General features: G+C 45.6%; 1 long non-coding RNA gene across 2 annotated transcripts; it reads right to left on the bottom strand.

Annotated features, from left to right (window-relative positions):
• Nucleotides 1-29177: 29177 nt before the first annotated feature.
• LOC141095135 (uncharacterized) lies at nt 29178-38413 on the bottom strand. Of its 2 annotated transcripts, none has more exons than XR_012233313.1 (5): nt 38373-38401; nt 37690-37832; nt 37502-37593; nt 32691-32776; nt 29178-29590 (listed from the first exon to the last, which is right to left on the bottom strand). It is a non-coding gene; the product is annotated as an uncharacterized lncRNA (long non-coding RNA). The 2 variants fall into 2 exon arrangements; XR_012233312.1 differs by having other exon boundaries at nt 29179-29590; nt 38306-38413.
• Nucleotides 38414-72089: the final 33676 nt, after the last annotated feature.

The following is a 72089-nucleotide window of genomic DNA, read 5'->3' on the forward strand; positions in this document are numbered from 1 at the left end:
TCCTATCTTCTTGTAGCTTTCTACTGCTTTGTGGGCCTCTACCATTTTCATTTTCAGAGTGCTAGGTAGATTAGAAAAACCTATGGCTGCTGTTTTTTGGCACAAGGTTATAGGAGACTGGGGTTTTTATAAAGCTGGGAAATTTGCATTACCTGGCCTTTCCTAATGTTGATAGTGAACAAGCCATAACCCTAACAGGCCAATTAAGGTCGAAAACCTTGGTCAAATTATTTGAGTTCACAAATCTTTAAGGTTGCCCAAACTGTCTTCAATGACAGTAATTTTGACCAGGGGTGCCCAAACTTTTACATGCCACTGTATGTAGGTCATAAATGAAAATAAATATTTCCCAGTAAGTAATAAAATATGTATAAGTATATGAAAATACAAATCAGAGGTTAAATACCCATGTACAAAAAGTTAATAACTTATAAGCTCACCCACCAAAGACCCGAACCGTGTTTCACCACTGCTTCGTCACTGTGATGGAATCATTGAATTGTTCTACCTTATCCATCTGGTCCAGACTGTTATGCCAAATTATTCCTGTCTCTTCCCATATACAGCAAAGATACATTTGCCGTCCTCATATATTTCCAAACAGCAAAAACTTCCCATGTTGCTGATACCCCAATGCTGAGCCTACCACTACTGTATTTGACCTTATTATTGTCCCTGCTATATAGCATGGTAACAGTACTCCTCTTAGTGCCCCACATAGTAAAAATACCTACCACTATGCTTCTTACATTGCAGAGTTCCCACTTAGTGACAATTACATAGTAAAATTGTTCCCAAGAAAAGTTTAATGCCCTCTTTGAGTGCTGTAGAAGATAGTAGTGCCCACATATTAAGCCACAGAACTTAGAATGTCTCCTCTCCTTCGTGCCCTTTTAATGGTTATAATATCCTGAGTGCCGCTATAATAAAATAATGCCTTATAAGAAGCCACTTAACAGTTAATATTTCCCCCTGAGTGCCACCAAAAATTAATAATTCCCAATGTGTCCCATTAGCAATTAATAATGACAGTAGTGCTTCAAAAAAGGTAGTAATACAGTAATGCCTCCTAGGTTTCTCACATATTGCATTAATGCTCTGAGTACTCCCATTTATAGTAATAATGCCCCATTTACCCCATGTATAGAAATAATGCTTCCAAGCACCTATGTGAATTGTAATAATCCCCCTTTGAGTTCCTGCACTTATATGAGTCCCCAAAAAAGAATAATAATCACACCCTCCTAAGTTCCCTCACAAAAATATAAAATTGGGGCAGAAAATGAAAAAATATATATGAATATTCACCTTACCTCAAATCCTAGCAAGTCCATCTACACCTCCAGCATCCCTACATGGGCGCAGCAAAGTCTCGATGTTACCTCTACACCTGTGCAGGGACTCTGGCATCCTGTGAGTGCACCTGCTGTTCTATAGGTTGCAGGACTAGCAGAGAGCGATGGGGCAGGGAGACTGTGGCCATAAAGTATAACTGCATCAACATGCCGCATACCTTATGTAGCCATATTATACAAATAATGCTCCATCTTTTTAACTTTCTGAGACAAGTTATCTCCCTTAAGTGGATTAAGCTACGATAACATTGCAAAAGGTATTGACTAATTTCATGTTAGGGGTTAGATTACACTTTTCTGATCCCAGTGCTGTGTTATTTGTGTTGTTTCAACCATGGCAATATCTATATTCATGCCGACACACTTAAGAAGGAAATCTCTCTCTGTATGGTTCCCCCGTCCTTTGTGGGTGGACTATCTCTCCATTTGGCCCCCTCATACCAAGCAGTTACACTAATGCTGTTACCAACCCCTTCCAAAAAGTAGGTAGGAGAGGCATTCATTAAAGATTTCCCCTGACCCACTTCTATTTATCACAGGATGATCAAACTACATGGGTAATGATATAAGTCTCTTTAGGTTACGTGCCAATTTGCAACTCAGAACTAATAATGGTCTTGATTTTACAGGTGCTGAAGTGGTGTGACGTTTGATAATGGACCAAGTGGAATACAGAGCAGTCAAAGTTCCTTTACTTGAAAGGACGCACCCCAAAGGAGACGCTCGATGAGATGAAATAGGTTTATGGTGAGGATTCCCCATCATATTATGTAGTCAAGACCTGGCAATGTCAATTCAAATGCGGTCGGACTTTGGTGTAAGCTTACCCCAATTTCAAGGTGACTCCACTCTGCTATTGATGAAAACACCATCCAGCAAGTAGAGGTCACCATTTTGGAAAATCGTTGCTTATCCATTTGCCACCTAGCTCAAAATGTCAGGATTAGTGTGGGGTTTCTGGAAAAAAATCATCCAAGACCATCTTCAAATGCATTAGGTATCTGCTCACTGGGTACTCCGACTGCTCCCACCTTTCCAGAAGCAGTAACTAGTTGAATACTCTCTGATTCCATTGACAATGTGAGTGATCACACAGGATGAAAGCTAGGTCTATCACTATGACCTTGAGACTAAAGTCCAGTCAATACAATGGAAGCATCATGACTCACTGCCTCCAAAGAAGGCCCGTGCCCAACAATCGGCAGATAAGGTCATGCTCATAGTATTTTTGGACCAGCACAGAGTAGTATTGATGGATTTCCTAGCAATGGGTACCATGATCACTGGGACATACTATGCTTCACTGCTGCAGAAATTGCAGGAGGCCATCAAAACCATGAGACGTGGCATGCTCACCAAAAGGTGTCTGCCTTCTGCAAGGCAATGCACCAGTTCACAACTCACATTTTGCCCAAACAGAAGCATGCTCCTGTGGCTTTGAAAATCTACTGCATCCCCTTTATTCACTATACCTTGCGCCATCGGACTTCCACCTGTTTCCAGCAATGAAGTTATTTTTGAAGGGCAAGCATTTTCCAGATGATGAGACTCTGATTTCCGAAGTCACAACGTGACTTATGGAACAACCTGTCGACTTCTACAAGTGAGGTTTTTACAGTTGCTTAAAGAGATGGGAGAAGTGTGTGTCCTGAGGTGGCACCTATGTAGAGAAGGACTAATAACTGTGCCAAGTTTCATTGCTCTCAGTCCACAGGAAGTTGGTCATGGGAAATCTTTAATGAATGCCCCTCGTATGTGAGTACTTGCTTAAAATATTTTGCACAATAAATATTCCGTACTTGTGCTGTCTCCCATGTATTTGTCATGGTATCTGGAATTTTGGTCTGACAAGCAAAGGGTTAATGTCATGGTATCTGGAATTTTGGTCTGACAAGCGAAGGGTTAATGCTTGGAGCCTCTCTTCGGTCTCAGGGAGGGTATTTATGGCCACAGGCGAGCAACCTTCCCTGTCGTTTATACTTCATACCTGAGTGTGTCCGACCCTGCCTTTGCTAAGTGCCTCTCGCCTGTTTTCCGTATTTGTTGTGTGTATGACCTGGTCTGGATTTTGGTTTCTGTCTCTCTGAATTTCTGATTTTGTACTGTGCAGCCTGACCCGTGCCTGACCTCCTGCTTCCCTGACCATTCTTGTTCTTCCTGACTCTGTACCGCATTGATTCTCCTGTGTATGACTTCTGGCTTGCCCGACCATCGCTACTGTGTAAACTCCTGGCTTTCTGAGCCCTCTGCCTGTCACTTCAGCGTCCCTGCGATAAGCTCCGCCCCCTCTGACGTCACAGGTCACGTGGTGCTAGGCCCTACAGCTTCTGAGTGCTTCTACAAGCGCTCCGCCCCCTCCACAGGTCCTGCGATATTCCAGTCTGTGTTGCTGACAGCCCCGTGGTCCGAGTTCCTACGCCGGGACTGCTGACCGGTCACGCTACCCTCCTGCAGATAAGGGTAAGCGTGATAATATTATATTGTGTTTTTACTCCGGGATACTTTTTAATTATGGTAATTGATATTTTTAATATGCCCCTAAATCAGTTGTTGCCTGTTTCATTACATTATAAGAAGTGATTTGACTCCACTTTCTTTGACTTTTTCAAATGCATCAGATAATACTGGACTACAACTATACGTGTACGTTGGGCTAATCAGCATCTTTGAGACACCATGTAAGCAACAATGGATGCCATATATTCATCCATCTGCCAATAAACATGCAAGTATTCTAAAAATACCAAGCACTGCAAGATTACATAAATTAGTTACAGAATTTTTGATTAATAGAGAACCACATTATCTGTGTATTTCCAAATTTGTACATGAACATACTCAGAATACGCATGTTCTAGTAAACTCAGGAATCCATATACCTAATTTGGATGTATCCGTGTGTCTGTCCATAATGAGTCATCCACAGCCCAACCGTCTGTCTGTGCGCAATGAGTCAACCACAGCTCAACAGTAACTTAGGTATTCATAGTTACCACTAGCAGCTAACTGACTATATGCGTGGGCGTAACCATGGATACCTAAGTACTGTAAGGCCCTGTATAGGAGTTAAGTGACATATCTAATAAGGACAGGAGCTCTCCCTGGTGACGAGTTAAGGCATAAGCCATTTTTGAACATTAGCCTGTGAGGCAACACTGTGAAGCAACACTCAGGCAACAATATGAGACAACATTGCAAAGATGGATCAAATTGATCGCGCTGCTGCATGAAGAGAAACGAATCGCATCCGGATGTGTAACCTGCATCGTAATGAAACAGAAGACGAATGAAATTGTTGAAGAACTGCTGATGCAGCCCGACAGATGGCGGCCAGAGCAAGAGAAATGAATGAAGTGACTGCATCATGTAGAACATCTAATGCTGCATGACGCCAAGCAACACGCAATGCACAAAGTGATACACAAATTTCAAAAAGACGAGAACAAGATAAAAGACGTGTCCAAAATGCAAGAGCCACTCGACAACGGCAACTTACATTTGCCGCTAGAGGGCTTCTTACTCAAATTGATGAGACTCATATTGAAGAGCACTATGCTGGCGAACTGACATATTGATGTCAGCTCTGCCAATCTAAAAATGTCAAAGACGAAACGGCCAGGACAAAACATTCCCTTCCTGCTGCAAGAGAGGGTGCATCCAATTACGTTCCATTCGTATGCATGATCAATTAGTCAAGTTGACGAAAGGAGAACATCAGCACTCCAATAACTTTATGGCTAATATAAGGCACTACAATAGCTCTCTTGCTTTGGCAAGTAGCGCTACTTCCTGGGCATGGTCTATACTGTTTTCGAATTCATGGAAATATTTACCACAGAACTGCCCCATTGCATCCCGCTGTGGGTAGTACTCCCAAATATGCCCAGATTTATATCTTGGACAGTGAAGAAGCATTAAGTACAAGAAGTCAAGCAAATAAAAAGTGCCTCCCAGGACTGGCAATTGTACAAAATTTCAGAAAACCAGATCTTTTTGTTACGATGACCTGTAACCCAAAGTTGAAAGAAATTACTGAAACCTTAGAACCATGGCAAAGGCCAGAGTTCAGACCAGATTTGGTTGCACGATTATTTAAAATTAAACTCCAAGCAATGCTTAACGACATGTTGAAAAAGCACAATTTTGGAAGTGTAGTTGCCTATGTGCATGTAATAGAATTTCACAAGCCTGGACTACCACACGCTCACATGCTCTTAATCCTCGGTGAGGAAGATAAACCGAGGGACAAAGAAAGAATTGACGAATTGGTCTCTGCTGAAATCCCAAATGAGACAGGAAATCAAAAATTGCATGAGGCAGTGATGAAGCACATGATTCATGGCCCATGTGGCGAGGATCAACCTGGTGCTATATGCATGACAGATGGTCAATGCGCAAAAAAAGCCTCGGGGCAGATCCCAAGTGCGCTCAACCATGTGATATAGCTTACGCTCAGGAACATTGAGGGATAGCACTATCGGATAGCTCTACACATTCATTTCCTTTAGGAATTGAGCTATGGGGTAGCTCTACCCGTGCACTTTCTTCATGGATAGCGCTATCGAATAGCTCTACCCGAACAGTATTAAATACAGAGCTTTTTCATACACAAGGTAGTAGTGGCAGGAGAGGTACACCAGGTATTTCTGTTTGCTGTTAGTCTGCACATACGCCAGTCTGCTGCATGGTTACACCACATTGCGAGGTCAGTCTGATGCATTATGTGGTTCGTAATCCCAGCGCGCACCCGAAGGGCGCGCAATCACTCGTTAGGAGTTAACCGGAAGGGATATGGCCAACAACAGATTGACTGATTAGATTATCAATTAAAGAGAAAATCATGTAAATTTAAGCAAAAATTTATGTTTGCTTATAGTCAAGGTAGCTTTTATTTTCTTTCTTTAAAAACAATCAAGAAAATTGTCTTACATTTTAAACATTTCACTCCAATGCATTTTATTTGAGATTGACATATGAATGATTAGTCTTAATAAATCTTCCCCAATATCTTCAAATGGAATTTTAAATCACTGTATGTGATTTTATATATTGCTGCTTTTTTTCATGGAACGTTCACATTCGTGTGAAATATATATTTTTTATAAAAGCTTTTTTCTTTATTTTTAAATGCCCTTTAGAATAGTTTTTAATCTAGAACATAATTCCCTCGTGATATGAAATGATTTGTGCAGTTATGTTCCTGGCACATTTCTTTCAATTTACGTTCAATATAGTTATAGAGGAGGTTGCATTACATTATGACCAAAATGAATTTTTAAAGAAAAACATGTCTTCATTTTGCTAAATTACAACAGTCTATTAGGAAAAAGTGAAACTTCTTATTTTTCCAATGAGGATGCTGACTGGTGGCTAAAATACCAAAATCATTCTGTGCACGCAAGTTGACTTTACAGTTTCAAGAGGCTTTATTTTGATACATTGCGCAACCACAGGATCTCCTGAGGCTCCGCAAGTGTCTTCGACCTCCTCATCGATTTTCTTCAGTAATATAAAGTCATTCCCAAAACTGATGGAGGAGGATGGAGAAATAATAATACAATGAGTTCAATACCTGGAGTCATGGCAAGTAAAAAAGCTCATAGTGAACAGGACAATATGAAAAATTGAGAATTCTCAGAGGTTGATACCTTTTAATGGCTAACTGAAAAGATGGTAGTGTACAGAGACCACCATAGCTATTGGCATTGAGAAGTGACCGCTCTCAGGTGGCTAAATCGATGGACCTATGTCTTTTTTTAACCTATGTAACTATGTAGGTACTACAGATCAGATCACATGCACTTCAAGCCCAGACCCTGCACAGTGAATGAAGATGTGGTCTTTCAACCCATATTCTGTGAACGCTTGTCAGTTGCAGATATCAGCGAGCAGTCGGGATGTTGGTTGTTAGACCCCATGCAATGTGATTTTTAAGCATAGGTAATCAATATTCTAGTCCTGCAAATGCAATAGGTCCTGTAACAGTTCATCCTGTTCTGTGCTCATAATGGGTATAATGTTTATATACTGCAGGATAGAACCTGCAGTATATAATGTATGTACAGCAGTTAATAATGTATGTACAGGAAAGTAAGAGTGATACTTTTTTCACAGAATAATGGAGAGTAATATTGCATCACCTAATTTTGGTTGTTAAATATCCAAACACTAGCGACACCATGTTATCCGTTTAATTGGCCTGTGACAAATTCTGAAAAAAAATAATCAGTTTCCAAATGTGATGGATGTGTCAGATGTTAGTTGACATTTAGATAATTGTGCAAAAATGCTGCCAATAAATATGGTTATATACTGTATTAATTAAGTTAATTTATTTGTGAAAGTAAATGTTAAGGGCAAGTCATTTATCTTGAAAAAGTAATCATTTCAAACATGTGCCCTTCTTTTAGGCTTTACTACTTAATTCCAAGACGGACTGAGTGAATATATTCATATATTTGTCCAAATATACATATATCGTTATGAAAAAAATAATAAATATATATACCTCGTACACTGAAAAGTAAAAAGAAAACCAAACGTTTGAACTGTGGACTTTCAGGCTCCATATCTCACTATCTACTACAGCTTTGAACACGAGACTACCATAATTTTATTGGCAATCATCTCATACATACATTTGATTTGCGACTATTTAGCATATGATTAGTTATGCAGATTCTTGTCATGTCACTGCATTGTTACTGATTTTCTCCTGGTAGTGGAAAAATCTTTTTTTTCTGTATACTACAAAATACAATCTGATCTCACATTGCCTGATGGATCAGTGGGTTATGAGGTTGATTACCAAGTGAAAGCTCAATGGTTCAAATCGAGGAGCAGCCATGAAGAAGATTTCACAAGAAAAGAGGCAAAATATTTGAGTCAACAAGTCGGCTCATCACAAGGTCTATCTGTTATGGACTGACCTGGATTTGGGTAGTGGTATTGCAACCAATAATGGCAGCACCAGCAGGTAGTGTAGTCAGGAATAGCCAGGGGCTTGTTACACAGAGCAGCAATATAGTTAGAGGGTCAGCAGGTTGTGTAGTCAGGAATAGCCCTGGGCCGGTACACGGTAGCAGCAGTATAGTTAAAGGATAAGCAGGTTGTGTAATCAGGAATAGCCAGGGGCCAGTACACAGGAGCAGAAATGTATTTAAAGGATCAGCAGGTGGCATAGTCAGGAATAGCCAGGGGTAGGTACATGGTAGCAGCAATATGATCTTGGAATGAAGCAGCAGGTGAAAGAAAAGCTTGACTAATGGCTGGGAGATCAATAATCTTGCAAGGAATTACAATGCCAGGTTTAAGTAGGGTGTTCAATCAGGGTGGATACAATCAGGAACTCAGGGTGGAGACAATCAGGAACTCAGGGATGAGACAATCAAAAGCAACACAGGTATTAGTATTTGGGCTAGAAAGAAACTGGCCAGTGAGCACAATAGCTTAGATTGAAGAGCTGCCACCTGGTGCAGAAGCGCTGCCAGGTTCGAGTCCTGACACTATCAGTTCTGGTGCAACAAACACGGCAGTGAAGATGGCTAGTATGCTTCGAAATAGTGAGATCACCTATGTCTATTCAAGTACCATGCGATGCACATTACACAATGTGTAATGGTGGCCCAAAAAAAGGGAAGAAGCCTCAACTTAAATATTGCCATAAGAAGCGTTGGCTCGAGTGTGCAGAAAAGTCCAAAAAGTGGACAGTAGAAGATTGGAAACAGGTGATTTGGAGTGATGAGACGAAAGTCAATAGACTAGGCTCTGATGGGTACAAATCGGTCTGAAAGAAACAAGGGACAAAGGGGCTAATGAATCAAGAAATTGAAGGACATGTCAAGTTTGTTGGAGGAAGACTGATGACATGGGGTTGTTTCATAGCCAAAGGCGTTTTACAGTATACTTTACCAGGATCGATGGCTGAGCTATATGTGAGTATCCTACAAGACAAGTGCTATGGGTATGAAAAGGACAACATAGTGTTCCAGCAGGACAGCAACCTCAAGCATTCATCAAGATTGGCAAAGAATTGGTTCAATGATAAAGAAGTAGAGGTTGGATTGGCCCCTACAGTCCCCAAACCTCAAACCCAATCGAACACTTGTGGATAGAGTTGAAGAAAAAACTGTATACAAACCCAAGTGAGTTAACCAGCATTCTCCAACTTTGGGAACCTGTAGAAGAGACCTGTGATCAGATTTCAGTTGAGACATGCCTGAATCTGATGTAGAGCATGCCCAGAAGGATTCAGGCAGTGTTGAAAGCCAAAGGTAGATTTACAAAATAATAAAAATGTAAATTTAGATTTTGAGGAGTAAAAGAGTAACAATGCAGTCACATGACAAGTTTCTGCATAACTACTCATATGCTAAATAGATGCAAGTGAAATTTATGCATGAGATAGGCAAGATGATGTCTATAAAATGATGATTCATCCCATCAAGAAGCTGGAGAACTCTACTTAAAATGATAATAAGCAAATTTTTATTGCATACAATGACAATTCTTTTTCATAAAAACACAAGGGTTGTAAGGTAGTACATGATTAGACAACACATGGTACACTTTGGTAAAGAAGTGGTGTCAATTAATTTATAGTAAATTTTATTATTGTTATGTATGATTATGTTATATATACACAGAAAATACTCTTCATAAAAAAACTATGTCTTTAAATCACACATACGGAACTTAATTTTTTTTATTTTATCCCCCATCAAGAATTCTAGCAAAGCTCCACAATAGAAAGCATTTCATGTAAAATTGTAAACCTGCTTGTGCAGAAAGAGAATATTTATTTTATTTTTTTAATAATAATATTAATAATTATTTATATAGTGCCAACATATTCCGCAGCGCTTTACAATTCAACAGTTCATATATAAGTCAAAAGTAACAACATTCAAAGTAATACAATAATTAGAGCAAAATTATGGCGACCCTGCCTATAAGAGCTTTCAATCTACAATGAGGTGGGGGAGAAACAAAGTACAGGGGCTTATTTACAATGATGGTCCAGCCATCTTGAAGGAATGGGGATGGATAAAGGCTGCATGAGGTAGTCACCAGCCAGTTTTTGTGGTGCTGTTTAGTGCGGTGGAGTTTGATGGAGGGTTATTCTCAAATAGATAATGAATGGGCTACACACACAGATAAAAAGGAAAAAGGACTTTAATTAGGGAACATGATAGGCTGCTCTGAACAGATGTGTTTTGAGGGAGCGCCTAAAGCTGTGTAAGTTATGGATAGTCCTAATTTCTTGGGGGAGCTGTTACGAGTTCATTTTCCCCTTCACCATTGAGGTCTGATGAACTCCCTCTTCTGGTGAAGGAAGGTAGTGAGGCTGATTACCAAGCACCTGAGCTGGGAGAGGATGACTGGTCGACGGGGATCTCTGACTGGATATAAGGCAGCCGACGCACTTCTGACTCGCTCGTGATTTCTCTGTGGAATTCTAGGAGACCAGTCTGATTCCTGTTCCTCAAAAGCTAAGTTTTCTGCTTTTCCTTTTTGCATTTGTGTCTTGGTTTTAGTTTGCCTTGCTTTTCTGGATTCTGCCATTCCCTGCTGGGGTGAGCTGAATTCCTTTTTGTCGCTTTGCTCTGGCTTCAGAAAATACCTGAGTACTGACATAGTCTTTTTGAAGCCTAGCGTCTTCAGGGCCTTTTTCCCTGTCAGTCTGTTGGCTCTTATTTTGATAGTGTTTTTCGCGGATTGCAGACAGCAGCTTTCCTATCCTGTCCTATCTAGTTAGCTTGGGCCCCATCTTTTGCTCAGTCTATCTTTCTATCTGTGTTAGTGTTTTTTCTTCTTGCTTCACCGTCATTATATGTTGGGGGCTGCCCATTGCTTTGGGGTCTGCTCTGGGGCAGTTTAGATTTCCCTTTCTGTCTTTAGGCTAGGCAGTTCTCCGGCTGTGATCGAAGGGTCTAGGGTATCGTAGGAACCCCCCACGGCTACTGCTAGTTGTTGTTGATAGGTTCTGGGGTCTGCAATCCAATAGCTGCCAACTTCTCTGGTTTTCTGGACTTAGCTAGCATTTCTGTTTTTGCCTCCTACGGTGACTCATTCATAACAGGGAGCACATTCCAGAGGATTGGCGCAACGTGGGAGAAGTCTTGGAGTCGGGAGTGGGAGGTATGGATTAGTGCAGAGGTTAGTCAAAAGTCACTTGAAGAGTGTAACAAGCGAGTAGGCCGATAAATAAAAATGAGGGAGGAGGTGAAGGGGGGGTGCCGCACTATGGAGAGCTTTGTGGGTGTTGACAAGCAGTTTCAATTGGATTCCCTAATGAATGGGCAGCTAGTGCAATGACTCGCACAGAGCGGAGACGCCCGAGTACCGATTAGCCAGATAGACAACCCTTGCAACTGCATTAAGGATGGATTGGAGAGGGGAGAGTCGAGCAAGGGGGAGGCGAATTAATAGAGTGTTACAGTAGTCCAGGTGACAGTGGATCAGTGCAACAGTGAGGGTTTTTACTGTTTCCATGGTGTGAAAGGGGCAGATTCTAGAGATGTCCTTTAGGTGTAAGTGGCAAGAGCGGGCAAGAGATTGTATATGGGAGGTGAGGGAAAGATTGGTGTCAAACATAGCACCCAAACAGTGCGCCTGCTGCTTAGGTGTTATTATGGCACCACCCATGGAGAGGGAGATGTCAGATTTAGGGAGGTCAGTAGATGCGGGAGCAGTTCAGTTTAGAATAGGTTGAGTTTCAGATAGAGAGCGAAGATGATGTTGGATAATGAGGACAGACAGTCAGTTTAGTTCTGTAATATAGTGGGGTAAGGTCAGGTGTTGATGTGTATAGTTGTATCTCATCAGCATAAAGATGGTACTAAAAGCCAAATCTGCTGATGTTCTGTCCAATTGGGGCCGTGTAGAGAGAAAAAAGAAGGGGGCCAAGGACTGAGTCCTGAGGTACCCCAAAAGTGAGAGGAAGAGAGGATGAAGTGGAGCAGTGGAGCAGTCAGAAAGATAGGAAGAGAACCAGGAGAGAACAGTGTCCTTAATGCCTAGTGACTGGAGCCTAGAGAGTAGGAGATGGTGGTCAACAGTGTCAAAAGCTGCAGAAAGGTCAAGAAGAATGAGCAGAGAGTGGTCACTTATGTTTTGTTGTCAGAAGGTCATTGGTCACTTTGATGAGTGCAGTTTCTGTCGAATGTAGGGTGCGGAAGCCAGACTGTGAAGAATCAAGGAGGGAGTGAGTGGAGAGGTAACGGGTAAAGCAGGAGTAGACCAGGAGCTCCCAGAGCTTAGAGATGAAGAGGAGATTGGAGACTGGTCTGCAGTTATTTCTGCAGGATTTGTGCAGGATGAATCTAGAGAGGGTTTTTTTAATAATGGAGTAATGAGGGAGGAGGGGAAAATGCCAGATGAGAGGTAGAGATTAAAGATTGTAGTTAAGATTGTACTTATCAACTTTGTGAACATACAACTGACACCCGCACGAGATCGCCACAGTGCTCAGCATGAGGCTCCACGATCATGCCACCATACTAGTACTGCTCTGGGGACAAACGCACCTCTTGCAGAGCAGTACTAGTATGACGCAGGTCACAAAGGGGTTAAAAAGACTGACACCACTAATTCATAGGCCAGACAAAATCCTTTGGGAGCCAGAACGAACAAACGAACGAACAAATAAACAGCAAGTAAAGTATTGGCTTTATTTATTTTTATGTCATTCCTTGTGTGGTTTAAGTAATTAGATAACTTTACGAGATCTGAATCTGAGCATGCGCCACCCCCAGCGGCCATTTTCCCGGAGGCCACCGCATCGCAGCAATGGAGCTGCGGGGGCCTCCAGGTTTTGACGAAATGCGAGCGGAGCCCCCACGCTGCACAAAGAGCTACCGCCACAGCCGCCGGCCCCCTCTAGCACAGAGAGCCACACAGAGCACCTCTGCCGCAATGAGGTAATAGGGACACTTCACTTACACCTTCCTGGTGAGGCTCCCCCTCACCTCGTCATCGGGACCACTCTCCCTACCATATGCAGTGACCGCAGATTGCTCCGCACCCGCCCTATAAGACGACACCCTGAGTATAAGGCAACTCCCGACTTTTAAGATTTTCAGGGGTTATAAAGTAGTCTTATACACCTGAACATACGGTATTTAAAATTCCTTCCTAATATAAATGGTTTAGGCAGAAAGAAAATTTGATTTTTTTTAAAATGTTATTGTCTTTATATGTAGAGAGTGATGTCTAAGAGGACCGTAAAAGTTGCCCTTACTCCATAATCAGGCCTCAGCCTTAGTATTTCATGTTTGTATAGCATTCATTAAGAAGCCACCAATCAATTTACGCAGTCATATGTTTCTCTGAAAACATAATTCAAGGGCAAAGAAAATGCTTTCAGGTTTCTGTTTATCTGAATAATATATTGAAAAATGAATTGGGTGGTGAACAAGGAGCACTTAGCAATACAATGATTGTGGTTTTGCTGCAAGCACAAATCTTGCTATGATAAATCTTGCACATGAAGAAAAGGACATCTGGAATTACATCTAATGGCAGGTGAAGGTGGCTACACCAGCATAAATTGGAAGGCTTCACCTTTAATATAGCATTACTCACTTTGACCCATACCTAATTCGACTTTTTCTTCTTTTCAATTTATCTGCAGGTTTTTAAATGAATTTGAGCTTTTGCAAGAATATTAAGGAATCTAAATGGAATTGCTAGATGCAATTGCTGACTTTTCTTTAATGTCAATTATTATTTCCTTTACCTTATACGTCAAATGTTCATCTAAAATCCATGCACATGATAACCAAAGCCTATGCCTGGTAGACAAATGTATTTTAGATGATATTATTGTACTTTATCATATACTTATGCTGATTTATATTCGTTATAGTAATGGTATACTAGTATATAGTAATTAATACAATATTTTTTTTCCTTTGCTGCAGCTCTTAGAAGCAGATGTCTGCTGTATAACACAACTTGCATCAGCCATGTGTGGAGCAGACTCAACTTTTGAGCCTGCTCCATACTCTCACACCTGCAAAATGACATATACAGTAGTAAGCATATGTAATGTATCTGTGGTGCCCCCAGGAGTACAGTCGCCACAGTGGCAGTACCTCCCTCCTAGGGAGTGTGATGTCATGCTTGGAAGCAATGAAGGATCTCTCTATCAGGTAAATCCAGCACACAGCACAGTTCCTACTCCAGGACAGCAGAAGGAGCTGCTCTCTGTGGTCAGGAAAATGAAGTTAAGGAGTTTGTGCAGAGAGAGGGAAGAGTGTGGACGTGAGGAGACGAGCTGGGAAGGACTGAGCTGGAGTTAAGCTCACCCCTAGCGGAAGCGCATTGACCAGACCCCGGCGTCCGAGGCTGGGTGGATACTAAAGGTCCTGCAGCAGAAACCGAAGGAACAAGAGGCTGTAAATGCTCTGTTCCCTCCTAAGACTCGAAGACACAGCAGCAATGTGTGAGCCAGAGAGAAGGCTACAGCTGCCTGCCATGAGAGTGGAGTTCTAAGAGAGCAAGAAAGAGGAACTTGAGTGTAATTCATAACTACAAGTACTTCAGATTAGTGCTAGAAAGGAGACTACACAACCCATCTGCATAGAGAGATTCCCAAGTTGCTTCCAGGCTGACCAACTCCTGTACCATCTGTGATCTGAATCCTGGACTGTACCTTCAGTAAAAGGTAAAAGAAACTGTACTCTGTCGTGTTCTTTGAATCCTTCCTGCAACCCCTTCATTCAGCACTGCTACATCTGTGTCTAAACACTACATCTTCTACCTTAACATCTACTACTGCCCTGGGACTACAGCTCTGCCTGTGGAGAGCTTTACTAACTCAGCTGCATCATACCATCTGTCCCAGAGGACCTGCACTGCAGCGCTGGTCACCTCCCTTTTGACAGGAAACCACAGGTGGCGTCACAAATTATCTACCTATAAACTTTATTCAGCTTCATTCCACCTATTTTACATGGACACTCAGGGCCACGGACTTGGTCACTGCCACCATGACACATCCTTTTAAGACACTGGCCCGGTACCGAGTAATCCCACAGCCCTGGGGGTGATCCATTTTGGCATCATGAACAGGATTCTAAAGCCTGGTGCCACCGGGTCCTGTGTGCCAGAGATTGTGTTGTGTACCATAGACTCTGCAATTGCCACATTACCCCACCACTCGGTGCGCACAGGAAGCTGAAGGGGTGTGCAGTCGTGGACAGAGACTGTGAGAGAGCGCGAAGAGTGAAGTGCTGCGTGCGAAAATATCAGCGGGCGGGAAGTGAGGAGCTGAGGCCTGCAGTCCCGGCATTCCCGGATCATCCAGCCTGCAGAGCTGCAACCTGGTAAGCCAGTGGAACACGGAGCCTGGCCAATGTTAACTAGGGGGGAAGAGAATGTTGGAGGCAGGAGAAGATGCAGCAGTGGATGCCACCGTATCCCCCACAGCGCCGCAAGATTCAAGGGCAAGTGCAGCTGAGGCTCCAATGGAGCTGCAGAATCCAGCGGCCAGTGCCGCCTCAAGAGCGCAACAAGATCAAGCGATCACTGCAGCAGTCCCCATAATGCCGCTATCCATGCCATATATACCAGGAGCAGCCTGGCTACCGCAATACTCAGGAGAGTCACATAACCTGAGAAATTATAAAGAGAGACTGTGCAGTTTATTTGATGTATATCCTCTGTCTGAAAGCCAAAAGGTAAACATCCTTATTGGACAGCTAACTGGTGCAGCGCAAAGAGAAGTAAAGTTCTGGCAGGACACTGATAAAGAGACTGTTAAGCAAGTTCTGGCTAAGCTAAGGAGCACTTTTGACATCTGCACTGCAGCAAAAATAAAGATGAGATTCTTTGGGTGCAAACAAAGGGTGCAGGACAGTATACGGGACTATGCTCTTAACCTGCAGGAGGCGCTGCGGGCCATCAAGCAGATTGACCCAGACAGTGTGAAAGATGGAGACAGACTGTTAAAGGAACAATTTATTGAGGGACTTCTATCTAGCACCCACAGGACACAGCTGCGTATCATAGCCCTACAAAACCCTGATCTGGGCTTTGCAGATTTTAAAGACAGGGCTATTCGGGTGCTGCATGAACCAAATGTCAGCCGCCCGGTGTCCCCTAGGCGCCCAGCAATTACATACTACCAAGAGGCAGCATCTTTCCCTCAGAGCCCTGTGGAGGCTGAAGCACAGACTCTAGATAGTGATCCATCTACAGAACTGCGCCTTCAGGTCGAAGAGCTGACCAAAAATATGGCTGCACTTGCCAAAACTGTGCAGTCCATGCAAGTGTCCTCAAAGGAAAAGATCCAGCTGGCCTCCAGTCCAGAGGACGTCCCATGGCTACAGAAGAAGAGTATCCCGCCACTCCAAGGGAGAGACAACGATCGCTATGACCAGAAAGGACGTCTCATCTGTCGCCGCTGCAGCAAGGCAGGCCACCTCACAAGATTCTGTTATTTAAACGAGCAACCCCTGGGGCAGAGGGCCAATCCCCAGGAGTAGGACAATGAGCAGGCCCAAAGAATTGGCAAGCCAAGTATGTTGGAAGGCGACCGGTCCTCCCAGTGGTGATTGACGGCATTCCCATGAACGTTTTGCTGGACACTGGCTCTCAGGTGAAAACTATGCCATATATTCTTTGCAAAAGGTATTGGGCTGACTCTGAACTTTCTCGCGGCCCAAGTGATGAGCTGACACTAGTTGCCAGCAATGGTCAGTCTTTGCCACAAGTGGGATGTAAAGAGATCACCATTAAGGTGGGGTGAGTAGAGTTAAAATCTCAAGGTTTGATAGTTGTAGACATTGATCGATGAGAATGTAACCCAATAATGACCTTAGGTACTAATGTGATTGAAAATTATCTTGCCAAGGTTATTGTTTTGTTGCAACAGGTAGCCGAGACTGCTGGTTCCAGTGAGCAATAGGTCCTGCAGAAGGAGATCAAGGCCCTGATGCAAAGACAGCAAGTAGAACTATCTGGCAGATAAATTTGCAGCGTCAGAGTGATTCCTTCCCCATAACAATACCCCCCAGGGGTGAAATGTTAATATTGTGTCGGGCAGTCATAGGCCTCAGAGGGAAGGATTACCAAGCTCTGGTGGAGCCAGTGTTCTCTGATCCAGAGGGGTAGTTGATGTCCGCAAAGGGAGAGTACCTGTACGCCTCCTGAATTGTGAGGAGGAGGAAGCCACAATACCTCGGTATGCCACAGTTTCTAAGCTGTTTACTGTTAGCAACAATGCAATACAGGCAGCAGAGCTGTTACGGTTGCTGTTACAGGGGCGAGGAGGAACAACCCGGAAGTGGACCCTCTGGGTCACGGCTCCAGAGCCCCCGAGGGCGAGCGGCCCAGGTGATGACCACCCCCTATACAGGGAGTGTTAGGGGCTGGTCCACGGAGGGTAGAACCGTGACGGCCGGAACCAAAGGGGCGACTGGGGTAAGCCTGGAGAGGATACACAGATAATCCGAGAAAATGCAGAGATGGACCAGGAACAGTGGAGGGGGGCCTCTGAGGCAGACTCAGAGGATGGCACAGACGGGAGGCTGCAATAGAAAGGGGCAATAGATAAGGCAAAGACAGGGAGACATGGCAGGAGGCAAGCGGACAGAGGGAGACACAGGAGAACAACAACAGCAAGGGAAGGCAGAAGCGATAGCGGCAGACATGGGAGACAATAGAGACTAAGCAGACAGGCGAGACAGCGGCAGACACAGAAAGAGCGCTGGAGGCGCAGAAGAAGTACGGCCTGGGACGCAGTGAACGCTGCAGGAGACAGCGTCACCGAAGTCGATAGTCAGGCATCTTATCTGACTACACATCAATCCTAAATAACCGGTGGACGCCGCCATGTTGGGGGCGGCGCCACCACGTCATAACTTCCAGGAGGCAGAGCTCTGGGGTCTCCACAGTGCACTGGTGCCCGACGCCGAGGAACCCGGAAGCCGGGTGCAGGGACGCGCTGGGGCCCAGGGACGCACCGGGGCCCAGGGACGCACCGAGAGGAGCATGCAGCAGCATCTGGGACCATAACAAGAGCCCTTATAATAATAAATAATAATAAATTTTATTTTTATAGCGCCGACATATTCCGCAGCACTTTACATTTCAGAGGGGATTTGACCAGACAATAGACATTACAGCATAACAATAATCACATACAGTAGAATATAACAAATACCAAGAGGAAAGAGGGCCCTGCTCGCAAGCTTACAGTCTATGAGGAAAGAGGGAGACACGAAAGGTGGGTGGTAACAGTTACCCTGATTGTATGGACCAGTCATAATGTTAAGTGTGTAACAGTACAGACACAGAGGGCTAATGGAGGCATAAAGCATGTGGGAACATGATGCGGGGAACCTGGTTATGGTAAAACTTTTGGCTCTGCCACACAGGGATAGATTAGGTTAGTGTGTTGGGGTGGTAGGCCAGTCTAAATAAATGCGTTTTCAGGACACGCTTAAAATTGTGGGGATTGGGGACTAATCGTATTGACCTGGGAAGTGCATTCCAAATAATTGGCGCGGCACGTGTAAAGTCTTGGAGACGGGAGTGGGAGGTTCTGACTATTGAGGATGCTAATCTCAGGTCATCAGCAGAACGGAGGGCGCGGGTAGGGTGGTATACTGAAACAAGGGAGGAGATGTAGGGTGGTGCTGAGCCATGGAGGGCTTTGTGGGTGAGGGTAATAAGTTTATACTGAATTCTGGAGTGGATGGGTAGCCAGTGTAATGACTGGCACAAGGTAGAGCCCTTGTTCTCATCCGACCAGGTGGAGGACAATGGCCCTGCAAAGCAGTGGAGGAGTGGTGTTAGCAGCTGCATGTGGGAACTGGCTCCACCCCTTCACACCAACGGAATGTGGTTTACCGAGTGGCTCAGGAGTATGAACGGGTATTCAGCAAACACCCTCTTGACTTTGGGAAGGCAAAAGGGGTTCAACATCACATCCCCACTGGAGATCATCCACCTATTAAAGAGAGGTACTGGCCTATGCCCCAACACAATATCAATGTGCCAAAGGTATGTTGTGGGAAATGAAAGAAGCTGGGGTGATCAGAGATAGTTGTAGCCCATGGGCAGCTCCAATAGTCTTTGTGAAAAAGAAAGATGGTACCATAGGTGGCGTCACAAATTATCTACCTATAAACTTTATTCAGCTTCATTCCACGTATTTTACATGGACACTCAGGGTCACAGACTGGGTCACTGCCACCGTGACACATCCCTTTAAGACACCGGCCCGGTACCGAGTAATCCCACAGCCCTTGGGGTGACCCATATCGGTAAGGGGTAAAGGGCTTGTAGCCAGTATTGTGTGTAGAGGGGACTGGCTGTCTGCTAACTTCAAGAGTTAAAGAAGCACTCCCATCTATAATTTGTTTTAATTAAATGATGAATTGAGGGTGGGAAAGGGGACATCAAATGATGTATTGAAGCGGGGGAGATGATAAAATGAAGGTGGGTTGGGTAACAGCAAATGATAATGACTTGAGCGTGGGCGGGTGGGGGAGAGCAAATAATGATGAATTGATGGTGTTGGGAGTAAATTATGATGTATTGAGACTAGATGGAGATGGGGACAGTAAATAATGATGAACTCAGGGTGGGGGAGAGTAAAGGATTATGTATTGAAGGTGGGGGAGAGCAAATGATTATGGCTTGAGGGTGGCGGGTGGGGGACAGCAAATGATAAATTGTGGATGGGGGCACAAACTAATGGTAAATTGAGGGTGGAGGAGAGTAAATGATGTATTGAGGGTGGGGGTAGCAAATTATGTTGTATTGAGGGTGGGGGAGACTAAATGATGATGAATTGAAGGTGGGGAAGCACAGTTGATAATGAATAGATGATGAGGGTAGGAGAGAGGAAGAACATGACACAAATAATTAGGGTGAAGGGGGGCATGTAAATATAATGAATAAGGGGAGCGGAAGGTACAGAATGGGGATGCAGGAGTTTAACTGGTATTGAATTGGGAGAAAGTACAGGTGCTAATTAATTTATATATTTATTGGGTGAGGAAAGTTGCTATTTATAGTTCGTGGGGGCACAGTGGTGGATTACAATTTATATTTAGAATATGGGATTGGATAATTGCAAATTATATATTCATGGTGGTGAGTGCATGTCTGTATTCAGCTGCGTCATGTAAAAGTTAGGTGAGTATAATAAAAGATCCTTTTCTTCTCTTTCAGGTTGTATTGGGGGCAGATATACAGCATTATAGAATGCTGCATATTAGCCCTGAAAGGTGACGGCCGTATCGACAAAACCTGGTAACAGGTTCGCTTTTAGGACTTAAATTGAGACGTCACTGGTGAGTCAGTGTGTTAGCCTGGAGTCACACCAGCGTATGGCATCCGATGCGATAGCATCGGATGCAATATGCTAATGACCCTCGGCTCCTGCTCTGCTGCGACCCAGAGCTAAGTGCCATGCTTCTGTGCCCTTATCCTCTCGCACAGAGGAGGCATCTCCATCTTCTCTGCTGTCGGCATCAGCATATATCCGATACTTACCTGTACGCTTACACTATATACTGAGTTCCTATGTATAATGTCATTGGTCATCCCTGCATTACCTGTTGACCGACACTGTATACAGAGCTCCTGTGTATAATGTCACTGATGATCCATATATTACCTGTACATTATACACTATAAACTCTGCTCCTGTGTATAATATCACTGATGATAACTATATTACCAATACACAACACCATATACTGAGCTCCTGTGTATGAGGTCTGGTGATCCCTGTATTACCTGTACCCTATACCCTATGTACAGAGCTCCTGTGTATAATGTCATTGGTGATCACTGCTTTACCTGAAAAATGATAAAGGTAGCACCATGATTTACCAAGAATGATTACTCTAGAACACCAAAACTGAATTACTGCCATAGAAAATGGAAAAAAAGGAAAAAAGTGCTATATAATGTATATATGAAATATTCATGTGCAAAATTGCTATGAAAAATACAGTAAAAAAGAAGGTACCTAGCACATAGATTGGCTAATATGTGTAGGCCCAACTGCTATGTCAAGGGGTCCTTCAAACGTTAGGTCCCTCTCCTGATATATCACCTCTCCTGGGAAAAAAAAGCAACTGTTTTACTGTACACTGACGCTATACTGTATACTTTGCTCTTGGGTATAATGTCTCTGATTATCCCTGCATAACCTGTACACTGACACTATATACAGAGAGCACCTGTGTAATATCACTGGTGATCACTGTATTACCTGTACACTGACACTGTTTACTGAGCTCCTGTGTATAATGTCTCTGGTGATCCCTTTATTACTTGTACACTATACCCTATGTACAGAGCTTCTTTGTATAATGTCACTGGTGAACACTGTATTATCTGTACACTGACACTATATACACTGCTCCAGTGTATAATGTCACTAGTGTGTCACAGTATTACCTGAATACTTACACTGTATATTAGTACAGAGCTCCTGTTTGTAATGGCACTAATGGCAATATTAGTGTTGTGTTTTTTTAATCAGTTTTCAGTACTGTAGTATTCGGTCACTAAGTGTTAAGGACGGCGGAACGCACCAAATATAAATAATAGGAGGTGCGTTCGCCGCCCGGGGTCCACCGTGCGGTAGGTGACTAGACCGCTGCTAGACAATGGCAGATGCACCAGAAGGTGCCGTAGTGCGCACGGGTTAACGTCACCCGAACGCTAGGAGCGGCTCTGTTCAGACACAGAGTCGCTTGGCAAAATTATATGCAAAGACGCTGGCCCTGTTAACGTCACAGGAGCCGACGTGTGGCGTCGCAGCCGCGAACACCAATAGCTGCTGGTATTGCAGCGCAGCGGCAGCTAAGGCCGCAAGCGTCGGCGCCGAGAACCGAGCGCCGAGGGACGCTAGTGTAGGCATGGAGCAAGTGGCGTGTAGCTTGCCACAACCCTGGAGCTGACTAAGCACATTGTCACCACTCGTAATATCAGAGGGTAGGGGTTTCATAATGAGTCAGACACCAGTCCATGCATCCATCACCATACACACACAGAATAATATGCTACACTAGCGCATGGCCGAGCCGCCATGCGGGGCTTTTATAGCCTTGCGCCTCCAGGACCTTCCAATACTTTAGGAAGGACCAATCAGATCCGACACAGGACCTGCACATGTGACCCCTGCTCTCCACTGAGAGGGCACGTTGCGGGCATGCCCAGTAGCACAGCACGAGGACTTAGCCTCTGGAGCGGTTCCCTGCAAAGCAGGTTGCACTACCATTGCTGCACCGGAGGTGGCAGCAACATCCAAGCTCACAGAACGAGTCTGAGGAGAATGCCTGGCTCGCCGTGATTGCTGAGCAGGAGTCCGAGCGGCTGGAGGAAAATGGGAGACCGCAGGATGTCTGGCTCTGGATTCCCGCTGTGCGGTGCCAGGAATCAGATGCCTAACACTAAGTAGTGGTAATAAGTGGTCTGGTCAAGGTATGGCAGTATTTGCATCTTGTATGTGGTATTATTTGGTCACTTTGTGGTAGTAATATGTGGTCTGATCATGGTGTGGTGTAATTTGTTTATTGTATGTAGTATAATTAGGTCACTGTGTGGGGGTAATATGTGGTCTGGTCATAGCGTGATGGTATTTGTTTGTTGTATGTGGTATTATTCGGTCACCATATGGTGGCAATATGCGGTTTGGGCATGGTGTGATGGTATTTGTATGTTGTATTATTGGTCATTTTAAAAAATGTATGTAACACATTCCCTTAACCCCTTAATGACCAGGGGAATTTCAGTTTTTGAATTTCTGTTTTTTGCTCCCCTTGCTGCAGACATCTGCTTGTCATGCCGACCAATCGGTGACCCACGATCATGTGTTGGAGCCACCGAAGGTCAGGATTAGCGACACGCTTTGGGTAAGCGCACATTACATTCTGTCAATCTCTGACAGCGGCATTTAACTAGTTAACAGCTGTGGATGGATCACAATTTCACCGGCAGCTGTTGTGGGTACATGTCAGCTGTACAGATCATCTGTCATGTGCTCGAAAAGGTGCGGGCTCACCAATATAAGAACCGGTGACTGTAAATTCTGCTGTAGAATAAGAGTATTAAAATATGTAAGGTAAGAGTATTTAAAGGTAATCTGCCACGTTCAGAAATGCTATTTAAATACCATTATCATCATGTCTGATTACCTTACTGGAGCAACACCAACAGGACGAAAATAGCCTTATATCCTCCTTGCAGCCACTCTCTTCTAGCCATTGGGTGGTGCATGGGGTTGTTACAGTCACCACTAGAGTTGAGCGATACCGTCCGATACTTCAAAGTATCGGATCGAAATGGATCGGCCGATCTTTAAAAAAAGTATCGGTATCGCCGATTCCGATACCGGAAGTCCCATTCAAGTCTATGGGACTTCCGGTATCGGAATAAGAAAAACCCTGTTTTTGCCTTGTACAGCCTCTCTGGGGTCTGTACGGGCCTTTCGGGGGGCTGTGCCGGCCTGCCAGGGGGTCTGTGCAGGCTCCGGTGGTCTGTGCCGGCCTGCCGGGGGGCTGTGCCGGCCTGCCGGGGGGCTGTGCAGGCATCGTCCGATGGGACTACAAGTCCCATCGGGCGATGCCTGCTACCATGACAGTGATTGACACATTAGCCAATGATGGGACAGTAGTAGTCCCATCATCCGGCTAATGTGTTGAATGTAAAAAAAAAAAAAAAAAATTACATGCTACATACATGCTACATACATACAACATGCATACTACATACATGCTACATTCATACTACATACTACATACATGCTACATTCATACTACATGCAACATACATACTACATATATACTACATGCATGCTACATACATACTACATGCTACATACATACCACATATATACTACATACATACCACATACATACTACATGCATGCTACATGCTACATACATAACACATATATACTACATGCATGCTACATACATACTACATGCTACATACATACCACATACATACTACATGCATGCTACATGCTACATACATACTGCATGCTACATACATACTACATGCTACATACATACTACATGCTACATACATACCACATATATACTACATGCTACATACATAACACATATATACTACATGCATGCTACATACATACTACATGCTACATGCATGCTACATACATACTACATGCTACATGCATGCTACATACATACTACATATATACTACATGCATGCTACATACATACTACATATATACTACATGCATGCTACATACATACTACATATATACTACATACATACTACATGCATGCTACATACTACATGCATGCTACATACTACATGCATGCTACATACTACATGCATGCTACATACTACATGCTACATACATCATGCTACATACATACTACATATATACTACATGCATGCTACATGCTACATACATACTACATGCATGCTACATACATACTACATGCTACATACATACTACATGCTACATACATACTACATGCTACATACATACCACATGCTACATACATACCACATACATACTACATATATACTACATGCATGCTACATACATACTGCATGCTACATGCATGCTACATACATACTACATACATACTACATGCTACATACATACCACATATATACTACATACATACAATACATTCATACAATACATACATAGACATACAGTACATATAACATAGAGTAACATACTTACCAATACTTGTCACATTGTTCCCCGAAGCCATTGTCTTTTCCGGAATAAATATTAACATAACAAACCACAAAAATACTCACCCACGATCCGAAGCAGTCCACGAGTGTGTCCCACGACGATCTTGGGTAGAGAACTGCAGCATCAGCTGATGCTGCCGTTCTCTACGGGCTGCAGGAATCCAATGACGGAAGGTAGGTATCCTTCCGCACTGTATTCCTCCGCCACTTAAAAAAAAAAAAAGTCCCTAGTCTCACTTTATGCCATTGCTGTGTGGGAATTTCCCACGCAGCAATGGCATAAAGTGAGACTAGGGACTTTTTTTTTTTTTTAAGTGGCGGAGGAATACAGTGCGGAAGGATACCTACCTTCCGTCATTGGATTCCTGCAGCCCGTAGAGAACGGCAGCATCAGCTGATGCTGCAGTTCTCTACCCAAGATCGTCGTGGGACACACTCGTGGACTGCTTCGGATCGTGGGTGAGTATTTTTGTGGTTTGTTATGTTAATATTTATTCCGGAAAAGACAATGGCTTCGGGGAACAATGTGACAAGTATTGGTAAGTATGTTACTCTATGTTATATGTACTGTATGTCTATGTATGTATTGTATGAATGTAGTATATATGTGGTATGTATGTAGCATGTATGTAGCATGCATGTAGCATGCAGTATGTATGTAGCATGCATGTAGTATATATGTAGTATATATGTAGCATGCATGTAGTATATATGTAGTATGTATGTAGCATGTAGCATGTATGTAGTATGTATGTGGTATGTATGTAGCATGTAGTATGTATGTAGCATGCATATAGTATGTATGTAGTATTTTTTTTTTTTTTAACATTTAACACATTAGCCGGATGATGGGACTACTACTGTCCCATCATTGGCTAATGTGTCAATCACTGTCATGGTAGCAGGCATCGCCAGATGGGACTTGTAGTCCCATCGGACGATGCTTGCACAGACCCCCGGACATCAGCACAGCCCCCCGGCAGGCCGGCACAGCCCCCTGGCAGGCCGGTACAGACCCCCACAGGGTGCACAGACCACCGGCAGGCCGGCACAGCCCCCCGGCAGGCCGGTACAGACCCCCACAGGGTGCACAGACCACCGGCAGGCCGGCACAGCCCCCCGGCAGGCCGGTACAGACCCCGGGCAGTCCACACAGCCCCCCGGCAGGCCGGCAGAGACCCCCGGAAGGCCCGAAATGACGGCGCATCATGATGCGCACATACCGCGCATCATGATGACGTCAGGCTGTCAATCAACTTTGAACTTCCGATTCCGATGCCGACTTCCGATATTGAAAAAGATATCGGAAGTCGGTATCGGAATTCCGATACAGCAAGTATCGGCCGATACCCGATACTTGCGGTATCGGAATGCTCAACACTAGTCACCACTCATTACACAGTGAACATGGCTGTAATTGCTCCCTGTCACATCAACAGCCTGCTCTACAGCGTTTTTCTATGGTGTGTGTGGAGCAGGTTGTTAATCAAAGGGTTGGAGAGTGATTACGCTATCAATGTATAGTGAGCAGTGACTGTAACTACAGTGGGTATGGAAAGTATTCAGACCCCTTTAAATTTTTCACTTTGTTTCATTCATTTTTTTCTCATTAATGTACACTCTGCACTCCATCTTGACTGAAAAAAATGAAATGTAGAAATTTTTGCAAATCTATTAAAAATGAAAAACTGAAATATCACATTGTCATAAGTATTCAGACCCATGGTCAGTATTAAGTAGAAGCACCTTTTGAGCTAGTACAGCCATAAGTCTTCTCGGGAATGATGCAACAAGTTTTTCACACCTGTATTTGGGGATCCTTTGACATTCTTCCTTGCAGATCCTCTCTAGTTCCATCAGGTTGGATGGTGAACGTTGGTGGACAGCCATTTTCAGGTCTCTCCAGAGATGCTAAATTGAGTTTAGGTCATGGCTGTGGCAGGGCCATTCAAGAATAGTCACAGAGTTGTTCTGAAGCCACTCTTTTGTTATTTTATCAGTGTGTTGATGCGGCTTGGTGAGGCAAGCCTCCTGGAGTGGACCCTCTGGGTCATGGTACCGAGAGGCCCCCGGGTGAGCGAACCAGAAGGTGCCAACCTCTATACAGCAATCGTTAGGAGCAGGCCCAGGGGTTCAAATACCACGACAGCTAGTACCAAGAGGGGCAGCTGTTCGGGAAGCAGGACACAGGAGACAGGACTGGAGTAGGACTACAGGACCAGGAGAGGACCACGGGATAGCTGGATGGAGCAGAACACAGGAGACAGGACTTGAGTAGGACTTAAGGACCAGGAGAGGACCACGGGACTGCTGGACAGAGCGGAACACAGGAGACAGGACTGGAGTAGGACTGCAGGACCAGGAGAGGACCACGGGACTGCTGGACAGAGCAGAGAACAGGAGACAGGACTGGAGGAAGACAAACAGGGAGAGAGGGTAACTTAGGCAGAGTGGGAACACAGGCCTAATGCTGAGTGGAAACACAAAGATCAGGCACCTCCGCTCAAGTAGGGTGGCCTGATATAGTAGGCAATAAGCTCCCATTGGCCCTGACCCAGAAGCACCACCGTAGCTCAAGGAGGAGAGGAGGTGCATGGCTGTGGTCTACGGCGCATGCGCAAAGAGTGCAGTGACACCGTTGGCCATGGACCTGTCAGCGCTGGAGGAGGACGTCAGGAGCCTCGACCAGCGAGATGCCACGACACTGGAGCAGGAAGGTGAGTATGCAAGGAGGTAGCATATGGGGAGGTAGCGGCCGTGACATGTGTTTAGGGTTATTGTCTTTTTGGAAGGTGAACCTTTGGCCAAGTCTGAGGTCCAGAGCACTCTGGAAGAGGTTTTCATTCAGGATATCTCTGTACTTGGCTGCATTCATGTTTCCTTCAATTGCAACCAGTCATCCTGTCCCTGCAGTTGAAAAACACCCCCATAGCATGATGTTGCCACCACCATGTTTCAGTTTTGGGATTGTATTGTGTATGTGATGAGCAGTGCCTGGTTTTCTCCACACAAACCACTTAAAGTTATCACAAAAAAAAAAAATTCTATCTTCATCTCATCAGACCAGAGAATCTTATTTCTCATAGTCTGGGAGTTCTTTGTGTGTTTTTTAGAAAACTATGCGGGCTTTCATACTGTATGTCGTGCACTGAGGAGAGGTTTCTGTCGGGCCACTCTGCCATAATCGCCCGATTGGTGGAGGGCTGCAGTGATAGTTGACTTTGTGGAATGTTCTCCCATCTCCTTATTGCATCCATCGAGTTCAGCCTCAGTGATTTTGTAGTTCTTCTTTACCTCTCTCTCCAAGGTTTTTCTCCCACGATTGTTCAGTTTGGCTGGACAGCCAGGTCTAGGAAGACTTCTGGTGTTCCCAAACTTCTTCCATATAGGGATTATGGAGGCCAATGTGCTCTTAGGAACCTTGAGTTCTGCAGAAATTCTTTTGGAACCTTGGCCTGATCTGTGCCTTGCCACAATTCTGTCTCTGAGCTCCTTGGCCAGTTCCTTTGACTTCATGATTCTCATTTGGTCTGACTTGCACTGTGAGGTCTCATATAGACAGGTGTGTGCCTTTACAAATCAAGTCCTATCAGCTTAATTAAACACATCTGGACTCCAATGAAGGAGTAGAGCCAAAAATATGACATATGAGTGTCTGAGCAAAGGGTCTGAATACTTATGACCATGTGATATTTCAGTCTTTTCTTTTTTAGTAAATTTGCAAAAACTTCTACATTTCTGTTTTTTTCAGTCATGATGGGGTGCAGAGTGTACATTAATGTGAAAAAAAAATGAACTTTTTTGAATTTACCAAATGGCTGCAATGATCAAAGAGTGAAAAATTTAAAGTGTTCTGAATACTTTCCGAACTCACTATACCTCAATGAAGACTGGAGTTGAGCAGCTAAAGGAAGAATATACTGTAAGTCAATTTTCTTCCTGTAGCAGCAGATCCAATAAGGCAGCTGAACATGATTTTAACACTATTTACCTGCATATTAACCCTATTTATGCAAGTACATAGCATTTCAAGACCTGACAGGTTCTCTTTAGGCGTGTATTCACATCACATACAGTATATGGATTACAGTGTCTACACTTTTTTCACTTATGCTACATAATCCCAAAAAAACATATAGTGAATAGAAAGTACAAGAAATACTCCTAGCACCCAGTCTGCTAGGGTCACAGTGTGCATCTTATTGTTTTGTTTATTTTTACTATATTTTCAGTGCACAAATATTTCAGCACTTTCTATTTCATTGTTATTTGTTACTTTACTTAATGACATTTTCTACTTTAAAATGTGTGGTTATCTGTCAACAGTATGCAATGAACAAGAAAAATGCAGTAAAATGCTCCCTTTATCTCTCCATTTATACATTCTAGTGGCAACATGTTTCATTTCCTATTGTATTCACTGTCATTCATCTAGTCTCTTATCATAGCATTAGCTACTTTCCAATGGCTCTTGAGACTTTATTGTTCCTGTTTTAGATTTGTACTATTGCTCTCCAAATCTGTTGGAAATAAAGAATCGTTATTGCTCTCTTTAAGTTATAGAATCATGCAGTAACTATATACATTCATACAGTATATTTAAGACATTTTTTTCCAGTTTTGACACTAGGTACCATTTATGATTGGATTGTTTCTATATGTGTAGCGCCCTCCATGAAGCATGGTGGGGAAGGTGTGACAGTGTGGGGATGCTTTGATGATAACACTGTTGGTGATTTATTTTAAAGTCAGGGTACCCTTATCCAGCATGGCTACCACAGCATTTTGCATTAAATTGCCATCCAATCTGGTTTGCACTTAGTGGGACCATCATTTGTGTTGCAAGAAGGCAATGACGCAAAACATATATCTTATGTAAGGACTATGTGATCATAAATGAGAGTAATGGAGTGATGCATCACATGCTGGTGGGCCAGTAATGTCTCATCTTCCCGTGTCATCACAGACCATGGAGAAGCCTATACTGGATTAAGGTGGGTGCCACTAGCTGAGTGTCATTTACTTCAAGTCAGTGGGGAACTTTTTTTTGTCAAGAGTACATGTTTCATGAGAATATTCCAGAAGGAACCTCCTTTCACCATACCCTTTTCAATTACCGAGCGTAAGTGATTGCCTCTCCATTTTGGAAACATCCTTTGATACTTTACCACCTAGCATTAGACATTGCACCCTACACCCTCAAGCACTCCTTGATTGAGAAGGTACGTCTCCTAGTATGTCTAGCTCAACAATCATTACATGAAGGACAAAAGGTTGGGGGCACAGCTGGGCATATAACATCAGAGATTAAATAAACAGGGGTGCTGCATAATGCACGGAAAGACACATGGAACAGTTAGAGAAAAAGATCCATGCACGAAGCTGCGGTCAGCAGCGATACGTGTGGGGCTCCCCACATCACCTTTGGTCCCGGGACCACTGTCCAATTTTCTTTGCTATCCCTGACGCCATGACATGTGCTCTCCCGGTTGGTGACTTGCTGGCTATTTTAGCCCTAAGCCTTACCTTGGTGCTTTCTTCAATGCAGGTTATTTTCACTTTAGGGGGGGTACTCCCTTTTCATAGGGGCACCATCTTTACATGTATCTCATGCAAATACTCTGATCTCAAACAGGGCTCTGTCTCTCTTTTTTTGCCTTCTGGGGGGACACCCAGATGGGCACAATTTCTGCAAGTATTCAGGATATATATATATATATATATATATACACACACACACACACACACACACACACACTACTTAGTCTTGGGGATTCTTGAGTCACCCATATTATATTATGGTGTGCTATATTGCTGCTTTATGTGACCTATGTGATGTGTTTTGCCTTTTTAATTGATTTTATTGTGGTTTGTTTTGTCTACCAATAAAAAATTGTTTATACACTTTCTTGCGTATCATGGGCTCTACATATTTTTACTCATGGGTGTGCGCTTTTTTGTGCATGGATGTTTATCTCTAATTGTTCCAACAATCATTACATTTGACTGCTACACAATATTCCTATCTTCATAAATCAATATTACCACATCTACAGCCAGTGGAACCTCCCCACACACTTGGTTCAGAAAACTTTGGACTCACACTCATGCCAACCTGAAATAAGCATCTTACCATTATTTCCTTCCAAAATTCAGTGTTAGCGATACACCCTCATACAGTATCTGCTCTTTCACCTACAATACCACTTCAGTGGAAACTTCAAACATCTTCCTTTCACCAGTGGATAAATAAGTTTAAGCAAAGCTTAAGATCAGAAGAACTTTTATACTGGGAGTACATAACTCATGCCAAGTATTAAATAACCTGGGGTCTGTGGCTCTCTGTCATATCTACAGTAGTTAACCAACACAAGAATCAGATGTGCAAAGAAGTCTCTTAAAATATAACTTTCATTAAAGTAAAAAAATGTACAATAGAAACAGGAATGAAGAATAAAATAGGGAAAGCCCCAATGGAGGACCACAGAATAAATACATATGCTGTAGATTTACATCTAGCTCAATAGTTAGCCTTCCCAGGGCAAAGTGCTCATGAGATGGCAATATATAATGCCAAAAATGACAGGGCACATGCCCCTGGACAAAGCAAAGGTGAAATGCGCAATGAGGTAGGACCACATGCTCTCATCATTTGCCACATCATAATATGTAATTACTTTATTAATATCATGTCTTGGACAGTTAGATGTACCTACTAAGGGAGACATATATGGGTAATCTTACATTGAAATTCACTTGCTAACTTTAAAGAGGGTTTTTACATATATTCACTCTCACCTGCATACTTTACGTAATGTACCCTGTATAATCCTGTCTTTCTCTGGCAGTTTATATAGCCATCTCATGACCACTTTGCCCTGAGAAGGCTAACTACTGAGTTATATATAAATGTACAACAAACGTATTTATTTCTATCGTCCTCTTTCCTTCTTTTATTCTTGTTTTTATTGAGCATTTATTACTTTAGTAAAAGTTATATTTTATGAGACTTATATGCATTTTCTGGTTCTTGTGTTGGTTGTCTATGTATGGGGTGCGTCTTCAGCCAAATTAATTGTATATTTATATTCTCTTACATGTTGGTCCTAATTCAAGCCTAGTTATAGTGGCCTTTTTTAAAGTGTATTCATAAATCATGCACCTGAAATTAAGCTGAGTTTAAGGTCAATTATTACATCATTGGATCATAATGACCTCATTGATATCTCTTATCTAACAGGTCTGACTATGTTGATATTGAAAAGTTTTTTTGCATAAGTGACAGTAACATTGCAATGCAATCATGTGTATACTGAACCCTCCTCTGTTTTTTTTGCTGTTTCTCACTGATAAAAACAATAAAGATATATTTTAAAAAAGGAGTACACCTTTAATGTCTAATATGACTTAATCATGAATCATTTCTGTGATAAAAAGATAATCCAAATATTATTTCATCATATGCAATTAATGAAGTTTTTTTTTTTTTTAGGAAATAATTTGATTTTTCACAAAATGTGGTAAGTGAATTCTAAAGTCTGGAACTGAAAAAGACGCAAAGATGTTTGTAAAGGAATACAATCTGTACATTAGAGTGAATTTTAATAATCAAAGCCATACCTTACATTGCTTGACCTTGTTTGTCATTGAATCATTAATTGCACCACGCAACATTTCTATTCTGATCAGTTCTGCCACACGTTATTCTAGCATAGTCGTTGTGGATAATGAAAAGAGTGAAATTCATTACCAGCATGCTAAGCCACTTATCGTCATTTTTAAATTCATTAGCTATCATAAAAATGCAAAAATATGATAATCGATGTGAGTGTCTAATAAACATAATACTACATTTCATAGGTCCTAATTCATTTACTCACATACCTGCTATGTATATAATTTGTGAATGTAAATAATTTAAGAAAATGTTTTCGTTATCTAATAAAGATATAATGAATTTTATCTATTTGAAGAATTGATAATAATGTGTAAAACTCTGAAATGGTAATTAGAATATTAAAAGACTATTTAAAAAAAATATGTCTATGTTGTATATAATTCTTAAAGTAAGTTTGTTTTGAAAATCTAAGTACTATGTGATGGGTTGCTATAGGCAACATTTTTTTTTTTTCTCTATAGGTTTCAATAATTATCATATTATGCTTACTAGTGGTCTAACATTCTTCATTGATTTCACCTCAATGTCATTTAAGGTGTAACTAGACACACCCCTGTGTCTGGGTATTGAGACTGTAATGTATTATTTAGAGATTGTCACCATCATATTTCTTTCAGTTGTCATCATCCCCTCAGACTCCTGTGATGTCTACTTTTTCTATCTGCCGCTGGTTAGCCCATCATTTGTTGTAAGCATCACAAGCTGTTATCACATTCTGGTCTGCTTACATTCCTTGCAGAATGCTAAAGTTTGCTATGGATTATGCTACCTACGGTGACTTGCGAAAAGTCTTGGCTTTTTACCTATTTTATTACATCACAACCTGTGTTTAAATATTTCTGTAATCTGATTTGTGTGTGATTCATGAGCACCAAATAGTCTAAGTTGGTGAAATGAAGTCAGGAAGATATAGGCAAAAATTAAATTTATTGGACCAAATAAATAAAAACTAGCATGTGCATTTGTATTTACCCCTTTTGCTTGAAACCCCTAAAATTTCGGAAGCAAGCAATTATCTTCATAAGTCACATGCTTAGTGAAAGAAAATCCACCTGTGTGCAAGCTAAGTGTCACATTGTCTGTCAGTATGTACACACCTTTTCTAAAAGGACACAGAGGTTGCAACACGATAAAACATGGGGCACCACTAACTAAAGTTTTTGAGAAGTGCAAGTCAGGGTTGTGTTGAAAAAAAAAAGCAATCTCTGATGATTCCCAGATAACCATCATCATCCATTATCATCCATTATCATCAAATAGAAAGAACATGGTACTACAACAAACCTGCCCAAGAGACATCCGACCATCAAAACTCTCAGTCCTGGCAAGGAGGGCATTAATCAGAGAGGCAGCACAGAGAACAAAGGTAACCCTGAAGGAGCTGCAGAGTTTGCAAGCAAAAACTGGAGTATGTGTCCATACGACCACAATAAGCCATACACTCCATAGAGGTGGCCTTTATGGAAAAGTGGCTTTTGCTTACACACAAAAATTGTAAGGCTCATTTTGAATTTGCCAAAAGGCACATAGGAGACTCCCCAAATAAATGAAGGAAGGTGCTGTAGTCAGATGGGACCAAAATTTGAATTTTTTTGCCCACCAAGATAAAGGCTATGTCTGGTGCCAAACCAACAAAGCTCATCACCCCAAGAACACCATCCCCAGAGTGAACCATGGAGGTGGCAGCATAATGCTGTGGGGATGTTTTTAGGCAGCAAGAAAACAGTAAATGGTCCTAGTCGAGGGGAAGATGGATGGTGTAAAATACAAGGATATACTTAGGCAAAACCTGTTTCAGTCTGTCAGTGATTTGTGACTGGGATTGAGGTTTACCTCCTAACATAACAGTGAACCAAAGGATACTGTTAAAGCAGCACTCAAGTGCTTTAAGCAGAAACTTGAAAATTTTTTGAGTGACCTAGTCAAAGCCAAGACCTTAACCGAATTGAGAATCTGTGGTCAGACTTGAAGATTCCATCTAACTTGAAAGAACTGGAGCAGTTGTGCCTTGAGGAATGGGCAAAATTACATTGACAAGATGTGGAAAACTCTTAAAAACCTTATCTAAAGCCACTTGCAGCCATAATTGCCACAAAAGGAGACTCTGCAAAATACTGACTTTAGGGGTGTGAATAGTAATGCACACTTAAGTTATGTTGTCCTATTTGCTGTTTGCTTTACAAAAAAAAAAAGAAAGAAGAAACTAATATCCACAGTTGTAGGCATGTTCTTTACATGAACTGATGCAAACCTTAAAAAAAAAAAAAAAAAAAAAACAATGGAACTCCAAGCTGTAAGGTAGCAAAACACTGAAAATGCCAAGGGGGTGATTAGTTTAGCAAGGCACTGTACATGTGTGTGCCGCTTCATGCCAGCTATTTTCCTTTTTTATTTGCCTTCCTGGTTTTTGTGGCATTTTGTATGTCTTACCCTGTTTGTTTGCCGTTAGGGATGGCGGAACGCACTAAATATAAAATAGAAAGTGCGTTCACCACCCGGGGTCCACCATGCGGTGGTGTTAAACTGCTGCTATATAATGGCAGACGCACAATATGGCGGTATATGGCACATGGGTTGAACGTCACCTGGTGTGCAGTGGGCGTACTCTATTAGCTTCACAGAGATGCCTTAAACATAAATACTGAACCTGTTGGACTCACAGGTCTCAGAGAAAAGCACGCACAGTATATGGTCACAGGAGCTAAGCCCAAGGCAGAGGGACAGAGTCCGTCTTGACTTACAATGCGTGTGGTGTTGCTACCGCGGACGCCCACAGGTGCTGCAGACTGCAGTGCGGTGACTGACAGCCGCTATGCGACAGTGCCCAGGAGGGGCGCACTGTCGGACGCTAGTTAGGTGATGATATGGACTGTGGCCTGTAGCGTGCCACTGACTGGCGCTGACTCTATGACTAAGTCCCTATCCACACACGTGTGCCCACGTGAGAACCTCCGGCCAAAGGCGAGAAGGGACAAAGGTCTTGCCCGGCGGCACTGAGTTTGGCCACTGCAGGGCGCTGTTATCCTGGGAAACAGAGAGTGGACAGTGGTAACCGCAAGTGGAGTTTTGCGCCGGACATGCCTCGAGACACCTCCATGGGATCTGGGGGTGGAATCTCTGGCTCGGGTGATTCCAGAGGTTCAAAGAGGTTGGGAGCCGATCTAACCTTCCGTCTGGATTGAGCACGCTCCAACCCACCCTCCGAAAAACGGAGATCAATGCGGGTGGAAATAGCAATCATCTACTCCAGACTTACGGGCACCTCTCTGGTTGATAGGTTTAGCGGAGCGCGTTAAGGATGCTCTTTCTAGAACACAGGGATGAGGGCTTTATCAGACCACTCCAGCTTAGAAGCCAGTGTCCGAAAAAGGACGGCATACTGACTGACCGAGAAGGATCCCCGAGTTAACGCTAGTAGCTGGAGAGAGGTGTCGTGAGTGACCCTTACTGTTCTATATGCCTTCCATCTGTTCCCATGCCCTAGATAACTGTGTACACCCTGACTTGCAGCTTTGTGAATTCATCTCTATAAGTGAACCTTCCACTATATTCAGACCATTAATTCTAAAGCTTAAGTGGCAACCACCATTGTCATTGTATACAAAGGATTTTTCTGGACTGGTTTTGCAATTAGTTGCAAGCCAACGAGAACTTGTCTAGGTTTGGCAAGACCTCTCAGTCTACAGTATATAAATACACTGTTTCAGACTATTGCAGTTTCACAGCCATCCTCAACACCTTCTAAAGCTTAGTTATTACCCAAGACATTCTGCTTGGAGAACATCCCCACATTTATCTATACCTTCCCATTTCTATGAAGATCCTAAACTCTGCTAAGTTTTTGTGACCCAATGCACTGTACAATTTCAGTTTTGTCCCCAGCAATTTTTTTTAATGGTTAAAAGTGGCACACCTTTTTTAATCTGGAAATGCTTTGGTGTTGGCTGCACTATTATGGGAGCAAGACTACTCTATTTCTTCCAGACTGTTGTGCCAATGCTCTGGGTCCATGTGTCCACCCAGACTTTGTGAATCTACCTCTTTGAGTGAATCTAATATATTAGTTTATTTTTTACAGATGAAGGATGATCCTCTGGTTTATGCTGAGAATTTACAGTTTCAATTGTCATGGATGATAGAGCTGAGCACAAAGATTCTCAAGACCCTGGTCCAGAAGCCACATCAATAGTCAATGGATACCCCTGACCAAAGCACTGCTAAGCTCCAATTACTTACAACATTCTGGGCACCTCTACAGATTTTTAGCCCACATCTTAATCATGTGTGTGTTGCGCTGAAATGTAATAGCGTTGAAACAACCTAAAAATCAGCAGAGGCGCCAGAGATGCCCTGGGTTGTAGACATTTCACAGTGCTCTCTTCTGGTAGCCACAAACTACTGACATGGTTGCTGGACAAGGGCCCTCAGATGTCACATTTTTTTCTCATGTTTACTGGGTACATATTTGAATGTTTTCTGTACAGTGAGCTTAGTAACAGTGTCTCTACCCATTGTGATCTTCTGTGAAGATGCGTATAGCCACAACAGCTATAAGCAGCTGTTTGAAACAATTTTCAAATCCAAATTCATAAAAGCAAAAACAAAGATTTACCATTGCTAACAATGGAAGTACGGTATTCTGCAGCATTTTTTTTCTTGCTGATTTAGACAAGAAATTCTTGCTGAAATTCATGTGAATAAATACTGTACTTCATGTGAACATACCCTTACATATTCTCATTAGTTGACTTACTATGTTCTAGAAATGTCTGCCAAATCCTTTCTACATTTTTGGTGCACAAGATCTTGTATTTGGTCACACTCCTTTCCAACAAAATGGCATCCCTATCAAAAGACGTAACAAAGTCCATTACACAAAATAAATCCTGTGCAACATTTAGGCAAATACAACATTTAGAATAAAAATATACCGTAACTCACACAGATCCAGAAGAGTAGCTTTTATTGCCATGTAGTTTCTTGGCTTTGTGACCAGTAATCCCCATACCACCCATCACTGTGCAAGTCTGAAGGTCTTTGTATAAACAGTATCTTGTTAGTCTTATACCCCTGTTGTCTCTATCCTAGTGACAAATAAAGAGAAGAGTATATGCACATAAATAGGGATCACCACACACTAATATAATCAAGAATCAAATTTTATTATAGTGAACACAACAAGCAAACACTTAGTTTAAAAACAATTAAAATGTCTGAACTCACAGACAAACAAAAACAATGGGTCATGTTAATAGACAGTTAAATACTGTGGGCCCCAGAATTAACCATTTAATCAAATAACAAAATATCTACTGAATTTCAACATCTGGGATCTAACACCACAGGTTAACAATCCCAATCTTATTCATTGTCATAATATCATGGTGTTAATACAAATATACCAGAATATCTACATATCAAGTCCTATAGGGAAACACGGTGATTGCATAAGGGATACACAGGCAAAATAAACCCCATGTGTATGCATCAAATTCTAAACATGTTACCACTAAATCAAATACAAGAAAATAGGGACAACATAGCCCCTTTCCCTAACATGATATCACCAGGTTTCTGAGGACAAGCAGACCAATGGTTAAATTGTATGGGACCCCCAAACCCACGCGTATCGACACTATGAAGTGTCTTTCTCAAGGTCAGTGTAGTGCTCTGTTAGAGTCCTTAGTATAAATACACAGCAAATTGATAGTAACTCTTACCAGCTGAGCGTCTTTTTGATGCGGAAGAAACAAATCAGTCATGGGCTTAGTGAGACAGCGTTCTAACTATGCCATTGCGCAGGTGCCGGAGTATACCGGCGGAAGTTTCAACATGAATGATGAATCAAATAACGCACACAAGTTGTTCTGTGTGTGAACACACCTCTATTATTTAACATCAGTTCCCTCATAGCCCAGTCACCTGGGTTTAATGGTCACAAATCCAGTCACAGCACTACATGTCAAAATAGCACAAATAAGCCACCGTAACTTACGAAGGTAATATGGCACATAAGCTGTTATGTGTGAACACACCTCTATTGTTTTAAACAAATCATTAGTTCTTTCATTGCACAGGTGCCTAAACTTAATACATCGCAAAAAACCTCTCTGGAGACAACGCATTAGCGCTGCAGCGCATATATAGAAAGTCCCACGTCACTCTGCCTCCTGGCACAGATCCTGTCACAGTGCTATATATCAAAATAGCACATATGAGCTTTTATAAATCTATTCTGATCCAATTTGACACACAAGAGAAGTAAATAAAGTATGGCACATGAGTTATTATGTGTGTGAACACACCTCTATTGTTTTGTCCAAAAAAATAAAAATTTATCCTTAACATGACACATGAGATGTTACATGTGTGAACACACCTCTATTGTTTAAAATCTTTGCATTGCGCAGGTGCCCGAGCTTAATACCTCACAATAGCCTCACTAGAGGCAACGCACTAATGCAATAGCGCATGTATAGAGAGTCCCATGTCACTCTGTATCTTGGCACAGGTCCAATCACAGTGCTACATATCAAAGTGGCGCATATGAGCTCTTATAAAACTATTTTTATCCACTTTGACACACCAAACCAACAACTCAAGTGAAGCACATGAGTTATGTGTATGAACACACCACCGTTGTTTTAAATAAGTACTATTTCGGCTACGTTCATGTGCACTTACTAGGCATCAATTATCGATGCACAGGCACCTGGCTGTGCTGCCAGGAGTTAGTGCAATTGCTTGCACTCACTACTCTGAAAACATCGCTCAAGTGCGATGACGCATCCATAGGAGACCCTATATCCCTCCAAATCTTGGCACAGATACATTCAAAGTGCAAAATATATCCAAACAGTTTTTCCATGTTAGATTAAACCAACATATATATATATATATATATATATATATATATCGTGTCACTCAGAAACCAGGACTTGATATCTAGGACGAAATTAGCCTCCTATGAAGTGTAGTCAGGCCAAAAAAAAAAAAAAGGAAGACAAGGATCCCCATATCTCCAGACAGTTATAACTAATGAAGCTTTAATGTCCCACTGTTAACCACAAGGACATAACACGTTGATAGTTGTCTTGTCACAATCCACTTTTATAATTCATATCTTCCAAAAGGTATTCTTCCAGCTTTAGATCCTATTACTAGAATCCTAAAAATAAAGCAGAAGAAAGAAGCTAGTGCAAGTAGGATTAATGGAACTGGGGGTTCCCGGGGGGTATTCGAAGAGAAGAGAAGGGAAGGACAAAACCAAATAAGGTTGCAAAACCTCTGCAGAGTGGTCATCAAAGGAGATAAAGTACATAATCATTAGCTCACTTTGTAAAACCCTGTGTACAACAGTTCTTCATTTAAGCCCCTTGGAGCCAGACTTTGAAGTTCAAAAATCCATCTGGCTTCCCGTCTCAAAAGCTCACTCGTAATTCTACCCCCCTGATGTTTGTATACACTCCCTCCAGCCCCATTACCCGAAGAGTCTTAGAACTGCTGTTATGTTAAGGGCACATCAACGTAACATAACTCATGTGCTTCACTTGAGTTGTTGGTTTGGTGTGTCAAAGTGGATAAAAATAGTTTTATAAGAGCTCATATGCGCCACTTTGATATGTAGCACTGTGATTGGACCTGTGCCAAGATACAGAGTGACATGGGACTCTCTATACATGCGCTATTGCATTAGTGCGTTGCCTCTAGTGAGGCTATTGTGAGGTACTAAGCTCGGGCACCTGCGCAATGCAAAGATTTTAAACAATAGAGGTGTGTTCACACACATAATAACTCATGTGCCATACTTTATTTACTTCTCTTGTGTGTCAAATTGGATCAGAATAGATTTATAAAAGCTCATATGTGCTATTTTGATATATAGCACTGTGACAGGATCTGTGCCAGGAGGCAGAGTGACGTGGGACTTTCTATATATGCGCTGCAGCGCTAATGCGTTGTCTCCAGAGAGGTTTTTTGCGATGTATCAAGTTTAGGCACCTGTGCAATGAAAGAACTAATGATTTGTTTAAAACAATAGAGGTGTGTTCACACATAACAGCTTATGTGCCATATTACCTTTGTACGTTAAGGTGGCTTATTTGTGCTATTTTGACATGTAGTGCTGTGACTGGATTTGTGACCATTAAACCCAGGTGACTGGGCTATGAGGGAACTGATGTTAAATAATAGAGGTGTGTTCACACACAGAACAACTTATGTGCGATATGTGATTCATCACTTTAAAGTTGATAAGATTAGTCTTATAAAAAGCTTATATGGGTTATGATGATATGTTGCACTGCGTCAGAGACATGGAACTCTCTATATATGCGTTTTCGCATTAGTGCGCCATTTCTAGTGCGGCTATTTTAAGATATTAAGTCCAGGTGCCTGTGCATTGAAGGATGAAGGTGTGCTGGGTCTCTTGAGAGACTGTGACTGGATTTGTGACCATTAAATCAAGGCGACTGGGCAACGAGGGAACTGATGTTAAATAATAGAGGTGTGTTCACACACAGAACAACTTGTGTGCGATATTTGAATCATCATTCATGTTGAAACTTCTGCCGGTATATTCAGGCACCTGTGCAATGGCATAGTTAGAACGCTGTCTCACTAAGGCTAGTTTCACACTAGCGTTTATGAGCACAGCGGCGGCTGCGCACGGCCGCCGCTAAGCCCCGCCCCCTGTCGCGCCTCCGCCGGTAGCTCTGCCCACCGGCACATGACGCTGCATGCACCCTGCGTCCCCTATCTTTATCACTGGGGGCGCAGGCCGTGCGCAGTATGCGTTTAGCAGCGCATGCATCCTTTTGACGGTGCGCTGACCTGCGCCAAACGCAACCTGCTGCAGTTTGGTTGCGTCGGCGCACCGTCAAAAAGGCGCATGCGCCGCCAAACGCATACTGCGCACGGCCTGCGCCCCCTGTGATAAAGATAGGGGATGCAGGGCGCATGCAGCGTCATGCGCCGGTGGGCGGAGCTACCGGCGGGGCGCGGCAGGGGGCGGGGCTTAGCGGCGCCCGTGCGCAGGCCGTCGCTGCGCTCATAAACGCTAGTGTGAAACTAGCCTTAGTCCATGACTGATTTGTTTCTTCCGCATCAAAAAGACGCTCAGCGGGTAAGAGTTACTATCAACTTGCTGTGTATTTATACTAAGGACTCTAAGGCCGGGGTCACACTAACCGACGCAAAATACGGTCAGTGTTTTACATGCGTAATACGGAAGAATGGCCCCTAAACAGTGCTCCGTATGTCATCCGTAATCAAGGTGTGGTCGCGTATTTTGCGCATGTAAGCATCCGTATGTAATCCGTATGGCGAGATTTCCTCGCAGGCTTGCAAAATGGACATATAATGGAGCCCTATGACAGGGTTTATAACAGAAACCAAAGAATAGATATAGACACATAGAATGCATATATATATATATATATATATATATTAGAGTTGAGCGAAACGGGTCGAAAAATTTCAAAAGTCGCCGACTTTTGGCAAAGTCGGGTTTCATGAAACGAAACCCGACCCTAGGATGAGGTCGGCCACGAGGTCGGCGACTTACGCGCCAAAGTCGCATTTCAAAAGTTTGTTTTGCGCTCTTTTTCAGCCAATCAGGATCCACGGACACTGTGGGCAACGTGATGACATAGGCACGGGTCACCACTAGTGTTGAGCATTCCGATACCGCAAGTATCGGGTATCGGCCGATATTAGCGGTGTCGGAATTCCGATACTTCCGATACTTTTGTCATATCGGATACCGGAATCGGAAGTTCCCATCATGCTATGAGCCTGCTTGCTTTGATTAAGCCAATGGGAATCCTCCGAAGTGTGGGCACATCCTGCTAGGCATGTAGGCATGTTAACTATTGGCATGGCTGTGATTGGCTGCCGAAATGATGTCATGATGCACTATAAAACCCACCGCAGCTGCCATTTCTGGTTCACTCTGCTGTGAATTCAGTTAGGGACAGGCTGCTGTAGAAGACTGTGAGGGACAGTTAGAAATAGCGATTCCACCAAACATCTAGTGCTTTACCCAGGCTACATAAGCCACCACTGTAGCCTTCTTTGCCCTAGCAGCAGTGTTCACAGCTGTCTGCAAGGGGTGTGTGAGTGCAGCTCACGCTGTGGAGTGGGTCCTGCAGCCACGTCTGGTTGTAGGCTGCCCAGCGTGCCTCACTGCTGCCTCATACATCTTTTAATTTTTGAGCTGCATTTTTTACATAATTTCAATCTAGTGTGCTTCCATCCGTATCCATATACGTTGGTTGCAAACACTAGTAGTAGACAGCGGAGCCTTTCTGCAGCCTTTCAGTGCTAGTGTCCACTTTGCTGCACTGTTCACGGCTGTTTGAGAGGTCTCTGACTGTGTGTGAGTGCAGCTCATGCTGAGTAGTGTGTCCTGCAGCTACGTCTGGTTGTAGGACGCTCAGCGTGCGTCAGCGCCTCACACATATTTTTATTTGAGTGCAGCTCATTTTTTCTTCTATTAGTGTGCATCCATCCGTCTCCATCTACGGTGGTTGCAAACACTATATAGGAGTACACAGCGGAGCCTTTCTGCAGCCTGTCAGTGCCAGTGCCCACTTAGCTGCACTGTTCACGGCTGTCTGAGAGGTCTCTTGACTGTGTGTGAATGCAGCTCACGCTGAGTAGAGTGTCCTGCAGCTACGTCTGGTTGTAGGACGCTCAACGTGCGTCACTGCCTCACACATATTTGTCTTTGAGTGCAGCTCATTTTTTCTCCTATTAGTGTGCATCCATCCGTATCCATCAACATTGGTTGGTTGCAAACACTATATAGGAGTAGATAGAGGAGCCTTTTTTTCTGGCTTGTGCCCTGCCGGCGCAGCCAGATTAGTATTACCCAATTTTTTTGGAGCCTCATCTTTTGCATTGTAGGTTACTTGCCTGCATTGTAATAGCTCCAAAAAGTTGGTGATACTATCAGTTTCAATTCTTTGTTCACATACTTTGAGTTTGTTTCCAACAAAGAAACCACAAAAAAAGTTCACCAAACACTACATTTGGAACTTGTGTAGGCCACATCAGCTCCTATTAAAGTCTAGTCCACACACACACACTTCATAAAATTAGTGTTTCTTGTACCTGTAACCAGCTGTTCAGGAATAAGCACACTAAGGCCCCCCTTTGTACTTTTCTGCCTATCTTAAGCAGTCTGGCAAGATGAAGAAGGCAGGGAGTAAGGCGCGTGGGCGTGGGCGTGGAGTTTCAGCAGGGAGAGGACGTGGGGATTCTGCAGGTAGAGGACGTGGGGATTCTGGGCCTGCTGCGGGCACCAGTGGATCAGCATCCCCCAGTTTTAGCAGGCAACAGTCCTTTATGCGCAGCTTTGCAGGACCTCAACGTACCCCACTGCTGCGGGAGGAACAAATTGAAGCCGTTGTCGGATGGATGGCAGCTAACGCATAGACTTCAATTACTTCCACAGCCTCTCAGGACCAGGTCTCTTCACCACCTGCCAAAGTGCCCAGGCAGACAGAGAGACATGGACAGGAGCCATCACAGTCTCTACTTCTGTTCTCGGAATCTGTTGGCTTGGAAAGAGGGGGCCAGCCAAGCAGCATTCCTGAATGTGAAGAAGAGGGAGTATGCAGTGATGCGCAACTTCTTTGTCCCTCTGAATCTGAAGAGGCGAGTGGGCCAGTGCCTATGGTCAGCACACCTCAGTACACATCAGATGATGACGAGACTCAGTTGCCACTTTCTGGTGCGTACGGTGCTGGCGAGACAACCCCGGAGAAGCAGCTGTTTGAAGAGGGGATGGAAGATGATGAGGTCCTTGACCCATCATGGCGTGAGGAACAGGAAGGTGGTGGGAGCAGCTTGGAGGAAGAGATTCCCCTACCGGCCAAAACAGGAGGCAAAGGGAGGGGGAAGACTTGGTTGCCTGTACCCTCCACTTCGGCACCCGTTAGGAGCATTCCTCATTCCAAAGGCAAAACGGGCGCTCCCAAGACTTGCAGTGCGTGGTCCTTTTTTGACACAGTTGCAGATGACATTTGCTTTGTCAAATGCAAGCTGTGTCATCAGAAAGTCAAAAGAGGGAGAAATGTCAGCAACCTCAATACCACAAATATGTGGAAACATGTGCGCACCAAGCATGAGTTGGAGTTGCAGAGACACCCTGAAGACTTAGGCCAACGTACAGCACCACCTACCACCTCTTCAGTTCGTGTTGGGGCCTCTTCCTCCAGCTCACACACTGCTGGTTCGGCTTCCTCACAGGATCGCCAAGGAAGAACCTCTGCCACTGTTGTCCGGAGACCCTGTCAGATTCCACCCATAGCAGCACGTTCCCATCCATCACAGCCATCGGTAGCACAGGCATGGGATAAAAGGCGCCCTTACTCGGCAAACCATCCCCGAGCACAGTCTCTGAATGCTGGCATTGCCAAACTTCTGGCAGTTGAAATGCTGTCATTCAGGCTGGTGGACACTGACACCTTCCGGGACTTAATGGCATTGGCAGTCCCCCAATACAACGTGCCCAGCCGCTTTTATTTCAGCAGGCGAGCCGTCCCTGCCCTGCAAAAACATGTTGAGGGCAAAATAAAACATGCGCTACTAAACGCCGTTAGTAGCAAGGTCCACCTGACCACCGATGCGTGGACCAGTAACCATGGACAGGGATGATACCTTTCCCTCACTGCCCACTGGGTCAATGTTGTGGAGCCGGGTACAGATCTGGAGAGTGGCGCTGTACGTGTTCTTCCAACGACACGGATTGCAGGACTCCAGTCTGTACACATAGACTCCTCCTCCTACTCAAGTTCCTCAGAAACAGCAGAGCAGGAGCCTGTTACGACCGATATGAGCACAGCCGTGGCCAAACGTCAACAGGCTGTACTCAAATTAATTTCTTTGGGGAATCGAAGCCACACAGCGCAGGAGCTCTGGAATGCTATCAAGCAGGAGAGCGATGTGTGGTTTGGGCCAGCGAATCTCCAGCCGGGCTTGGTAGTGTGTGACAATGGCCAAAATCTGGTGGCAGCTCTTGGCCTAGGCAACCTCACACACATCCCATGTCTGGCACATGTGCTTAACTTGGTCGTGCAGAGCTTTCTGAGGGACTATCCGGATCTTGATGCACTGTTGCACAAGGTCCGCATAGAGTGCGCTCACTTGCGGCGTTCCAGCACGGCAAGATCGCGCCTCGCTGCTCTGCAGAGACGATTTGGCCTTCCGGAACATCGCATCATATGTGACCTAACCACCCGGTGGAATTCAACGTTACATATGTTGGAGCGGTTGTGTGAGCAGCAGGCAGCAGTCATGGAGTACCAGCTGCATCAGGCGCAAACAAGTCGCACTGTGCGCCGTTCACACTTCAGCACCATTGAGTGGGCCTCTATGAAGGACATCTGCCTCGTTTTGCGTGCCTTCGATGAATCCACGTGGATGGCGAGTGCAGATGATGCACTAGTCAGCATGACTGTCCCCCTTATCTGCCTGCTTCAACAAACACTGCAAGCACTAAGGGATGAGGTTTCGGAAGAGGTGGAGGATGAGGAGTCCCAAATGCCATCTGCTTCTGGACAGTCTGCACTACGTGTTTCCTCACAAAGGCCTAGGCAGGGGACACTTTGTGAGGAGGATGAGGAGGAGTCAATGGAGGAGGAAGACATCTCTCCAGAGGAGGGAGGTACACAAACCTCTACTCAGTATGTACAGCGAGGGTGGGGTGATGCAGAGCAGGCCGAGGTCACGCCTCAAACAGGGGACAGCGGTTCTTTGGCAGTTGGGAGTCTGCAGCACATGGTTGATTTCATGCTGCAGTGCCTGAGAAACGACCGCCGCATCGCCCACATTCTCGTCTCGGCTGATTATTGGGTGTACACCCTCCTAGATCCTCGCTACCGGGACAGCGTACAAAGGCTCATACCAACGTTGAACCGGGAGCGTAAACTGCGGGAGTACGAAGAGTCACTGGTGCAGTCCATAATGTTTTCCATTCCACCCGACAGCATTGTTGCTAGTGCTTTACAAAGCAGCTCTGTGCGTCGAGGCAGTGGAGGAAACTCTGCACAAAGAGGGAGCAGAGGCAGCGCCGCAGCACAAGGCAAGACCACTATGGCCCAAATGTGGCAAAGTTTTGTGTGTCCACCACAATTGTCTACACCATCAGCGACGCCTCGAGTCAGCAGGAGGCAACGCTTCCGTCAGATGGTGTCAGACTACATGTCTTGCCCTGTCACTGTACTCCCAGATGGCTCTTCCCCCTTCAAGTTTTGGGTCTCTAAGCTGGATACATGGCCAGAGCTTAGCCAGTATGCATTGGAGGTGCTGGCTTGCCCTGCTGCCAGTGTATTATCGGAACGTGTCTTTAGTGCCGCAGGTGGTGTACTAACAGACCGTCGCACGCGACTATCTTCCGATAATGTTGACCGGCTGACTTTTCTGAAAATGAACAAGGCCTGGATCTCCAAAGACTTTGCCATTCCTCTTACAGACTAAATTAGTGGTTGGCAACTGTATCCAGGTCTGCTGGTGTGTTCATTTTTCTACCACCTGAACTATAATCCCTGGGCTTCAACACAGCCAGTTGTCGCTCAGATGTGTCGTCTGCACAGAGAAACACACTAGCTCCTGTGTTAGTGGGGTTCAGTAACGCCAGCTGATCCCCTGCTGTGTGGACGGCAAAGTCACCAGCTCCATCAACATTCAAACCACTACTGATTTTTAACCGTGCCCAACTTAGGTCTCTGGCTCCACTGTCTCTACTATTTCCCCTGGCCTCCAACCCCGCCATCTACATCTCTGAAGTGGCGTCAGCACAATCTACACTTGTTCCTGTGTTCCTGTGGCTCAGTCCCATCAGTTTATCCCCTGATGTGTGTCCGGCAAGGTCTCCTGCTCTGTCCACATTCCCATAACCAGTAGTGGGAATGAGGACAGAGCTGGCGAACTTGCCGGACAAACATCAGGGGATCAACTGACGGGACTGAGCACCAGTAACACAGGAACAAGTGTAGATTGTGCTGACACCACTTCAGAGATGTAGCTGGCGGGGTTGGAGGCCAGGGTAAATAGTAGAGACAGTGGAGCCAGAGGCCTAAGTGGAGCATGGTTAGAATCAGTAGTAGTCAACAACCTCCATAAAAACCGCTGCCCATTGGCCTCTGCATGGGGCATGCGTAATCCTGGGCTCCAACAGCGTCAGTTGGTGTTCAGAAGTGTCGTCTCCACAGAGCCAAACACATTCGTTCAAGTGTTAGTGGGGTTCAGCAATGCCAGCTGTTCCCCTGCTGTGGAGATAGCAAGTCTCCTGCTGCCTACACCTGCCAAAATCCAGTAGGCCCCAGCCTGATCCTCGCCTGATCCTGGGCTCCAACAGCGTCAGTTGGTGTTCAGAAGTGTCGTCTCCACAGAGCCAAACACATTTGTTCAAGTGTTAGTGGGGTTCAGCACTGCCAGCTGTTCCCCTGCTGTGGAGATGGCAAGTCTCCTGCTGCCTTCACCTGCCAAAAGCAACAGGGCCCAGCCTGCTCCTCGCCTAATCTTGGGCTCCAACAGCGTCAGTTGGTGTTCAGAAGTGTCGTCTCCACAGAGCCAAACACATTTGTTCAAGTGTTAGTGGGGTTCAGCACTGCCAGCTGTTCCCCTGCTGTGGAGATGGCAAGTCTCCTGCTGCCTTCACCTGCCAAAAGCAACAGGCCCCAGCCTGCTCCTCGCCTAATCCTGGGCTCCAACAGCATCAGTTGGTGTTCAGAAGTGTCGTCTCCACAGAGCCAAACACATTCGTTCAAGTGTTAGTGGGGTTCAGCACTGCCAGCTGTTCCCCTGCTGTGAAGATAGCAAGTCTCCTGCTACCTACACCTGCCAAAATCCAGTAGGCCCCAGCCTGCTCCTCGCCTGATCCTGGGCTCCAACAGCGTCAGTTGGTGTTCAGAAGTGTCGTCTCCACAGAGCCAAACACATTTGTTCAAGTGTTAGTGGGGTTCAGCACTGCCAGCTGTTCCCCTGCTGTGGAGATGGCAAGTCTCCTGCTGCCTTCACCTGCCAAAAGCAACAGGCCCCAGCCTGCTCCTCACCTAATCCTGGGCTCCAACAGCGTCAGTTGGTGTTCAGAAGTGTCGTCTCCACAGAGCCAAACACATTCGTTCAAGTGTTAGTGGGGTTCAGCACTGCCAGCTGTTCCCCTGCTGTGGAGATGGCAAGTCTCCTGCTGCCTACACCTGCCAAAATCCAGTAGGCCCCAGCCTGCTCCTCGCCTGATCCTGGGCTCCAACAGCGTCAGTTGGTGTTCAGAAGTGTCGTCTCCACAGAGCCAAACACATTTGTTCAAGTGTTAGTGGGGTTCAGCACTGCCAGCTGTTCCCCTGCTGTGGAGATGGCAAGTCTCCTGCTGCCTTCACCTGCCAAAAGCAACAGGCCCCAGCCTGCTCCTCGCCTAATCCTGGGCTCCAACAGCGTCAGTTGGTGTTCAGAAGTGTCGTCTCCACAGAGCCAAACACATTCGTTCAAATATTAGTGGGGTTCAGCACTGCCAGCTGTTCCCCTGCTGTGGAGATGGCAAGTCTCCTGCTGCCTACACCTGCCAAAATCCAGTAGGCCCCAGCCTGCTCCTCGCCTGATCCTGGGCTCCAACAGCGTCAGTTGGTGTTCAGAAGTGTCATCTCCACAGAGCCAAACACATTTGTTCAAGTGTTAATGGGGTTCAGCACTGCCAGCTGTTCCCCTGCTGTGGAGATGGCAAGTCTCCTGCTGCCTACACCTGCCAAAATCCAGTAGGCCCCAGCCTGCTCCTCGCCTGATCCTGGGTTCCAACAGCGTCAGTTGGTGTTCAGAAGTGTCGTCTCCACAGAGCCAAACACATTTGTTCAAGTGTTAGTGGGGTTCAGCACTGCCAGCTGTTCCCCTGCTGTGGAGATGGCAAGTCTCCTGCTGCCTTCACCTGCCAAAAGCAACAGGCCCCAGCCTGCTCCTCGCCTAATCCTGGGCTCCAACAGCGTCAGTTGGTGTTCAGAAGTGTCGTCTCCACAGAGCCAAACACATTCGTTCAAGTGTTAGTGGGGTTCAGCACTGCCAGCTGTTCCCCTGCTGTGGAGATGGCAAGTCTCCTGCTGCCTACACCTGCCAAAATCCAGTAGGCCCCAGCCTGCTCCTCGCCTGATCCTGGGCTCCAACAGCGTCAGTTGGTGTTCAGAAGTGTCGTCTCCACAGAGCCAAACACATTCGTTCAAGTGTTAGTGGGGTTCAGCAATGCCAGCTGTTCCCCTGCTGTGGAGATGGCAGTCTCTCCTGCTGTCTCCGCATTCCAAAGACAGTAGGCCTCAGCCTACACCCAGATTTCGCCTGGGCTTCAACACAGCCAGTTGTAGCTCGGAAGTGCCGTCCACACGGAAAGAGACACTTGCTGCCGTGTCTCAGTGGGGTTCAGTAACGCCAGCTGTTCCTCTGCTGTGTGGATGGCAGTCTCTCCTGCTGTCTCCGCATTCCAAAGACAGTAGGCCTCTGCCTACACCCTCCTATTTCCTGGGCTTCAACACAGCCAGTTGTAGCTCGGAAGTGCCGTCCACGCGGAAAGAGACACTTGCTCCCGTGTCTCAGTGGGGTTCAGTAACTCCAGCTGTTCCCCTGCTGTGTGGATGGCAGTCTCTCCTGCTGTCTCCGCATTCCAAAGACAGTAGGCCTCTGCCTACACCCTCCTATTTCCTGGGCTTCAACACAGCCAGTTGTAGCTCGGAAGTGCCGTCCACACGGAAAACTACACTTGCTCCCGTGTCTCAGTGGGGTTCAGTAACGCCAGCTGTTCCCCTGCTGTGTGGATGGCAGTCTCTTCTGCTGTCTCCGCATTCCAAAGACAGCAGGCCTCTGCCTACACCCTCCTATTTCCTGGGCTTCAACACAGCCAGTTGTAGCTCGGAAGTGCCGTCCACGCGGAAAGAGACACTTGCTCCCGTGTCTCAGTGGGGTTCAGTAACGCCAGCTGTTCCCCTGCTGTGTGGATGGCAGTCTCTCCTGCTGTCTCCGCATTCCAAAGACAGTAGACCTCTGCCTACACCCTCCTATTTCCTGGGCTTCAACACAGCCAGTTGTAGCTCGGAAGTGCCGTCCACGCGGAAAGAGACACTTGCTCCCGTGTCTCAGTGGGGTTCAGTAACGCCAGCTGTTCCCCTGCTGTGTGGATGGCAGTCTCTCCTGCTGTCTCCGCATTCCAAAGACAGTAGGCCTCTGCCTACACCCTCCTATTTCCTGGGCTTCAACACAGCCAGTTGTAGCTCGGAAGTGCCGTCCACGCGGAAAGAGACCCTTGCTCCCGTGTCTCAGTGGGGTTCAGTAACGCCAGCTGTTCCCCTGCTGTGTGGATGGCAGTCTCTCCTGCTGTCTCCGCATTCCAAAGACAGTAGGCCTCTGCCTACACCCTCCTATTTCCTGGGCTTCAACACAGCCAGTTGTAGCTCGGAAGTGCCGTCCACACGGAAAACTACACTTGCTCCCGTGTCTCAGTGGGGTTCAGTAACGCCAGCTGTTCCCCTGCTGTGTGGATGGCAGTCTCTTCTGCTGTCTCCGCATTCCAAAGACAGCAGGCCTCTGCCTACACCCTCCTATTTCCTGGGCTTCAACACAGCCAGTTGTAGCTCGGAAGTGCCGTCCACGCGGAAAGAGACACTTGCTCCCGTGTCTCAGTGGGGTTCAGTAATGCCAGCTGTTCCCCTGCTGTGTGGATGGCAGTCTCTCCTGCTGTCTCCGCATTCCAAAGACAGTAGACCTCTGCCTACACCCTCCTATTTCCTGGGCTTCAACACAGCCAGTTGTAGCTCGGAAGTGCCGTCCACGCGGAAAGAGACACTTGCTCCCGTGTCTCAGTGGGGTTCAGTAACGCCAGCTGTTCCCCTGCTGTGTGGATGGCAGTCTCTCCTGCTGTCTCCGCATTCCAAAGACAGTAGGCCTCTGCCTACACCCTCCTATTTCCTGGGCTTCAACACAGCCAGTTGTAGCTCGGAAGTGCCGTCCACGCGGAAAGAGACCCTTGCTCCCGTGTCTCAGTGGGGTTCAGTAACGCCAGCTGTTCCCCTGCTGTGTGGATGGCAGTCTCTCCTGCTGTCTCCGCATTCCAAAGACAGTAGGCCTCTGCCTACACCCTCCTATTTCCTGGGCTTCAACACAGCCAGTTGTAGCTCGGAAGTGCCGTCCACACGGAAAGAGACACTTGCTCCCGTGTCTCAGTGGGGTTCAGTAACGCCAGCTGTTCCCCTGCTGTGTGGATGGCAGTCTCTCCTGCTGTCTCCGCATTCCAAAGACAGTAGGCCTCTGCCTACACCCTCCTATTTCCTGGGCTTCAACACAGCCAGTTGTAGCTCGGAAGTGCCGTCCACACGGAAAGAGACACTTGCTCCCGTGTCTCAGTGGGGTTCAGTAACGCCAGCTGTTCCCCTGCTGTGTGGATGGCAGTCTCTTCTGCTGTCTCCGCATTTCAAAGACAGTAGGCCTCTGCCTACACCCTCCTATTTCCTGGGCTTCAACACAGCCAGTTGTAGCTCGGAAGTGCCGTCCACACGGAAAGAGACACTTGCTCCCGTGTCTCAGTGGGGTTCAGTAATGCCAGCTGTTCCCCTGCTGTGTGGATGGCAGTCTCTCCTGCTGTCTCCGCATTCCAAAGACAGTAGGCCTCTGCCTACACCCTCCTATTTCCTGGGCTTCAACACAGCCAGTTGTAGCTCGGAAGTGCCGTCCACACGGAAAGAGACACTTGCTCCCGTGTCTCAGTGGGGTTCAGTAACGCCAGCTGTTCCCCTGCTGTGTGGATGGCAGTCTCTCCTGCTGTCTCCGCATTCCAAAGACAGTAGGCCTCTGCCTACACCCTCCTATTTCCTGGGCTTCAACACAGCCAGTTGTAGCTCGGAAGTGCCGTCCACACGGAAAGAGACACTTGCTCCCGTGTCTCAGTGGGATTCAGTAACGCCAGCTGTTCCCCTGCTGTGTGGATGGCAGTCTCTCCTGCTGTCTCCGCATTCCAAAGACAGTAGGCCTCTGCCTACACCCTCCTATTTCCTGGGCTTCAACACAGCCAGTTGTAGCTCGGAAGTGCCGTCCACGCGGAAAGAGACACTTGCTCCCGTGTCTCAGTGGGGTTCAGTAACGCCAGCTGTTCCCCTGCTGTGTGGATGGCAGTCTCTTCTGCTGTCTCCGCATTTCAAAGACAGTAGGCCTCTGCCTACACCCTCCTATTTCCTGGGCTTCAACACAGCCAGTTGTAGCTCGGAAGTGCCGTCCACACGGAAAGAGACACTTGCTCCCGTTTCTCAGTGGGGTTCAGTAATGCCAGCTGTTCCCCTGCTGTGTGGATGGCAGTCTCTCCTGCTGTCTCTGCATTCCAAAGACAGTAGGCCTCTGCCTACACCCTCCTATTTCCTGGGCTTCAACACAGCCAGTTGTAGCTCGGAAGTGCCGTCCACACGGAAAGAGACACTTGCTCCCGTGTCTCAGTGGGGTTCAGTAACGCCAGCTGTTCCCCTGCTGTGTGGATGGCAGTCTCTCCTGCTGTCTCCGCATTCCAAAGACAGTAGGCCTCTGCCTACACCCTCCTATTTCCTGGGCTTCAACACAGCCAGTTGTAGCTCGGAAGTGCCGTCCACACGGAAAGAGACACTTGCTCCCGTTTCTCAGTGGGGTTCAGTAACGCTAGCTGATCCCCTGCTGTGTGGATGGCAAAGTCTCCTGCTGCCTACACAGTCCTACTACTACTGATTTTTAACCGTGCTCCAATTAGGCCTGTGGCTCCACTGTCTCTCGTATTTCCCCTGTCCTCCAACCCTGCCAGTTACAGCTCCGAAGTGGCGTCTGCACAATCCACACTTGTTCCTGTGTTACAGGTGTTCAGTCCGGTCAGTTCGGACACACATCAGGGGATTTACTGACCGGACTGAACACCTGTAACACAGGAACAAGTGTGGATTGTGCAGACGCCACTTCGGAGCTGTAACTGGCGGTGTTGGAGGACAGGGGAAATACGAATATCAGTGAAGCCACAGGCCTAAGTGGAGCTTGGTTAAAATTAGTAGAAGTCTACAACCGATCTTAAAATTTCTTCAATGCAGCCTCAGCCTGCTCCGTGCTTGTCCCTGGGCTTCAACACAGCCAGTTGTTGCTCGGAAGTGCCGTCTTCACAGAGTAAAACACTAGCTCCTGTGTTTGTGGGGTTCAGTAACATCAGCTGTTCCCCTGCTGTTTTGATGGCAATCTGTCCTGCTGCCTCCCAATTGACAGCACATCAGGCCTCAGCCTGCTAAGTGCTTGTCCCTGGGCTCCAACATCGCCAGTTGCTGCTCATAACTGACTTTGGCACGGGTACTCCCTCCTGCCCAGCTTGGTTCCAGCCCTGCCTGCTGTTTCCGGGAAGTGTCAATGTCAGTTTGCCACCCCAAGTTGCCATGTCGTGTTGCGGTTGGGTTAGCCGAGGCTAGGGTGCCAGCAGTTTAGGTGCTTCCTATGTGGACTGCGGGTTCTGGTAAGAAAGGCTTGTTCCGTAGTGCCAGTAGGACAAGCACCCCCTGTAGGACTGTGTGATTCGGTAACTGCGGCCAGCTTGCGGCATGCCAACTTTGCTTTTCAGGGGTAACTTCAGCTGCCCCTCCGGGTTCCAGCACCGTCAGCTGGTTCTCGGCAGAGCCTTTGGCCTAGGTGCCTCCATCTCGGTATCCGAGTTCCGGCAACGTCTGCTGGTCCTTGGTAGTGCTTTGTAGGACAGGTACCTCCTGCTTAGTAACCGGGTTCCAGCACCATCAGCTGGTCCTCGGTTGTGCCATTGGCTTTTATTCCTTCTGCTGCCCCTCCGGGTGCCAGCACTGTCAGCTGGTCCTCGCTATTTCCATTTGCTCTTGCAGCTTATGCTACCCATCCGGGTTCCAGCACCGTCAGCTGGTTCTCGGCAGAGCCTTTGGCCTAGGTGCCTCCATCTCGTTATCCGAGTTCCGGCAACGTCTGCTGGTCCTTGGTAGTGCTTTGTAGCACAGGTACCTCCTGCTTAGTAACCGGGTTCCAGCACCATCAGCTGGTCCTCGGTTGTGCCATTGGCTCTTATTCCTTCTGCTGCCCCTCCGGGTGCCAGCACTGTCAGCTGGTCCTCGCTATTTCCATTTGCTCTTGCAGCTTATGCTACCCATCCGGGTTCTAGCACCGTCAGCTGGTTCTCGGCAGAGCCTTTGGCCTAGGTGCCTCCATCTCAGTATCCGAGTTCCGGCAACGTCTGCTGGTCCTTGAAAGTGCTTTGTAGCACAGGTACCTCCTGCTTAGTAACCGTGTTCCAGCACCGTCAGCTGGTCCTCGGTAGTGCCATTGGCTCTTGTTCCTTCTGCTGCCCCTCCGGGTGCCAGTACCGTCAGCTGGTTCAAGAGGACAAAGAACAGGAAGACAACCACCAAGATGCAGAACAACAAGAGAGAGGACAAAGAAGCATAAAAAACAAAGCAGAAGAACATTAAGCATAAGACTAATACTCTGAGCAAATGATATTATCTTATTTATAAGCAGAAGAAGACTAAGCAGTGTATGGGGGTGAGTCCGTTCCTCCTCGTGGTGCCCCTGGAAAAGGCCTGCTGCTGCAGGCCAAACTGAACGCGGACAAATCCTGTTGTAAATCTTTTGTGACAGGCAGAACGGAAGGTGTAAACTTCTAACTTTTCTAGATAACAACTACAGGAATGCCTGACACAAATAAGAATATGATGAAGAAGAATAGGAAGAAGATGAAGAAGTTGAATATGTAGAATAATAATTGTTGAATAAGAAGAATATGAAGAATGTAAGAAAAAGAAGAAGAAGAAGAATGAAAAAAAGGAAGTAGAAGAATTTAAAAAAAGGAAGAATAAGAAGAGTGTAAAGAAAGGAATAAGAAGAAGAATGTAAAAAAAGGAAGTAGAAGAATGTAAAAAAAGGAAGAAGAAGAAGAAGAAGAAGAATGAAAAAAAAAGGAATAAGAAGAAGAAGAAGAAGGTAAAAAAAGGAAGAAGAATAAGAAAGAAGAAGAAAGAAGAAAGAAGAAGAAGACATACATGTCTGGCAAAATATAAATGAGGCTAACATAGTCAATATCTTTGTAACTCCTAATGTCTTTAAAAAAAAAGTTTAATTCCTGCTATTCCATTTGATTGCGCTAAACCTCTATGGCTTTAATGTCTCCTCCACCTCCCACAATACATTCTACATTATTCTTAGTTGTTTTTCTTCATGTAGAATTAACCTACAAGGAAAGAAAGGTTTTTTTTTAATTCCGATATTTTGGCCCCATTGACTTGCATTGGTTCCCGGTATCGGAATCGGCGATACCGATACTTTTTTTTAAGATCGGCCGATCCATTCCGATCCGATATTTTCAAGTATCGGCTGGTATCGCTCAACTCTAGTCACCACCATCTTTCAGAAGGGCATGCAAGTGATTGGCTTGCTTTGGTGGGCGTCACAGGGGGTATAAAAGGGCGTGCACGCCGACCGCCATCATACTTCTGCCGATCTTAGCATAGGGAGAGGTTGCTGCTGATTCTGTAGGGAGAGTGTTAGGCAGGGAAGAAGAAAAAAAAACTGCTTCTGCTGCTAGCGATTGTGCCTGTACAACACACCAGTCACTGTGTGTGCAGTGCAAGGGGAGGCTATATTGTGGTGTATCAGTGGTGTTGGTTGTTGGGCTGCCTTCTAAGGCTTCCTGACAGCTGCATTGCTGTTTACCCACTGCTCTGCAAACTGCTTTTTTAAAAGCAATCCCAATTTTTTTTTTGTCCTGCTGAGGTACTGAGCTGCAAACTGCTTTTTTAAAAGCAATCCCAATTTTTTTTTTTTGTCCTGCTGAGGTACTGAGCTTGCATGTTTTCACACCATACAGCGGTGTACGCTCCTCACACAGTACCGTGTAATGGCTGTTATCACAGCCACAGTGAAGCTATCTGTGTCACTCTGTGAGAATAAGTCGAGGACATGTTCCGTTCTTACAGACCTGCACTCTTGGGAGATTCCTACTCTGCCCAATTCTACATACACCTTGTAGTTTGTGATACACTAGCCAATTTCTGCCTGTGACATAGCGCCGTGATATTCAGTGGGCCTCACACAATCCAAAAGTGTCCAGTGTCCACAAGTGTCTGCAGAAATTCCAAATCTCACTTATCCTCTAGTCACTTTGGTCACAGCTGTGCCATCGAGCCTGTGACATAGCGCTCAGATATTCAGTGGGCCTCACACAATCCAAAAGTGTCCAGTGTCCACTAGTGTGAGCAGAAATTCAAAATCTCACTTATCCTCTAGTCACTTTGGTCACAGCTGTGCCATCGAGCCTGTGACATAGCGCTCAGATATTCAGTGGGCCTCACATAATCCAAAAGTGTCCAGTGTCCACAAGTGTCTGCAGAAATTCCAAATCTCACTTATCCTCTAGTCACTTTGGTCACAGCTGTGCCATCGAGCCTGTGACATAGCGCTCAGATATTCAGTGGGCCTCACACAATCCAAAAGTGTCCAGTGTCCACTAGTGTGAGCAGAAATTCAAAATCTCACTTATCCTCTAGTCACTTTGGTCACAGCTGTGCCATCGAGCCTGTGACATAGCGCCCAGATATTCAGTGGGCCTCACACAATCCAAAAGTGTCCAGTGTCCACAAGTGTCTGCAGAAATTCAAAATCTCACTTATCCTCTAGTCACTTTGGTCACAGCTGTGCCATCGAGCCTGTGACATAGCGCTCAGATATTCAGTGGGCCTCACACAATCCAAAAGTGTCCAGTGTCCACAAGTGTCTGCAGAAATTCCAAATCTCACTTATCCTCTAGTCACTTTGGTCACAGCTGTGCCATCGAGCCTGTGACATAGCGCTCAGATATTCAGTGTGCCTCACACAATCCAAAAGTGTCCAGTGTCCACAAGTGTCTGCAGAAATTCAAAATCTCACTTATCCTCTAGTCACTTTGGTCACAGCTGTGCCATCGAGCCTGTGACATAGGACTCAGATATTCAGTGGGCCTCACACAATCCAAAAGTGTCCAGTGTCCACTAGTGTGAGCAGAAATTCAAAATCTCACTTATCCTCTAGTCACTTTGGTCACAGCTGTGCCATCGAGCCTGTGACATAGTGCTCAGATATTCAGTGGGCCTCACACAATCCAAAAGTGTCCAGTGTCCACAAGTGTCTGCAGAAATTCAAAATCTCACTTATGCTCTAGTCACTTTGGTCACAGCTGTGCCATCGAGCCTGTGACATAGTGCTCAGATATTCAGTGGGCCTCAAACAATCCAAAAGTGTCCACAAGTGTCTGCAGAAATTCAAAATCTCACTTATCCTCTAGTCACTTTGGTCACAGCTGTGCCATCGAGCCTGTGACATAGCGCTCAGATATTCAGTGGGCCTCACACAATCCAAAAGTGTCCAGTGTCCACAAGTGTCTGCAGAAATTCCAAATCTCACTTATCCTCTAGTCACTTTGGTCACAGCTGTGCCATCGAGCCTGTGACATAGCGCTCAGATATTCAGTGGGCCTCACACAATCCAAAAGTGTCCAGTGTCCACTAGTGTGAGCAGAAATTCAAAATCTCACTTATCCTCTAGTCACTTTGGTCACAGCTGTGCCATCGAGCCTGTGACATAGTGCTCAGATATTCAGTAGGCCTCACACAATCCAAAAGAGTCCAGTGTCCACAAGTGTCTGCAGAAATTCAAAATCTCACTTATCCTCTAGTCACTTTGGTCACAGCTGTGCCATCAAGCCTGTGACATAGCGCTCAGATATTCAGTGGGCCTCACACAATCCAAAAGTGTCCAGTGTCCACAAGTGTCTGCAGAAATTCAAAATCTCACTTATCCTCTTGTCACTTTGGTCACAGCTGTGCCATCGAGCCTGTGACATAGCGCTCAGATATTCAGTGGGCCTCACACAATCCAAAAGTGTCCAGTGTCCACAAGTGTCTGCAGAAATTCAAAATCTCACTTATCCTCTAGTCACTTTGGTCACAGCTGTGCCATCGAGCCTGTGACATAGCGCTCAGATATTCAGTGGGCCTCACACAATCCAAAAGTGTCCAGTGTCCACAAGTGTCTGCAGAAATTCAAAATCTCACTTATCCTCTAGTCACTTTGGTCACAGCTGTGCCATCGAGCCTGTGACATAGCGCTCAGATATTCAGTGGGCCTCACACAATCCAAAAGTGTCCAGTGTCCACTAGTGTGAGCAGAAATTCAAAATCTCACTTATCCTCTAGTCACTTTGGTCACAGCTGTGCCATCGAGCCTGTGACATAGCGCTCAGATATTCAGTGGGCCTCACACAATCCAAAAGTGTCCAGTGTCCACAAGTGTCTGCAGAAATTCAAAATCTCACTTATCCTCTAGTCACTTTGGTCACAGCTGTGCCATCGAGCCTGTGACATAGCGCTCAGATATTCAGTGGGCCTCACACAATCCAAAAGTGTCCAGTGTCCACAAGTGTCTGCAGAAATTCAAAATCTCACTTATCCTCTAGTCACTTTGGTCACAGCTGTGCCATCGAGCCTGTGACATAGCGCTCAGATATTCAGTGGGCCTCACACAATCCAAAAGTGTCCAGTGTCCACTAGTGTGAGCAGAAATTCAAAATGTCACTTATCCTCTAGTCACTTTGGTCACAGCTGTGCCATCGAGCCTGTGACATAGCGCTCAGATATTCAGTGGGCCTCACACAATCCAAAAGTGTCCAGTGTACACAAGTGTCTGCAGAAATTCAAAATCTCACTTATCCTCTAGTCACTTTGGTCACAGCTGTGCCATCGAGCCTGTGACATAGCGCTCAGATATTCAGTGGGCCTCACACAATCCAAAAGTGTCCAGTGTCCACAAGTGTCTGCAGAAATTCAAAATCTCACTTATCCTCTAGTCACTTTGGTCACAGCTGTGCCATCGAGCCTGTGACATAGCGCTCAGATATTCAGTGGGCCTCACACAATCCAAAAGTGTCCAGTGTCCACTAGTGTGAGCAGAAATTCAAAATCTCACTTATCCTCTAGTCAGTTTGGTCACAGCTGTGCCATCGAGCCTGTGACATAGCGCTCAGATATTCAGTGTGCCTCACACAATCCAAAAGTGTCCAGTGTCCACAAGTGTCTGCAGAAATTCAAAATCTCACTTATCCTCTAGTCACTTTGGTCACAGCTGTGCCATCGAGCCTGTGACATAGGACTCAGATATTCAGTGGGCCTCACACAATCCAAAAGTGTCCAGTGTCCACTAGTGTGAGCAGAAATTCAAAATCTCACTTATCCTCTAGTCACTTTGGTCACAGCTGTGCCATCGAGCCTGTGACATAGTGCTCAGATATTCAGTGGGCCTCACACAATCCAAAAGTGTCCAGTGTCCACAAGTGTCTGCAGAAATTCAAAATCTCACTTATGCTCTAGTCACTTTGGTCACAGCTGTGCCATCGAGCCTGTGACATAGTGCTCAGATATTCAGTGGGCCTCAAACAATCCAAAAGTGTCCACAAGTGTCTGCAGAAATTCAAAATCTCACTTATCCTCTAGTCACTTTGGTCACAGCTGTGCCATCAAGCCTGTGACATAGCGCTCAGATATTCAGTGGGCCTCACACAATCCAAAAGTGTCCAGTGTCCACAAGTGTCTGCAGAAATTCAAAATCTCACTTATCCTCTTGTCACTTTGGTCACAGCTGTGCCATCGAGCCTGTGACATAGCGCTCAGATATTCAGTGGGCCTCACACAATCCAAAAGTGTCCAGTGTCCACAAGTGTCTGCAGAAATTCAAAATCTCACTTATCCTCTAGTCACTTTGGTCACAGCTGTGCCATCGAGCCTGTGACATAGCGCTCAGATATTCAGTGGGCCTCACACAATCCAAAAGTGTCCAGTGTCCACAAGTGTCTGCAGAAATTCAAAATCTCACTTATCCTCTAGTCACTTTGGTCACAGCTGTGCCATCGAGCCTGTGACATAGCGCTCAGATATTCAGTGGGCCTCACACAATCCAAAAGTGTCCAGTGTCCACTAGTGTGAGCAGAAATTCAAAATCTCACTTATCCTCTAGTCACTTTGGTCACAGCTGTGCCATCGAGCCTGTGACATAGCGCTCAGATATTCAGTGGGCCTCACACAATCCAAAAGTGTCCAGTGTCCACAAGTGTCTGCAGAAATTCAAAATCTCACTTATCCTCTAGTCACTTTGGTCACAGCTGTGCCATCGAGCCTGTGACATAGCGCTCAGATATTCAGTGGGCCTCACACAATCCAAAAGTGTCCAGTGTCCACAAGTGTCTGCAGAAATTCAAAATCTCACTTATCCTCTAGTCACTTTGGTCACAGCTGTGCCATCGAGCCTGTGACATAGCGCTCAGATATTCAGTGGGCCTCACACAATCCAAAAGTGTCCAGTGTCCACTAGTGTGAGCAGAAATTCAAAATGTCACTTATCCTCTAGTCACTTTGGTCACAGCTGTGCCATCGAGCCTGTGACATAGCGCTCAGATATTCAGTGGGCCTCACACAATCCAAAAGTGTCCAGTGTACACAAGTGTCTGCAGAAATTCAAAATCTCACTTATCCTCTAGTCACTTTGGTCACAGCTGTGCCATCGAGCCTGTGACATAGCGCTCAGATATTCAGTGGGCCTCACACAATCCAAAAGTGTCCAGTGTCCACAAGTGTCTGCAGAAATTCAAAATCTCACTTATCCTCTAGTCACTTTGGTCACAGCTGTGCCATCGAGCCTGTGACATAGCGCTCAGATATTCAGTGGGCCTCACACAATCCAAAAGTGTCCAGTGTCCACTAGTGTGAGCAGAAATTCAAAATCTCACTTATCCTCTAGTCAGTTTGGTCACAGCTGTGCCATCGAGCCTGTGACATAGCGCTCAGATATTCAGTGGGCCTCACACAATCCAAAAGTGTCCAGTGTCCACGAGTGTGAGCAGAAATTCAAAATCTCCCCTGTCCTATAGACACCTTGTACCTTGTTTTACATTACTATATAGTTTGTTGGATTTTGTCTACATTTCTACCAAAAATGAGGAAGGCTGGTGGAAGAGGCCGTGGAATTGGGCGGGGGTTGGCAGCTGGTAATGATGGTGTTGGTGGTGGATCTGATGGTAGTGGCAAGAGCAAAATAGGACCAAATGCAGGAGGTGTTGAGCCTGCGTCATCGTCTGGCTCCATAAGGCTTCGAAGGCTTAGTTTTCTAGGAGTTGGCAAACCGCTTTGAAAGCCAGAGCATCAGGAAAAAGTTTTGTCTTACATTGCTGACTCAGCCTCCAGCTCTATTGCCTCCTCTTCTTCAGTTGTAAAAAGTAAAAGCACTGAGTCGTCATTGGAGGCTCATGTTCATGAACCACACCTTTCCTTGTGTCCTTCACCCCAACCAAGATTGAAGGATGACGCAGGCCATACTACTGATTACTCCATGGAGCTGTTTTCACATACCATGCCTGGATTATCAAGTCAAATGGTGAATTACCCAGGCCAAGATGAATCTGACATGGAGTGCACTGATGCACAGCCGCTGATGGATGATTCTGCTGGTACATTCACTCAGAGCACTACATTGTCCTCGCAGTGTACAGAGCCAGATTCTGACCCTGATGAGACTCAGGTGCCCCTTCCCGCACACTATACCACCATACACGGTGACACAGAGGAAGGTGCACATGACATTGAAGAGGAGGTGATGGATGACCCAGTTGTTGACCCAGATTGGCATCCATTGGGGGAAGAGGGTGCTGCTTCCAATAGCTCAGATGAGGAGCATCCACAGCAGACATCAACATCGCAACAGCTGTTATCTGGCAGGCCCGGAGCACTCCAAAGACAGGTTCCAAAAATCAAAAGAGTTGCTGGACAGCTTGTCCAGAGGGTCAAAAGATCACAGCGTGCTAGGCCGCAAAATGTCTGCCAAAGTAGGAAGAGTGCAGTGTGGCACTTTTTTGAACAAAATCCTCATGATCAGGCCAAGGTTATCTGTAAGAAGTGCGCAAAGACCTTTAGCCGAGGGAAAAATCTGAAATATTTGAATACCAGTTGCATGCTTAGACATTTAAACACCATGCACTTGCAAGCGTGGACACAACACCAAACCTCAAGTGCCACATGTGCAACTGATCACAACGAAGGTAGTCAGCAACGCTACATTGTTTCCCCCACTGTAAGCCCACCGGTTAGCACAGCAGCAAATGTTGAGGTGTCGTTGCAAGGCCACAGCAGTCAGGGAATCCCACTGTTATATCAACGAAAGACTGATTCTAGGCCATCAGAAAGAACACCAACTCCATCACCATCATCAACCCTCTCTCAGTCCGCCCTGTCCACCGCTACTTCCACCATATGCAGCTCTCAAGTCCAGCTCACCCTCCCAGACACTATGAGTAGGTCAAGAAAGTACTCAGTCTCTCATCCGCGTACACTGGGTTTGAACGCCCACATTGCCAAACTAATCTCGTTTGAGATGATGCCCTTTCGGTTGGTGGGAAGCGCAGCTTTCCGCGAACTCATGGCCTATGCAGTACCACGCTATGACCTACCCAGTCGCCACTTCTTCTCTCGCAAAGCCATCCCAGCCCTCCACCATCATGTGAAAGACCGCATTGTCCATGCACTCAAGCAGTCAGTGAGCGGAAAGGTGCACCTCACAACTGATGCATGGTCCAGTCGGCATGGCCAGGGCCGTTACGTGTCCATCACTGCGCACTGGGTTAATGTGGTGGATGCAGGGTCCACAGGGGACAGTGGTGGTGGGACAGTGCTGCCTAGTCCACGGTATAGGAAACAGTTGGCTGTAGGCGTTCGACCCTCCTCCTCCTCCTCCTCCAGAAGCGAAAGCTCGTCCACAGAGCGCAGTCGTACGAGCACTCGATCTGCAGCTGCCACTGTTGCACACAAGGTGTCCCCCTATCGAGCAGCTAGTGGAAAGCGTCAGCAGGCTGTGTTGCAGATGATGTGTTTGGGCGACAGACACACCGCCGAGGTGCTGGACGAGTACTTGAAGCGACAAACTGAGTCATGGCTGGGCAGTGTACATCTTGAGGCAGGCAAGGTAGTTAGTGATAACGGCCGTAATTTTGTGGCAGCCATAGCCCTTTCAAAACTCAGCCACATACCTTGCTTGGCTCACACCTTGAACCTGGTGGTGCAGTGCTTCCTCAAAAATTATCCGGAGTTAACAGCCCTGCTCCAGAAGGTGCGAAGACTGTGCGCGCACATCCGCCGGTCGCCTGTACACTCCGTTCGTATGCAGAAGCTGCAGCGATTGCTCCACCTTCCCAACCACCGCCTCATTATCGACATTGCAACAAGGTGGAACTCCACCCTGCACATGTTGGAGCGGCTGTGCGAGCAGAGGCAGGCCATAATGCATTTGTGGGAGGATACACGGCCAGGCACTTTGAGAGCAGACATGGAGTTGACAGGTGTGCAGTGGTCGAAGCTGAAAGACCTCTGTAAAGTCCTTCGGTGTTTTGAGGAATGCACACGGCTGGTAAGCGCAGACGACGCCATCCTAAGCATGAGCATCCCACTTATGCGTCTGCTCATGCAAACTTTGACGCACCTTAAGGAGCAGGCTTCTGCAGCCAATGTTGATGAGGAGGAAGAGGAGGAGGGAATCCTTGATGACATTCAGCCATTGTCTGCTCAGGGACCTCTCCTGGACGAGGTGGAGGAAGAAGAGGGAGGAGGAGGAGGAGGATGATGGGGATGATTACTTAGGGAAGGAGGATGCATCTCGTAGGGCAAGTGAAAATGTTGGCGTGGCAAGGTCTGGTACAGGGTTTGTGCATGACTGGAGGGATGTGGATTTGCCAGAAAGTGCTCCTCCAACCAGCACTCGCAGTGCATCATTGACACCGGGAACATTGGCCCACATGTCAGATTATGCCTTGCAGATCCTAAAAAGGGACCCCCGCATTGCCAAAATGATGAACGATGACGACTACTGGTTGGCCAGCATCCTGGATCCACGCTATAAAGGCAAATTACAAAACATCATGCCACAGGAGAACCTTGACCTAATATTGGCTAATAAACAAGCAACTCTGGTAAATCGGTTGCTTGAGGCATTCCCAGCACACAGCAGCGGTGATGGTTCTCACACGAGCCGTACGGGCCGGGGGCAGCTTGGCAGAGGTGTTCGTGGTGCACACAGCAGAAGTGGCGTTGGAGACAGGGGTTTCATGACAATGTTGTGGACTGATTTTTCAAGTACCGCTCACACAACTGGTAATACTGCATCGATGGAAAGTGACAGGAGACAGCAGTTGTCAACTATGGTTACAAACTACTTTTCCTCCCATATCGATGTTCTCCCACACAGGTCATTCCCCTTTGACTATTGGGCCGCTAAACTGGACACCTGGCCTGAATTGGCACAATATGCCTTACAGGAGCTCGCTTGCCCAGCTGCAAGTGTGCTATCGGAAAGAGTCTTCAGTGCAGCTGGATCAATCCTGACAGAAAAAAGGACCCGTCTGTCAACCCAAAATGTGGATGATCTAACCTTCATTAAAATGAACCACGCATGGGTTTCCAAGGATTTTGTCCCACCTTCCCCTGATGACTCATAGGGTGACAGAAAAATGGCTTGCTTTGGTCCACCTCTTCCTGGGACTTGACCTATTTCACCTTTTGCATCAGCTGAATGTCCAACATCAACATATGCCACTTTCTAAAACTCCCTAACTGTGCTGCCTCCCCCCCCCATGGCCGGGGTCACCACCTAGCGCACGACACCGTGCGAGTGCCGTTGCCCTGGACAGGTGGGTAGGCCGACTCTTGGGCGCGGGCACTGGCACAGGGTCCCTCATAGTGCAATCAAGTGTCTCTGACGGTGGTGGTGCACACCCGCCATCAGACACACCGCCATACTATGAGAGGCCCAGTGCCAGTACCGACGCCCATGAGTGGGCCCCCCTTGCTTGGGCAGGGCCCCAGCATTTGCAATCTTTACCTCTCCCTGCTCCTCCGCTGTGTAGTCTGGGCCGTCAAATCCATACTGTGCCTGACACCGTTTGAGCCTGCCTCCTGATGTATAGACATATATTTTGAATGTGCACGCTATCCATACATGTTATCTGGGGATACGGTACCCTTTCTCACCTTTGTGCAATCACGTGCAATCCATACTGGGCCTAACACCGTCTGAGCCTGCCTCCTGATGTATAGACATATATTTTGAATGTGTACGCTATCCATACATGTTATCTGGGGATACGGTACCCTTTCTAACCTTTGTGCAATCACGTGCAATCCATACTGGGCCTAACACAGTCTGAGCCTGCCTCCTGATGTATAGACATATATTTTGAATGTGGACGCTATCCATACATGTTATCTGGGGATACGGTACCCTTTCTAACCTTTGTGCAATCACGTGCAATCCATACTGGGCCTAACACCGTCTGAGCCTGCCTCCTGATGTATAGACATATATTTTGAATGTGTACGCTATCCATACATGTTATCTGGGGATACGGTACCCTTTATAACCTTTGTGCAATCACGTGCAATCCATACTGGGCCTAACACCGTCTGAGCCTGCCTCCTGATGTATAGACATATATTTTGAATGTGTACGCTATCCATACATGTTATCTGGGGATACGGTACCCTTTCTAACCTTTGTGCAATCACGTGCAATCCATACTGGGCCTAACACCGTCTGAGCCTGCCTCCTGATGTATAGACATATATTTTGAATGTGGACGCTATCCATACATGTTATCTGGGGATACGGTACCCTTTCTAACCTTTGTGCAATCACGTGCAATCCATACTGGGCCTAACACCGTCTGAGCCTGCCTCCTGATGTATAGACATATATTTTGAATGTGTACGCTATCCATACATGTTATCTGGGGATACGGTACCCTTTATAACCTTTGTGCAATCACGTGCAATCCATACTGGGCCTAACACCGTCTGAGCCTGCCTCCTGATGTATAGACATATATTTTGAATGTGTACGCTATCCATACATGTTATCTGGGGATACGGTACCCTTTCTAACCTTTGTGCAATCACGTGCAATCCATACTGGGCCTAACACCGTCTGAGCCTGCCTCCTGATGTATAGACATATATTTTGAATGTGGACGCTATCCATACATGTTATCTGGGGATACGGTACCCTTTCTAACCTTTGTGCAATCACGTGCAATCCATACTGGGCCTAACACCGTCTGAGCCTGCCTCCTGATGTATAGACATATATTTTGAATGTGTACTCTATCCATACATGTTATCTGGGGATACGGTACCCTTTCTCACCTTTGTGCAATCACGTGTAATCCATACTGGGCGTGAGAACGGCTGGCGAGCTGTTAAGCAAGCTACAGCACCTGTGGTTTGCATACGTAAGTTTTTCATTTTTTCAGGAATGACGGTTAGGCCTAATTCTGGAACTGCGGTTGACCTGCACTTACTGGGAAATCATTGTTCGCGGGTAATAATTGTAATCAGTGATCCCCATCACTAACGTTGTTCAGCGGGTTATCTGCACCTGTAAGCGACAAACACTGGCCTTTTCAGTGTAGCGCACATGCAGCCACGGACATGTAAGGGCATGACACACCAGTTATTGGCCAATCTCATGTGCCAGAGCCTCACTTGTCCCTCTAGTAAGCCGGACTCGGACCGCGGGGCATGACGGAGTCTCGTTCGTTAACGGAATTAAGCTTGCAATGTTTGCATCTGTTCTGTAGCTGGCATGGTTGAGGTTTCCCAGGTGGAGTCGAATTTAACCGTAGGCTCCACTCCTGGTGGTGCCCTCCTGGACATTCCTTTAAGGTTCAGCTTTGCAACCATACTGCCCACGTAAAACAAACACTTTGCCTTTATGAACGCTGTTTGGAGGGTCATGACTCGTGGGAGAATGCCGCCCAATCAGTTAACCTGCTAGAGAGATCGTTCGTTGCTCCCAAGCATGACATCACACTCCCTAGGAAGAAGGTAATGCCACTGTGGCGACCGTACTCCTGGGGGCGACACAAGTGCACTGATGCCCAGCCACTGCTCGATGAATCTGCTGGTACATTTACCCAGACCACTACATTCCCCTCGCACGCTACACGGCCTGAATCTGACCCTGATGAAACTCAGGTTACCCTTCACATATACAGTTCCATCTTACACGGTGACAAAGAGGAAGCTGCAGATGAAAGTGCAGGTTCGGCCCACCCGCCATCAGACACACCACCGTACTATCAGGGGCCCTGTGCCAGTGCCGTCGCCAACGAGTGGGCCCCCCCTGCTTGCTCAGGATCACAGCACTTGCAAAGTTGAAATACTGTGCAGTGAGATGGAAGATGGGGACGACGAGGAGTCCAGACAAGTACAGGGATTCCCTAGCGAGGAGACTTATTTGATTGTTTTCAATGTTGGGACAGCAATTTTTGGGGAGCACTATACTCTGGAGAATGATAGATGGGGCCCACCATACACTGGAACATTCCAAAGGTGGACATCAGACACTGGAGCAGCATTTACAGGGCCCATTATACACTAGAGCATTAGAAATGGGGCCCATTATGTTTGGAGCATTATTTGGGCCCATAACACAGTGGAGCTTCATCCATGGGGACCAACATATACTGTAGCATTATGTGGAGCTCATCATATACTGTTTCAAACATTATATGGGACCAATGATTCTGTATGGAGAAATAGATGGGCCTCGTCATGAGATGTAAAAAGTGAAGTATTTTTCATTGTACTATACCGCTATTTCTCTGCCATATCGGAGCATGATGAGTTGTGGTATGTGTTAAAGGGGCGCTCTTTCGCCCAGGGCACATGAAAGCCTGGAGCCAGCCCTCCCCCCCCCACAACTGTAGCCAAATAACCCCCATTTTTCAGTGCGTAACTTGTATTATGAAGTTAATTAAGGTTGACAAGCTTAAGTAAGAAGAATTGATGCTTTTGGCATTCAAATGAGCACTGTAGGTGTGTTTCCTGTCCTCCTCTCACTGCCGACTTTTATTCCCCATTGACTTACATTGGGTTTCGTGTTTCGGTACGACCCCGACTTTTCCCTATAATCGGACGATCTTGCTCGACCCGACTTTTGGAAAAGTCGGGTTTCACGAAACGAAACGCGACCCTAAGAAACCAAAAGTCGCTCAACTCTAATATATATATATATGTATTCTATGTGTATATATCTATTCTTTTGTTTCTTTATTAAACCTGTCAGTGTGAGTTTACTGTAAAGCGCACTGAATTGCCGGCTTTGCTAAATAACACCGGGTGCGTATTTCTCGCAAGTCACATGTGTGGTCCGTGTGTAATCCGTATTTTTTGCGCACCCATAGACTTGCATTGGCGTACTACGGCCGTAGTACACTGACAATCGCAGCATGCTGCGATTGGCACGGAGCGTAGAATGCGGATGAGAAATATACGGCTGGTGAGAGGGACCCCATAGAGAATCATTGGTCCGTGTCTAATGCGTGCTTTTAGCGCCTCTCACTCGGCCGTATTCCTCGCCAGTGTGACCCCGGCCTTACAGAGCACTACATTGACCTTGAGAAAGACACTTCATAGTGTCGATACGCGTGGGTTTGGGGGTCCCATACAATTTAACCATTGGTCTGCTTGTCCTCAGTAACCAGGTGATATCATGTTAGGGAAAGGGGCTATGTTGTCCCTATTTTCTTGTATTTGATTTAGTGGTAACATGTTGAGAATTTGATGCATACACATGGCGTTTATTTTGCCTGTGTATCCCTTATGCAATCACAGTGTTTCCCTATAGGACTTGATATGTAGATATTCTGGTATATTTGTATTAACACCATGATATTATGACAATGAATAAGATTGGGATTGTTAACCTGTGGTGTTAGATCCCAGATATTGAAATTCAGTAGATATTTCTTATTTGATTAAATGGTTAATTCTGGGACCCACAGTATTTAACTGTCTATTAACATGACCCATTGTTTTTGTTTGTCTATGTGTGTCTGTGAGTTCAGACATTTTAATTGTTTTTAAACTAAGTGTTTGCTTGTTGTGTTCACTATAATAAAATTTGATTCTTGATTATATTAGTGTGTGGTGATCCCTATTTATGTGCATATACTTTTCTCTTTATTTGGCACTGTGCTAATTTATTTATATGCAGTAGGTGATCCCACCTGAGTATATATTGTGGATGGTGCCCGTTTATCCCTTTTAGTCAGACTGTTGTCTCTATCCTATTGCAAATATTTATTCATTACATAGTGGAATGCATTGACAACAATAAAACAGAAAAATGAGCAGCTTAAGTCAAAATTAATATCTCATGAAGATCTGGATTTTGAATGATATTTAAAATCAAAGTGGAAAATCAAATGAAATTACAGGTGGACCCAACTGTAGTGGAAATGCCTCAAGACAAGTAAATGATGCTCAGTACTATGTGTGACCTCCACGTAACTGTTAGACCTCCATACAATGCCTGGGCATGGTGCTGATGAGGTAGCAGAAGTTTTCATGAGGGATCTCCTCACAAACCTGGATTAAAGCATCAGTCAACTCCTGGACTGTCAGTTAGTGGATGAAATGAGCAAATGAGACATGGTGTCCTAGATGTGCTCTATTGGATTCAGGTGTGGGGAATGGGCAGGCCAGTCTATGGCATCAATGCCTTCATGCACGAACTGCTGACACACTTGAGCCACATGAGGCCTAGCATTGTCATGCATCAGAAGGGACCCAGGGCACACTGAATTTGCATATGGTCTCAATAGGGGTCTGAGAATCTCATCCCAGTACCTAATGGCAGTCTGGGTACAAAGGTACCCTGACTGCCATTAGCTACCAGGATGAGGTTCTCAGAGATTCTTTGTCTAGCACATAGGGGGGCTGTGTAGCCCACCAAAGAAATGCCTCCCCACACCATTAATGAGCCACTGGCAAATCAGTCATGTTGGAGAATGTTGTAGGCAGCATAACTTTCTCAATGGCATTTTGAGACTCTGTCACATCTGTCACATGTCCTCAGTGTGATCCTGCTCTCTCAAGAGTACAGGGCGCTAAAGTAAAATCTGCCAATTTTGGTGTTCTCTGGCAAATGTCAATCACCTTGCATGGAATTGGGCTGTAAGCACAACACCCACTTGTGGACATTGGTCCCTCATACCACCCTCATGGAGTCTGTTTCTGACAGTTTGAGGAGGCACATGGCTGTTAGTGGCCTGCTGTAGGTTATTTTGCAGGGCTCTGACACTGCTTGTCCTGTTCCTCCTTGCATTAGTTAGGAGGTAACGGTTCTAATGGTGGTTTGTTGCCCTCCTATGGCTCTGCCACATCTCCTTGGGTACTGGCCTGCCTCCTGGTATCTGCTCCATGCTCTGGACACTGTGCTTACAGACACAGCTACCCTTCTTGCCACATCTCACATTGATGTGCCATCCTGGATTAACTGCAATATCTGAGCAACTTCTGTGGATTGAACTGTTGACACCGCTTCATGCTGCTGTACCTCTAGGGGTGAGAGCAATGACAAAATGCAAAAGTGACCAAAACAACAGCCAATGCTGATGAGATCAGAGAAATGGTCTGTGGTCACACCTGCAGAATCACTACTTTATAGCAGTTGTCTTGCTAATTACATATAATTTCTACTTGTTGTTTGTTCCATTTGCACAACAGTAGAAGAAATTTAATCACAATCAGTTTTGCTTCATAACTTGACAGGTTGATTTCACAGAAGTGTGATTGACCTGGAGTTACAATGTATTGTTTAGTGTTCCCTTTATTTTTTTGAGGAGCATATATATAGGTGCATCTCACAAAATTAGAATATCATCAAAAAGTTAATTTACTTCAGATCTTCAACACAAAAGGTGAAACTCATATTATACAGAGTCATTACAAACAGAGTGATCTATTTCAAGTGTTTATTTCTGTTAATGTTGATGATTATGGCTTACAGCCAATGTAAATCCAAAATGTCATTATATCAGTAAATTAGAATACTTTATAACACCAGCTTGAAAAAATTATTTTAAAATCTGAAATGTTGGCCTACTGAAATGTATGGTCAGTAAATGCGCTCAATACTTGTTTGAGGCTCATTTGGAATCAATTACTGCATCAATGTGGCGTGGCATGGAGGCGATCAGCCTGTGGTGCTGCTGAGGTGTTATTGAAGCCCAGGTTGCTTTGATAGCAGCCTTCAGCTCGTCTGCATTGTGGGGTCTGGCGTCTCTCATCATCCTCTTGACAATACCCCATAGATTATCTGCGGGGTTATGAGCAGTCAAGTTTGCTGGCCAATCAAGCACAGTGATACTGTTGTTTTTACACCAGGTATTGGTATTTTTGGCAGTGTGGACAGGTGCCAAGTTCTGCTGGAGAACTATATTTCCATCTCCAAAA

Source organism: Dendrobates tinctorius, unplaced genomic scaffold (genome assembly GCF_039654945.1).
Source record: "Dendrobates tinctorius isolate UK_male_01 unplaced genomic scaffold, ASM3965494v1 ptg000067l, whole genome shotgun sequence".
In the NCBI taxonomy this organism is placed as follows: Eukaryota; Metazoa; Chordata; class Amphibia; order Anura; family Dendrobatidae; genus Dendrobates; species Dendrobates tinctorius.